This window comes from Sturnus vulgaris, chromosome Z (genome assembly GCF_052056855.1).
Source record: "Sturnus vulgaris isolate bStuVul1 chromosome Z, bStuVul1.hap1, whole genome shotgun sequence".
Classification (NCBI taxonomy): Eukaryota; Metazoa; Chordata; class Aves; order Passeriformes; family Sturnidae; genus Sturnus; species Sturnus vulgaris.
In genome coordinates, this window is record NC_142283.1 from 39,914,681 (window position 1) to 39,986,769 (window position 72,089).

At 43.1% G+C, this 72,089-nt stretch overlaps 1 protein-coding gene and 1 long non-coding RNA gene across 2 annotated transcripts; both read right to left on the minus strand.

Annotated features, from left to right (window-relative positions):
* Window positions 1-38,556: 38,556 nt before the first annotated feature.
* On the minus strand, window positions 38,557-41,241 carry LOC148219818 (uncharacterized). Its single transcript, XR_015799480.1, has 3 exons — window positions 41,155-41,241; window positions 39,774-40,417; window positions 38,557-39,565 (listed from the first exon to the last, which is right to left on the minus strand). It is a non-coding gene; the product is annotated as an uncharacterized LOC148219818 (long non-coding RNA).
* A 14,569-nt stretch (window positions 41,242-55,810) lies between these two features.
* GADD45G (growth arrest and DNA damage inducible gamma) lies at window positions 55,811-57,522 on the minus strand. Its single transcript, XM_014869179.2, has 4 exons — window positions 57,369-57,522; window positions 57,150-57,251; window positions 56,831-57,044; window positions 55,811-56,478 (listed from the first exon to the last, which is right to left on the minus strand). The coding sequence occupies exons 1-4, from the start codon at window positions 57,419-57,421 to the stop codon at window positions 56,368-56,370; spliced, it is 480 nt and encodes a 159-aa protein (XP_014724665.1). The 5' UTR covers window positions 57,422-57,522; the 3' UTR covers window positions 55,811-56,367.
* Window positions 57,523-72,089: the final 14,567 nt, after the last annotated feature.

Here is a 72,089-nt window from a genome sequence, read left to right on the forward strand (position 1 = left end):
GGAAAGGACAGAGTGAAGACACGTAGAGAAATAACATGAATACGCCAAGGTCACTAAAGAAGTCAGGTCCCAGATATGAGGAGAAGATGCCTTAGTCTTATTCTCTTGTAAGCCATGGTGATGGACTATGATACGCTGAATATCCCTATAAATCATGGACAAAGCACAGGGAAATGGAGCATTCACACTGTAGATATGAGCAAAGGCAACATTCAACAAGCAGATGTTGAAGTAGGTGTGATCCCAAGAGAAATTCTAACAGAGAGACAGAAGAGTGATTACGACCCTGTGCCCCCAGGGAAAGAAGAAGAAAGGACCTCTGTTCCCAGAGATTAAGATTATCTCAGAGACAGATAAAGAGAACCTTTGCTTTTGAACAGCTCATCCTTAAAATAGTACCCCATAAGTTGACATGAACTCAGCTGTGGGAAGGTTGCAAGAGATGGGAGAGACTTCAGGATTGCAGATTCCTGGGTGGCTGCTATTTGTGGAAATTAGAAGCCACGAGAGAATTGTTTTCTTGTTGAGAAGTCTCCTTAGACTGACGAGAGAGACCCCACTCCCTAAGTGAACTGAAGAAAGACTATTCTAGAGATAAACTGACAGGTTTGTTTCTGTACACTGTCAGTGGGAAAGAAAAGAGAGTGGGGGGGTGGTAAGGAGAAGTGTTCTGAAGGTTCATTCTGATTCTTATTATTCTTTTAATTCTGTTATTGAAGTTTTTCTTTATACCCTTTAAAGTCTGAGCCTGCTGTGTCTTCTTCCTAATCTTATCTCACAGAAGAAAAAATGAGTAAGTATATTCTAGTGGGTGCACTGGCCAGTGCTAGACCCACCACATAAATTGGTGCATTGGCTTGGAAATCTCAAATTGGTGAACCAAAACCACTACATGAAATTGGTGTTTCTGCCTGGTTTCAAACTGAAATAGATACAACTGCACATCAAAACTTTTGCCAGTGCCACTGTGTCAGCAAGGGGATTGACTTGTGATATAGCCCTGTAGCATGAAAACACCTAGTTTATTATAGTTAGATCCTACCAGAAAAGTACTTCCACCATGTAGGGGTTTTTTTCCCCATTTAAGCTATAGAAGGAATGCACCTTTAAAGATATGCACAAATAAGACAGGTCTTCAAATAAAGATATCCAAGCAAATCTTACCCATATAGACCACAACAAAATAAAAAAAGCCACACTTTCAGCTGCTCCTTGAATATTGATCCAGACATCTTCAGTAAATGCAAGTCAATACCAGTCCAGATTTTTGTGCAACTGCAGTTAATACCACTGAGAAACTGCATTTTCCAGATTGGAAGACAAAAGTTAAATTGTCAAAGAGGACACTCTGGGTTTCATTTGAAATGTCACATATAAGTAGACATTTATTCCCAGGAAACATTCACTCTAATCTCTTGAAACAGCTGCAGAATCATGTATCTTTAGAGTTTGGGGCACAAGATATTTTCTGACAAGTTCTGAAACTCACATCTTTGTACCACAAGAGGAATCTCATTCTTCTTCCCACTTTTGACTTAAAAGACATGTCAAGAAGAACATGTCACCACAGAGGTGGTCACATTAAGAAGGAAATTCATCCCCTAGCAAAATGGGCCTGAGGCAAAGTGTATCACTTGAGATGTACTCCGCCAAGATCCCAGCCCTGCTGCTGGGAAGGAGATGTTGTTCCTAAGGCACAGATGCCATCTCTGCTTGGCATCCTCCATGGGAGGAGATGCTTTGCAGAATCCAAATACACACAGATCTGAGTCTGGCATTGTAACCTTGGGCAAATCACTTCCTTCCCCATCACATTCTCTTCTGCTGCAATATCATGGCCTGCCAGGATGAGAGAATATGCTAATCATGATTTATAAAACTTTAGGACAGTTAAGGAAAGTCAATTAAAATTGAGACAACCCCCTCGAAATGCCCCTAGGAAAGAATCACAGAAAACAGTCTTCAAATAGTGTCATAGCAGTAGGTCATGCTTTCCAGTCTCAGGGACTTTGTACCATAGCTCTGCAGGGCAGGATGCCAGGCTCCTCACCAAGCAGGGCAGTCGGCTGGCACAGCACCAGCACAGGAGGGAGCAGTGCATGCTCCCAGAGACAGTGCTGGCTGTGCCACCTGGACCCAATCCTCCCACTCCTAAGGTAAAGAGTCCACAGTACCCACCCACACAGAAAGATAACACCCCAGCATGACACCCCACAGCTCCCCAAAACCTCTCCCCAAGAATTCTACACCATCTACAGTGTGATGTCTATCAAATGTCACTGTGATGGGGGAGAGAGAAAGTCACTTAAGATACAGCACCAAAAAAAGGCATTTGAAAATGTTCTCAGACCAATATAAAATCAGTATTTTAACTGATGAGAAAAGCGCTATCCAAATATATTTTTAAAAAATGCAAATATCAGCAATTCAGTTACACACTAAATATGCATCCACAGAATCTACTCTAAATATAAAGAGGTCTACCACCAATCATTATAACATTTCATCTGCAAGTGCAAGTGCATATTAATGAATGCCAAAAGTATGGTATATCCTGAAAGGAGACAGTCTTCACAGTAGGTAGGGGTAAACATAATTTATGTTTTGAAGATGTCATTAAAGTAACCACTACATCCTTGCAGAAGACTCAATCCAAGTATTACTTGAACTATATTTTACCAGGGATCATTAGTAATTTTGCAAAAACTACTTTTTCCCAGAATCAGAGTTACGTAAATTTTTGCCTCAAACTAGAAAATGTGCAGGAGAGAATCCGAGGGGGAAAAGAAGGTTGCTCTCTTTATCTAGACAGTACAGCAGGTTACATTGAAAGGAAACCTATTTGAGAAAAACAAATGTAGATGCCCATTAATTATGTAAAGACAAGCATGATAACTATGTGTGCAATGAAGAAAATTAAAAAGAACACAGAGTACTAAAATGATTTGTGTATTTGTTGCTATAATTTCTAAATTTTTCTCAGAAATTTGATCTTCTTTTGCTCATTTGTACCAGAAAAAAAAGGAAACACATCAGGTTTTTTTTCTGCCCTTCAGACAAGATCTCAGTGTCTATAACAAATTTTTACTTGAATGTGCAAGTGAAAATGTTGTTTCATTTGTTTAACTGATGAACACCACTTCCCAGCTATTCTACTATGATTTGAGTATAATTGTTTGGCATGTCCTGAGTGATTTTGTAACCTTCACTCCAGTGTTTGTGTCTGGAAAAACAAACAATAAAAGAAAAAAAAAAAAGGGAATGGACAAGATGTTCATTTAGCACTGTGTTTGTCTAAAATTGTTGGGCTTGTTCAATTTAGTTGAGCTAAAAGTCACATATGACATAAACAGATACTATCAATCTAAACTGAATCACTTAAGGTCTGTAGAAATTTTGTATAGGAGATCATGTCTGGTTTGGATTTTAAGTCTCTGCATCCCAAACAACACATTTAAAGTTTTTGCTTTAGATGGGACTGTGCCATGTCCCTGATTTTTATGGAGCAAGTCTGGGTGAATAGCAGTGTTACAAGGAAAAAACCAAACAAGCAACCAGACATAAAATCTATTCCCAATGAGTTGTATTCAAAGACTGTGCAATGCTCCATGCTAGAGTTTTTTAAACTGCCTGTTAGTAAAGTCCATACTGCAAGACAGTCAGCCTGAAACTACAGACCGATTTTATCCTGCTCTCTGGGGATGACAGGTCTGTGCAGGAAAGCCACTTCTGGAAGGCTTGCATCTTTACTTCCCTCTTCTTCCCCCTCCGTAGCATTCACTGTCAGTAAAGCACCACTTTGAATGCCTGTTTTCCTGCCTTGCTGGTTTATTCAAGCAAACCACTAAATCCATGCCAAAGATGGCTTTCCTAACAGCTGTGGACACACAGCCCAACAGAATTCATTTTTACAGATCAGAGAAATCTGAGAAAGTTTACACAGCCCTAATATAACCACAACTATTTTCAGCTTGGAAAAAAAAAAAATAAATTCCCCTGGCCAAATGAACTTCCCAAGTCACAATTTCTACCTGATCTGTATAAATTATTCCCAGCATGGAAACAGCTCCAGTGCACAGCACGGTTCATTGGAGTAGTACTACTGTGTTTGCACCAGATCCCAGACCCAGCAAGCAGCCCTGAGTGATTTTACACACTTCTTTCACATTCAGACAATGCTAATAAACACAGCACAGCCCTCCGCTTCACAGAGGAACTCTCCCAGGCCCACAGAAGGAGCAAATTGAAGCATGCAGGCAGTACAGAGATGAGAGCAGCACAAGTGCCCCAGTTCCACTCAGAGAAATGATAAAACCAGGTAACACTGAACACGCCTACCCCAAGCACTTGTGCTGTTATCACTCATCAAATTTCTAGTAACAGTGCTTCCGGCTCCTACGCAGCCATCACATCTGAGGTTTTTTCATTTCATGAATTTCCTTTTTTGTGGGAAATCAATGCTTACATAAGGGCAAAGTTCAGAAGTGGGGAAACTTAAATCCTTCTTTCCTGGAAGATACCCAAAGTGACTTGCAACTTCAGGTACCAGTGATGTGCCTCACTCACTCATTGTACAATTCAGTCCCAGCACTATTTTTACTCTCAGTCTCTTGTCAGTGGCGCTTGCCCGTTTCTTGTCATGAAAAATAAGCAGAGCGGGAGAGAAAAGCAACTTTTTTGGGAAGAAAATGCTAAGCAACCTCTTCAGCTAACATCAAACAACTAAAGTTCATCTGAATCAAGGGAATTGTGGTAAGGGTTGAGTCTCCTTTTTATGCCACAAGAAATCCAAAGTTGCTTTTGATGTTTTTTTCAGGGAGATCTCAAAGGCTGATTACAGAAGAAGTTGCAAGATTAGAAAAAGAAGTTGAAGTTTGGCAGTTGGCTGGCAAAATGTCTCAGCAGTAAAGCCTAATCAAAGAAGGCATAGAGGAAAAGTCACTTGCTGGGTTAAGCAAGCAGGAACTTTGGCAAAGACAGAAACAGAAGTCACTTGGGCCTGTGTCTCTGCTACAGGTTATGTACATCAGCTGTTGAAGCAAATCTCACCCAGTCGTCATACAGCAAGAGACTGCCAAAATCTGCAAAAGGCTCTCACTTGTAGCAATCACTGCTGTGTCCCTTCCAGTGGACAAGTCCTGTAGGACCCTTGTCCTGGTCCATCTTGAAGCCCTACTCTGCTGTGGCCTCTGCTTGGAAAATATGTAAGTGGAAAAGAGAATAAAAAGTTTTCACTCACCACTCTGCTTTGGGCCTGACCTAGATCGGGAATTTTTAAAAGTGTTTTAGTAATAATAACATACTTACCAAAGATCCATGCATTACAAGAGATTCTAAAAACAAATAAACAAGCAAAAACCAACAAACAAAAACACAAACACAAAATAAATGTGGTTAGGACCTCTGCCTTTCACTCTTCTGTTACAAATTGTAGAATATTGTTGCAGAAGACAGACTGATGATGCCTTTATTGGGCAAAACAAAGGCACACATGGGTTTTGCTTCCATCTATCGGCACATTCCTAAGGCCTGCAGTAAGCACATTCACTGGAAAAACACTGGTGATTATTTTCTGATAAGCAACATATTCCACTTGGAAACTAGGCTTAACTTAAATAAAGCTGCTTCTTCGGTCTCTACACTATATAGACAGCATTAAGGAAAGAAGAGGGAGCAAATCAATACTGCAATTAATGTTAGGTCTGTAAACAACCTTAAAAACAGCTTGAGAGATGTATACTCCTATGATTCACCTCAATAAGTTCTTACCTCAAACCATCAGAAATGTTAAAAGAAAGGAAATAGAGCACCTATTATTGGTATGTTTCAACTTTCTCCAAAATCCAGAATTTAATATATCATGCAGACACGCTTGGCCATTTTTGAGATCACTTGAAACAAATATATGTATTATTTATTACCAATTCAATCTCAGTACTACCACATAAAATCTTTCTCCTTTTTCTCTGAGTGATGACTGTAGTTTACACAGACTAACGGTGGTCCATGATTCTACATTGATAGGCTGCTGCTCTACCACTGCATGGGAAAAAATGCGTCCTTGTAAGGAAATATTAATCAACTTCTTCAAATTCTTACTCAGCTGGCATCCTAGGAATTTTTATTGGCTTTGCTCTGAGTTGTAGTTAAGTCCCTTAAGTTATTAAGGTATATTTTAAGGGGAGTCTGAATCTTGAACAAAGCAGCTCAAAATTATGTTTAGCACATCAGTAATATTTTGTATCACTGAACCGAGCACCCTTTAATACTGAAGACAATACCTCAGTGTTGTCTAGTGTGGCTAAAAGCTTAGTCTTCAGCTGGAACCCATAGTTCCCTCTTATTAAAGTAATTATATAAGAAACCATGTCTTAAAGTCAGTTCTTTGGTCGATATTTCTTAGCCCTGAACATTCAGTTCACTCTTAAATGTTTCATCAAAACATCTCTTGCATAACAGTAGAAGTGTATGTGTCATTCTAAGTCTATGGTGACTTTGTAAAACATTGGCTGCAGTCAGGCGTACCAAGCAGCACTTGTCTATTTTTACAGCTTTATTATATGGAAACAAGGAGCATGAAGACATACTAACTGAAAAAGGTAGGAATCTATTGATGGAAAATAGTATTTCACCCAAGTATTCTGAAGAAAATTACAGTGGTTTTTAGAATTTGATCACAAGGACTCTTACTTATAATTAAATTGCTAGTGTTTCCAACTATACCTAATAGTACTTCAGGGTAAACCCTGGTGATGAATGCCTGGTTGATGAAAATCTGACTCATACTGGCATTTTGATTTAAAAATGTCCTTCATGTACATTCTGGGGCTCAAAGCAGAGGAGGCTTCCTGCTTTATTAATGTCCTCCTCAGCCCATAGCAGTGCCGGTGAATTCGTAAGATGAGGATGTGACCAAACTGAGGCCACTCCTTGCCAAACACACTCTCTTTCTTGAGGCTAATTTATAATTAATATACCAACTCATGAGGGCTGTACCTGACACTTTAGTCACTCTTCTGCTTTGAAGCAAATGACACTTGGCAAAACAAGTTATATGCAAGAGATTTTAAAAGTTTGTCCTTATCTGCTTTTACAAATAAATATATCATTGCATTAACTCATGAACAACCATCAACTACAGAAAACTTCATAAAGTTTCTGTTGCTGGGGAAGCTGGTTTCAGCAACTCTGGACATAGTCTGTTACCTTATCCCACACACAGCCTTCTTCTTACTGTTTTATTTTCACAGGAAGTTGCAGAGCTGGAGGCTGGCATGGAGAACACCTCAAGATTATCAAACTGCCTCGCTGGTGTAAAGCAGTTCTCTCTCCAAAGGATGACCTGGAGACTACAACACATGACAACAAGTTGCCTGATAGAATTACAAAAGTGAAAAAACAAAACAAGAACAACAACAAACCAAAAAAAATCAAAGTAAACCCCAATAAATAACCCTGCCTAAGAAATAAAAGGGAAGGGAAGGGAAGGGAAGGGAAGGGAAGGGAAGGGAAGGGAAGGGAAGGGAAGGGAAGGGAAGGGAAGGGAAGGGAAGGGAAGGGAAGGGAAGGGAAGGGAAGGGAAGGGAAGGGAAGGGAAGGGAAGGGAAGGGAAGGGAAGGGAAGGGAAGGGAAGGGAAGGGAAGGGAAGGGAAGGGAAGGGAAGGGAAGGGAAGGGAAGGGAAGGGAAGGGAAGGGAAGGGAAGGGAAGGGAAGGGAAGGGAAGGGAAGGGAATGTCCAACAAACCTATATGCTGATATAGAGTACAAGGCAGAAGCTGGGAGGGCTTCGAACTTTCTTTTTGGGCCCCAGTCCCAGTGCCTTCCTCCCCAGTGCATTGCACCTACACTGCATATTCAACCTCCACATTCTGAAAGTAAGCATGAAATACTGTGGGGGCAGACAGATCATCAGGCTGCTCACAGCCTTTCTCCAGGAGGGAAAGTCAAAAGACCCTTCGGCACTGACTCCCCAGGCAGTGGGGTAGCCCCATCCAGGAGGGTAAATGCCACTTTCATGTCAAATGCTGTCTGTGTGGGACTACAAAAGTTCTGCTGTCATCTACCATTGCTGCAGTGATGTTCCACCGACCTGCCTCACTTTTCCTCCCCAAAGGAGTCCTCCCTGAGGGGTCTGGCCACTGCTCTAACTTAAGAGGTAAATGCAAGGACCTCTCCAATGCTCTGATGCTAAGCCTGTCACTGAGACCCCTCTTCTTCCTGTCTACGTCATGGGCCTCTTTAGCTACTCTTGATTTCCACATCTCCTATGCTCCACTCTGTGGAAGAAGACACACTGTGATCATTTTTCTTATCCACCACACAACATCATGGCACTCTTCTATTTTATTCAGCTCCTTTTAATTCTTCTATGACCTCCGCTTTTCTACTAATAAAGCTCAAATTTTGTGGTTTTTTTTTCCTGGAGGCTGAGGATATCTCTGTCTCTTCTCCATCTCCTGCTGTGAAGCCTCTCATGAGGACAGTACTGGTCACCACCCACACCCTGGTTTTGTGTTCACTGCAGAAAGGGAAATACTAAACACTACAGCAAAGTACTAAACAGGTCAGCAAAAGAAGGGACATTTCTATGATGTCAAGATTATTTTCTTGCCTTTTCTTTTACATACCTTTTATATAACTTTTATGTATCCTTGGTATTCTTAGCATGCATACTTGCAACTCCTGTAAACTAGAGATTTGGCCCATCCAGGGGGGAATTCCACAGGTGGGGGAATATGCCACCATTCATTCAGGTCTCCCATTGGAGCACCCTTATTAGGTATGCTGATTTGTAAGGTCTACAAATTGTATACTCTATTTATCCTGTGTGTGCATTGCAGCGCATTCCACCTTGGCAAAGTGGTGCACCAATAACGATGCTTATTAAAATACTGAGGTAAAAACCCCTTATGCCTTAACCACGTCTGGCTCTCAGATTTTTAAGACCAGGGAAAAGGCATAATCTACATTGTTGAAATTAGACATGGAAAGGTCTCTTTGTTTGTGTATGTCCACTGTTGTTCCACTAGCACTGCATGCATTTGCTTTCAAACCAATATCCCTGCCTTTGCAACTGTCCTGACATGGGTAAACCCACTATGTCTCACTAATACTTCCTCTTGCAGCTCCTATTCCCAAGCCTCTCTTCAGTTTTCTAGTCAGTCAGTTCTCTATGGAAAACACAAAGTGTTTGGGAGCTGTATCTTGACACAGAACACATTCTGTTTGACAATCAGACCAAGCTTTTCTGACTCACAGCTCTGAGCAGAAACAAATGTAGCCAAGACCAGACCATTGCCTTTTAGGTCCTGCTGCCCTCACTCACAGCACTTGCAAAAAAGGAGGGTCAAGCTGCCATGCTCCCCATGTGGGGCAGATATTTGCTCATCCCTGGACTCAGCCTTTGGCCAGAAAACAAGCTGTGGCATCCCAGTTTCACTACAATTGGTCCTTCCCTTCAGTGAACCAGAAATGTGGCTAAAAATTCTTTTCTCTACCTGGGGCAGGATTCAGCTCCACTTGTCAGTAAATCTGAGTGCACGCAAGATCCTGTGATACTCTGACAGCAAGGATTGCACTGCTTCAAGGATGACTCACACACATTGACACAACCAGAGAGGAGCTCTAGCCACAGGGCTTTGGTCCAAGCATGAACCTTTACCTAGTTTCAGTCCTGTCTTCTGAAAATGACTAAGGAAAACTGTGCACTAACAGGTCTTCCCCTACCCACCCCGGAATACAGCACTCCAATGGAAAGCACTAACACTAATCTGGAAACCTCAACACAGCCTGGTGAGGATTTGTGTTACTCCCATTGAAAGAGGGCTACACCTGAGCTAAAAAAGTAGCAGATCTTTCAGTTGTAGAAAACAAGTGGGAAGAAAAACATCAGTTTGCTGACTGCCAGCAATGAGCAGGCTTGAAGCCACAGCCTAGTGAGAGCAAAGGCATCAATTTTTGATGTGCACACATTAATGTGATTTTGTTTACGACCCCAGTAACACAGAAAGAAAGTGATGCAGTATGAGAAGCTGCTGTCCAAAGGCCCCAAGCTTTGCCTGTCCCCACTGGATTAGACAGGGTGCGGTGTGCTGCAAACACAGCTAATGCAACCCCTGCTGGAGAGCACCACCCAATAAACCTCTGCCACTCAGAGGCCTGGGGCTCTGCAGAGCTACCTTGCTGAACCTGACAGAGCAATCACTGAGCAGGACTTTCAAGTTCATGGAAAAGTACTTGGAGCAAACTGAAGGAAGGACATGCTGAGCTGCTGAAGGAAATGTACGTGCGACTCTGGAGAAAAAAGGGAATTCCCAGATATGTAGAATCATTCATTCCTAAAACAAGGATTGCTGGCATTGAGTTAAAATTGGCTAAATGGTCTGTAATGGTAATTAGTGATAAGTCATTGCTCATATTATTTTAGGGCATAATATATTTATGTGGTTGTATTCAGATAATGTTGCTATTTCTGTACTTGACATTCCCTGAGCTTTACTGAACATATGCATGCAAACTCCCTTCCCCGTCACCAGTTTTCCCACTTTTTTTTCCACTTCTCCAGGGTGTGTACAGCCATTATGGCAGCACCTCAGACTATGTGTTCCCCCTCTCCTCACAACAGTTTATGCTATCCTTCCTTCCTTCCTTCCTTCCTTCCTTCCTTCCTTCCTTCCTTCCTTCCTTCCTTCCTTCCTTCCTTCCTTCCTTCCTTCCTTCCTTCCTTCCTTCCTTCCTTCCTTCCTTCCTTCCTTCCTTCCTTCCTTCCTTCCTTCCGCCTGTGCTCCAGCTGTGACTGCCGGCACAGCCCCAGGGCTGCAGGCTGAAGCATTCCTGCAGAGCAGAAGTGCCAGCTACCACAACTGGAGGCCAAGGGCATTCACAAGAGCTCTGCTGGATCTGAGCCATGGAGGCAGTGCAGCAGCACTGCAGGATTCTTGACAGTCAGAGACCCCATAACCATTTTCATCCGCCTTTCCTCTGCTCAGCTGCAGGCATCACCTCATTGTCTGCACACACACACACACATTAGGAACACAAAAGCTAGCATTGATAGTCGCACTGCACCAGGGTGACACATGAGAAGAGGGAAGGGACAAAACTGTTGCGGGCCCACAAACTGAAATGCAGCCAACACACTTAGTCACCAGGCCTGCTGCAAACAGCAGGATGATCAGTAGCAAATCCAAATTGTCCAAACCAGAGTTTGTGTCTTTTCTTCTGCACAGTCCTCATCTTCACTTTTCGTCTCCTTCTCTGAACCCACAGTTCATGCGGTAGTGAACAGTTTCTCACAGCTGTGCTCAAGCTTATGCAGGAAAAAATATGAGAAAAAGCAAAAAACATTGCAGCACGTTTGGGACAATGGACACAAAAATTTTTTTTCTTCTGACAAAACCAGCAAGGAGAGAAATTTTAGTCTAAGCATTGCGTAAGTTGAGAGAATTCTGTACTTTTTTTTTTTCCCCCGGATTCTGGAGATATGAGAGCAAAATTTCAGAAAGAAAACACCTAATTTTTATGCTTACCAAGACATTGTCAATATTTCCTTTTAGAAAGTGTTGAAATTGACCTGAGGCAGGGATTGAAGGAAGAGATCAGGATATGCACATATGCATGTATTTATTAGGTCATGCATTCATGGAAAACTAAGTCAGAATATCCTGGGAGTACCCAGGCAGGGGGCTGTGTCTTCCCACACAAAGTCCTTTGAGTCCATGTGCTCAGGCTCACCCAGGGAGTCATATTTAACTCAGGACAAAGGATTTTCCAGCATCTGTATGTGGAGCCAGCTGAGTTGTCTGACACAGCACACACAGTTCACCTGAGACCTCGTCTTCTCCAGACCCAGAATAGTGAGGATTTCAATGCCCTTCAGAGGATGTCAGCCACACCATCTCCCCTCCCCAGCACAAGGGAGTGATGAAAAGCAGTTGTTTGGTGTTTCCCAGTATATTTGGTCCACATTTGAGAGCTGGAGATTACACACTTTTTTCCTTATCACAACTGTAAACTTCTTTTTTCTCATCTGCTCATTTCTTCCTTCCTTATTCAAAAATTTAGCAGTGGAGCCCACTGGTGTGTCTCACATAAAACATTTTAGATATATAAAAGTCAACACAAATTTTTAACAAAGATACAGATTTTCCTAAAGGTTCTGGTAAATACACCTGAGAGAAAACTTGTTATTCAAGTCACAATTAGAATTCTGTCACCAAAGACAAGTTTTTTAAATCAGATCATAGAGCCACCACATTACCTTGCTGTAATCCAGTAAGCAAGGACACAATACTGTACTGTAGATACAGGATGACAGGTCTTATTTTCACATTGCCATAAAACACATAAACTGGTGTTATATGATGCAGAACTAGAAAATTCAGTTCTTTAGACCTTAGTATTGAATATGTTTTTGGTTTTTTTATTTTCCCCAAGGTCATAGAGTAACGGTGGGGTTTCTTGCAGGGAAATTCACGGAAACCTCAATGCATGCCTCACCCTAGATGATTTATCACTTCCGCAGACAGTAGCTCTGCATATGTTATAACTGGCATCTGGTTTCTACGGGATGAGTACTGGGTTTTCTCTCTGAGGGATCTCTTTTCCTTATCCATGATTGAGTAGAGGTGGGTAGTTGTACCTGTAGCAAGTTCAAGCAGGTACTATTCACATAAAGATGCTTATCATAGTTACAACAGTTAGTTAGATAGTTTCCGCTGAAACTGAGTCATCAGAGCTCCTCCAGAGTCACTGAAAAAGTATTACAGACAGTGGGTATTCAAAAGACGGAACATGGTACTGCACAATCAGAAGCACTTAAGTAAGTGTGCAGTTTACACTGCAGCAGCGTGGCAGTGGGTGGGTGGGCACAGAACCGCGTCTGTCCTAGGCCAGCCCTGGGATACCAAGTCCCAGTGAGCAGCATCGTGCCCTCCAGGCTGGTTTGCTTTGGTCACAGACCAAATTCTGGCTTTTGGACATTTAAAGAAAGACGCTACCAGTGTGAAAATGCACAGTGACTTTTGATGTCAGATAACATGTATGTGCTCCACATCCAATAGACTCAGCATGAATATATTCACCTGGTCCCAGGGCCCCCACTACCTTCCCACAGAAGAATAGAACAACGGGAAGGATTCTGCACTCTTTCCTGTTGTCTGTGCTGGGAAATGTAGCATGAGGCTAGATTTGCTGTAAGGTTGGTATTTTCTGTTCAGCACAGTTTGTTTTGAACATTCACTGCTCTCTTGTCCTGAGGACAACCACTGCTGTACAATATGCTATCCCAAACATGCACAAATCCAGCTGGAAAACAGAATAATTTTTACTGCCAAAAACACACACGCTTCAACTTGCTTTTCTCCTTTCTGACATTTCACGTTCTCCTCAAGCTGCAAAGAACAAAGGTAGCAAGGAGCTTCACAGATGTGGCCATTGTAACTACCCACACAGCACCAGGCAAAGTCCACATAATTAGACGATGCACTCTGTCACATTATGTGACATATATTAAGAGCAAAAAAGCCAGGGAAGACCACACATTAGGCAATTCTCACTGCCTTGGCAGCCACCACTGAAGGCTATAGTGTCTATGGCCCTAGTCGTAACAAATGCTCAATCCAGGGCTGCAAACATTTGCAAGTATGAGTAATGTGAAACACTGAGACATCCCTGAAAGGTCTGTATATGGGTGTGCAACTGTTTTTCACAGCTCTCCGGAGCCTGTAGCTAAGATGGAGGTGAATTCCCTTTGGGCAATGCTTGCCCAAATCAGCAAGACAAACAAGTGCATTGCTCCTCAGCTCAGTGCGTTGTCCCTCCCAGAAGACCAGCCTGGAGATTCAGCAGATTGAGCCAGCTGATATTCACCCCAAACGAGACAGCAAGAGACAGAGAGAAAAACAAATGGGACCCCATCGATGCTGAACTGATGTTATCTGCAGGCAGCTGTGCCTTTTGTGCAAAGAGCACACAGTGCCACAATTTGCAAATGTCTCTGATGAATTGCTGCTGTCTCTGCAGCGCATTGTAAAGAGCTGTCTGCTCTTAATTACCAGGACTGCTTTTGAGGCAGTAATGCAGCAATGTCATCTACTAATGAGTTAACCTAGTCCACAGGAAAATTAACTTCACCTTAAACAAAGCCTTCTCTACATTTTTTAGGTAGTAGCATATGGAGGAAATACTGCGTGGTGATTGCATTTTTTACCTCAGGCTCCTTAAATCTGAAGCTGGTATGTGTGGTGTGTGAGTATCATTAAAAGAGGGAAAGCAAAAGTACGGACGTACAGTATGTTTGAACACATCAGAAGAGAGGTTCTGTTGCAGATCATCATAGATTAATGGTTAGCCCTGGGAACAAAACAAAGAAGTGATCTGGGGACTTTAGCCTCGTACTTCAAAGGCAGTTAAGTAGCTGAAAACACTTCTGGAGACAAGACACAAAACCTAGCTGTGCACAATGTGTACATCAGTTCCAGCTTGAATACTCTCATCTTGACACAGTTCTTCTAAAAAGAACACCTAATAGTAATTTTAAAGATTAATGAATTCGTTACTATTACTCACATCTCGCCTTCTTTTCCGGGTGAACATGGACTGCTGGTACTGAGGGTTTAACTTGATTTGTTGCATAGAGGTAGCAGTAAGTACAGTGAGACTCCCTCATTCCTTTTTCAAAAACTAGGTTTCAGCATTGGGTCTGCATTTTGTGCCCTTTCACCTTGTACAAGGTGAACAGTTTCAAATTGTGCATTATGAATGATACACTGTCATAAAATCCAGTAAACAAGCAATTAATAAATGCTGCCTTATGAACTGTCATTACCACTTACTTTTGCACTTACTTTTGTTTAGACAAAGTTGTATTACCACTTCCCCCTTTGCCCCCCTGCCAAATGGCAAAAGAAAGTCCTCATAAATGCTAGCAATGCTTTTTGTTCTCCATATTTTTCTCAGTGGATTCTTCATTTAGGTTGTTTTCGGGTTGGGTTTTTCAGAGGTTCTCTTTTTGGAGAAGTGTGGGGCGTGGGTGGTTATTGTTGTAACCAGATAAAAGCAATGTGACTGGCACACAAGGTGCCAGACCAGGAGTCCCTTGCTAGATCAGAACAAGGCATTAGAACAACTGCAATTTTTACATTTACTACTTAATCCGATCATTTTCACAAGGCACCGTATCCTAAATTCTCTGTTCTTTCTGCCACTTGTGTTATTTAAGCAAGTCTTTTTCTCTTCCTAATGTTTTGCAGAAGACTAACCCCTGCTTTAACTTTTGAGAAGTTACCTGTGTGTACTTTGAGCAGGACAGCACACAAACACTGTGTAAGCACCAAGGATGACAGAGTACAATCTCAGCCTTTGCTAGCTAGACAGGACAATAGGACAACAAGTATTTCCCCAGGTTAACACCATGAAGATTAACCTCTTAATTCTTGAACAATTTTCTTTGCTTGTTTGAAACTATAGATTATCTCCCCTATGACAAAAATCTGACATAGCTGCGCTTCTGGCAAGCTGACAAGGATTAGCTTGACACCTGTGTTGCATGCCCAAGAGTGATTCAAGTTTTACTACACAGTGGCTGTGGCCCAGACTATCATCTTACACCTGTTTTACATTGAGTTGTTTCCACTGCCATCACTGCTGTCTCGCCAGCTGTAATTTTTTGGCTAAAGAGAAGTCTCTGCTATATAATTATCAAAGGACATTCTTGCATTTCTAGTTCAAACAAGATCAAAATGTATATCCTTACACTACAATGTTTCCCTGTGCATTATTTTTTCATCCTTAGCACATTTTTTCTGTACTTTATATTCCATTTTTTCACACATGGTCCTGTGTTGTTTTATCATCCAAACTTCTGTCCTTCTTTTCTGGGGAGAAGAGTATAATGATTAGATAGAATATGGTTTCTCTGATATTTTAGCACCAATTCCACTTTTTAAACTTTGAACAAGTAGAAAATTGCTCAGGGGGAAAAAAGGCATAATCCAAATTTAAAAAATATACATGTTTTTATTGGGTTAACCTACACTGAATCTTTTTTACAGAAAACTGGGAAACATCTAAAATGCAACTAGAGAGCTTGAATATATGCTGTAAATAAAAGAATTGGATCTATTTAATAACAAAAAGGTAATCCCATAAAACAAAATTTTTTCTCGAAATGTAGGATTTGACAACATGATCTACAGGATTCTAACACTTATGCCAGTACTTTCTACACATTCCAGGCAGGACTGTAATCCTGTACTGCACGGTGACTACAAAAATGTCTGCCCTGAAGGTGTCACACTATATCACACCAATGACAATCCAACATCTGCTGTTGAAAGGGGCCTTTTATATCGGTGTGCTCTAACCAGTTCAAGCCAGTCTATATCTTTCCCAGTCTCCTCCTCCCCCCTAAAAAAGCCAGAAAATTAGTTTTGGTAAGAGTGGGCTGTCCAGTGAGCCACACCTTTCTCTGTGCAAGGAACGAAACACCCAAGGAGTTGTCTCTGTCAGCAACCAGACCATGAGCAATGCACCAAAAACTGGCATCCCACTCTGTTTCAGCCATTCTTCTGTATTCAAAACGCCACAGATTTCAAGTAGATTACTTTAGCTACCTGGAGGTGTGTTAATGGCTAAAGGACCATCAGCCAGCTGTCTTTTTTTCTTTTGCTTTTGTCAATTGCAAAGTCATCTTCAAAGTATAAAGCGTTCACAGATTCCCTACCATTTTTGTTCTTTTGCTGTCTGGCCCATATTTTTCAAATTACCATCTCTAATGCACAGCATAATCTCCTTCAGTTACTTCCTTCTTTGACCATAACAGGATCCATCACAAAGTCAAACACATAGCAACTTGCCACTGAATTTGCAAAGGCTGCTGACTCTGTTGCAGAAAACTTTAGTGCCACTGCAGAGGCTGACCTTAAAACTCTGCACCACTGTCCCCATAAATTCAGTAAACACATGCTCACAGATTTCAAAGTGGTATTCAAGCACCACACTGCCAAAAAGCAACATGGTGAAGAAGGGTAATGGTAAACTTCACTGCATGAGTACCTGCTAACTTTACTGACTAGCTGGAACCGTCTGGAAAAGGACTACACTAATATTTATTTGTAATTTATTTAATAATATCTAGCACAGAGAGTCCATACCCTGACCTTAGGAAACAATAAGGATGATGCTCTAAGAGTCCTTTCTTGTGTGAACTCATTTCTATTCCCTGTGCAAGGGTTTGTTTTGTTTTCTTCCAACACAAAAGTATTAATAAAGTTATGAGTAGCCCCTCCCGGCAGGAATTTTCAGAGGTAGCATCTGGGGCAGGGAGGCAAGTCACCATCACGCTCAGTGTGGCTCTGCTGTCTTCTGATGTGAGTGGTCCTGTCATTTCTCAAGCAGGTGCAGGTGATAGTAATTTCAAACAAACTGCTTCAATGGTACCACCAAACTAGATTCCAGCTCAAGGCCAACAGCCTGGCAAAATGCCACAGTTGATACATACATAGTCGTATAGTTACGTGGATGCTTTCCTCCGTAAAGCTTGTTGTGGAGCATAGCTGTTGCATAAACTTTTAATAGCAGGGCAGGGATTTACTTCCCCCTCTGGTCTGCGGCACACTTTTCTGCTGTTCTGTGATGTACTTTGACTAATCATTTCTTAGTCGTCTAGATGCAGACCTTTAAAAACACTAGGAGCTCTCAGTCCCCCTTTTCAATTGCAAACGATTCATTTTTGGTGAAGTGTGGCCTCCCTATTCTTCTGCCAGCCGTTGTGTTTGTGAAAGGACCGTCTCAAATTTCTTGTGTGGGAGCAGCTGTTGCTGGACCAAGGCAGCCTTTTCAGAGCCCTGCCGCAGCCGCTTTTCACTTCTCCTCCTCCTCCTCCTCTCCTTCTTCCCTCCTTTTGTCTCCCGCAAAGCAAGAGCCCCTCTGACCCTTCGCCTCCCTCCAGCCTCCCTCCTTTGTCGGCCGTTGCAGACAAGTTCCACCCTAAATCAGGCATTGTCTCCATCTCCAGAAGCCAGCACGTGCCCACATCCCCCTAATCTTTTAATTTCCCCCCAGGAAAAGGCAGCTGTTAGCGATACACGCAATGCACAGCTGTCAGCTGGGGCCTGCCGCCTGCCTGCACTGAACAATGAGGAAGGCAGCTTCGTGGCCGAGGAGGAGGAGGAATATCCACATATATGTGCCTTTGGCAACAGTTGGCAGCACGTGCTCTGAAATGCGGCATTGTCAGAAAACCCACCCCTGCCTCCCCTCACCGCTGCTCCGCACACGGATGAGCTTGAACTTTGGCTGATTTCGGAACAAAACACCCGGCTTCAAAGGGCAGGACTCCCCGGATAGCTGCATTATACCTTCGCTGCTGAAACAATCCCCTGCAATATTACAGCGTTTGAAAAGGACAGGCCTCCAGTAGCCTGGCACGTGGTCCGCCCATTCTCCTCCTTTACACACCAGTCGTTTGAGAGTTTTGTCCTGGAGAGAGAGCAGTGTAAACAATCTGGAGGGGCAGAAAAGACCTATACATCATGATTTTACCTTTTTCCCTGGGTGGTGAGGAAGGCCTATATTTCTAAGTAAAGCAGGAACTTATGCGTATAAAGTGCATTAAAGTGCATGCAGCTGGACTGGTGATCACGCTACCTTAACGTGAAAGGGACAGTCACTTCAGATCAAGATGAAGAAAAAAGTGGTGCTTTAGTACCATGAAAAGGCAAGCCATAATTGCGTCTGCACAAACATAAGCACGGTTGCATGCCAAATTTCTGCCTGCAATGACAGCAAATATGCACACAAATGATAAATTGCACACTGCAGTCATTTGCCAGTGCAGTTGCCACAAGTGATCTCACAAACGTAGTAGTTACAAATCCCAATTGGTCCTGTAAATATGCTTGCCTCTTCCCATGTACCACGGTGCATGTAACTTTACAAAAATCATATCTCTGTGCTTCACATTAGCTCCTGACAAAGAGTTTCTTAAAGAAATTCATTTTGCAAACAAATGTGTTGTGAAGAGGATATATAAAAACCTCAAACCCTTAAAATGGTTTCATTTCCTTTCCCATGTAGATTGCTTTAAAGTGTGCATGCATTCCTGTCACCAGCCTCCTGGCTAATCATTAAATGGGAGTTTGATTGATTTCTACACACAGTGGCTCCCAAAGGCTAAGCGTTTAAAAAGGAACTGTCTCATCTGTTGCTTTTGCAGAGATCTCTTGCATAGTTTCCTCTCCAAGTAAAGGAACAAACAAGATCCACTCCCAAACCTTTCATCACCATAACCTTTTTGGAGTCAAGCGGACAATTCTGTGTTTACTTCACCACTCTCAGTAATTTCACATGATAAGGAATAACTTCTGTGTTACGGATGCATATTCCCCAGACTGCCCTGTACACGTGCTTTCACTTGCTTTATCTTACCTGACCTGTAATTTAAAGATCTTAAAAGGATACACTGTGCTAAGCAGGCCATATGGCATGTGGTACACCTGACCCACGCTTAGCACCTGCTGAGCACGCTGTGAGCGTCACAGGCTGTTTGATACAGCACTCCTGGCCAGAGGGCAAAAACATATCCATGCATTTGCATGCTGGATGGAGGCCACGGTGATCTGACACAGTATCCTGACAGTTCTTCCAGGATTAGCAAATCTGTAGAAAGCAATGGGCTTAACCAACAAAGGAGACGCCACGTTGCAGAGACCTACATGTATACAGACACCTCAGGGATCCTAATAGCCTTGCCCTGGTGAACAGGAATCTTCAACAAATGCAAACGTGCTTTGAGTGGGGAATGTCAGCATTAATCATTGGGATGCAGTCAGGGTTTTCCTAAAGTACTCAGAGAAAGCACAGAGAGATGTGTTTTGATATCACTTGGGCAAATATAAGTGCCATCCTTACTTACCCCCATGTAGAGCCAATAAGGGCAGGAACCAGCATGCAGTCAAAAATAGATGTCTCAAAATAAAAATAGTAGACATCAAGTAGAAAGAGAATGCATGACACTTTAGTGCTCATAAGGATTTAGCAAGCATGAGCCTGAATAGTGGCCTGCAAAATCCAACCTTTCTTTCATCGCTGATTCTGCTGGCCCATGACTCACTTTATCTATATGCAAACTGGTTCATTAAGCCTGTATTTTTAGTCCAAAGTTCTGTGAGAGTTACAGAGCAGGAACAGCATGCAGAAATATCAGGAGATGCTACTACTAGGTAATTTGCATAGCAAAATCTCATAGCAGCAACAGCAGCCTTTGTCAAAGCAGTCCAGGTATCCAGCAAAGGCAGAAGACATCTGGTCCACGGTGGGAGTTGGTCCATGTGGGAGTTGTAGCCTCTAACACTGGGCAGCTGGACAAACACAAGGAACAGAGCAGCCAGAAGGATTTGTCTCTCTTACACTGCTCAGGGAGAAAAATTTATCATGCGTGTGATCAGCAAGGGGATATTTGTTGCAGACGGGGTGGCAGAGCCCTGGTGGTGTCCTCAGCAGTGGTTGGCAGGCAGTAGGGGAGCTCAGTCTTGCACCAAGGGCAGAGCTAGACTTTGTGCAGAGTTAGTCCTAGCTGCAATGCCATGGACATCAGTGGGGACACTGAAGGGTTTCTCTTTTCCAGGAATTCTCTAAAACAGGCTTTGGAATTGCCCAGTTTAGAAGATTTCCACTTCACGCCGTGCTGCCTCTCAACAATATGCCTTGTTTAATCTATCTGAAATAAATTTGGCAGTAATCTTTCTGTCTTCACATTGGAATGTTATCAAACAAAAAATAGAGCTATTATCTTCTTTCATTTGTAGCTCTCTCTCCTGTTACTGGAATAAAAATTCTCTGGCTGCGAGGAGGTTGTCAGGCTGCAACTGCCTTTATGTTCAAGGCTAGAAGAATCCTATGATTGTGTAGGCCTGGGGATGCCGACTACCCTCTAACGGGGGTATGTTTTTCCTTACATATCTGCAAACCTACCCCTCAGAGCAGAGGAAAACCCCATCCTCACAGGACAGGCTCTTTCTTGATTCAGAGCGCCACTGACACTCACTGTCAGGGGTTTCCTACCAGGCCACAAGAGCAGATTCTGTCAGGATCTGTCCGTGCGTGGGGCTGGGATACAGGTGGGCTCCCCCGCCCGGTGCAGGGAGCCCAGCTGAGAGGTCCTTCTCCTGCTTGCCGCTCCGTATGGCAAATCTGTGGCCAACTGAGCCATGAGCGAGTGCTCCAGGCTCCAGTCTAGCCTCGAACTACCCCGGCCCCATCTGTCACCCTATCTGGGGCATCTTTGCTGCATGATTGGCACAGGGCTTGAAAAGGCAGCACAAGACAGGCCATGTGGCAACCCTGCCGATGGGGAGGGGGCGGCGGGGGAGCAGGATGAAATATTGTGACAGGACACTTCAAGGCCCGGCTAATCACAGCTGCTGAGGGCTGAAGAGTGCTATACATCCCCATGTATCAGGCAGCGCATTCCTGGCAACATTATTAATTCAGAGGAGTCCCTTTAATTTGAAGCAGAGATTAAGACTTTCCCCGGCTGGCCTCACTGCGGCTGTAAAGGCAACAGGCAGGGCTATTGTAAGGCCATTAGGGAAGAACAATAGGACGCTGAAAGGGGGATGCGGGTGAATAGGGGAGCGAGGGCTGGCTTGTGCCAGAGGCCGGCTCGGCTCATTAGGGAGCGGCAGATGGAGCGTGGCCGGGTTGCTGGGCAGAGTCGGGGCCGGCAGCTGGCGCGGCTCCCCCGCACCGCAGCGCATCCCCGCCGGGCCGGCTCGGCCGCGCCGCAACAGGTGCGCGGGGACTGCCGCCCCTTCCAGCCTGCAGCTCCGCTGAAAACAGCAACACGGGCTTCCCTTCTTCCGCTTCTGCCTCCTCCTGCTGCGTCCGCCCCGACGTTCCCGGGCTCTGACGGACAGACGTCGGGATGCTGGGGAAAGCACGCTCCCTTGTCCTGGTCGCGGTCACGCCAATCAATGCAGGCATTGCTTCCTTCTCAGCGGGGATAAATGACAGCAGAAACCTGGTGGCTGTGCAGGAGACGGTGTTATGCACCCAGGTCATGAGGCACCGTCAGGCACCTAACTGATTCATGTTTTAGAAGTGCCCATTGGCTTTACTGGCCTTAGAGGAAATACCCTAACTTATGCTAACCAAGGATTTTCTTTTCCTTGATGTGCTAGAGCTCATAGGCATGTCATGCCTGAGAGGAGTGGATAGGACACTGATGGAAGTCCAGCCTTGCACTCTACCAGGTGCTGTGGCATGTGCGAACCCCCAGCAAACCAGCCTCTGCAACTCCCTGACAACTGCTGCTACCAAGCCCACACAGCTTTCTCTCCAAGCTGGGGAGCAAGGACAAAAGTCCTGCTAGAAAGAAACCCTAGAAAGCATCACAAAGGCAGTGGGGTTTTTTCCTCTACTAAGTTGGTGGAAAAAAAAATCACATTTCTTTTCCAGTTTTGCCATACTTCAACCCCCGGAGCTTGTGAAGTAATGATTCTGGCAATCAGGGCTCCTGACTGGTGGCCTGACAACCACCAGGAAAGGCAACAATCTCTCTCCTCTCCCCAGATGTGGCCCGGGGCAAGTGTGTGGAGAAACCTGTTCAAATTTGACAATCCTCTGACACTCTGGGGAAGGTAATCCAAAAGATGTTGCTGAACATCACAACAAAAGTAATTTTACAAGCATCTGTTGTTGTATGGTTGGATCTCTCAAAGCTGTTTACAATGCTTTTGTGCAGTTCCAAGTTCATCCCTCTATGGAAGAGATACTCCCACAACCTGAGCTAAGCTTCTGACTGAGCAACCTGGCATGGTCCCAGGCAAGGGCAGGACACACAGACCAGGCATTCTGCCTTTAACAAACTGATGTCCCCTGGTCTTTCTGGTCTGCATTCCCTTCCAGTCCATGGCCATGCATGTAATTGCTGATTAAAGAGAAACTGCAATTTCTTCTGTGGAAAAATAATTTTAGGAAACTGTGAAGAGTATTTTTAGTTACAGAGGTAGAAACGAGAAGGAGCCAGCACTCTGTTCACAAGTCACTTTGTGCAGACCATCACCAGGCACTCTCTGCACCACTCACGCTGCTACTCTTTGACAGCACTGGGGTTATTAAAGGTGACACCTGCAATGAAGCATGCAGAAAGAGGCCACAATATTCGAAGAAATACTGTATAGGCCTTTTACAGTCGTCTTTTCCTTCTCTGCACCAGAGAACACTCACCTTAGTTTATTCTGTCTTACCTGAATTTTTTATTCATTTCACACTATATGGCCTTCTGTTTATCCAGGCTGCAACTCTGTTTCCAAGAAAAAGGAATGCATCAGAAGTGATTATGAAAATTCACTTGATTCCTTTTATTTTTATCACTGCTGAGCTATGGTCTTTATCTCGATTTCTTATGGATCCAGTGAAGACTAATCCAACCCTGCAGCACAGTGTTCACTCCCATGTAGCTGCAGCTGCTGGTAGGAAGCTGGTAAGTGTAGTACAAGGTGTTCAGTGGCAAAAACAGAGGGCAGGGGCTGGTGTCTGCTTACACTGGTTCTGCCACTGAAGAGACCACAGCTGCATGGGGCTCTCTGACAGGGTGAACACTGTGCTGAGCCTGAACTCAGGCCGAGCCATGAAGAACATTTCTGGGTCAGATTCATTTGTACAGATATAGAGATGGCCGGCTCTAACTTTTCAAGTGCAAACACAACTATTCTACACCCACAGAAACAGACAGTGGAAAGACCTAATGCTCAGATGTAACCTTCTGAGTAACCTGATCTGCATTAATTTGTTGACAGCCATGGTAACTTCTCGAAGGAAAGGCAAAAAATTTTTATAGTTATTTAGGCAGAATCAGATGTTATACAACCCATCCTCAGGTATCACAGTAATTTAAGAAACAGTAAACAATTGAACAAACAAGCAGACTTTGTTCCAGAAACAGATGCAAAGTGAAAAAGCAAAGCTTTCAATATGTGCCTCTGCAGAGGTTTTGTTCTGTGCTAGATCAGTGCTATTTGCCCATCTTAGTTTTGAAATGTGCTGCTTATCATTTGCAAAGCCTGAAAGAAAAATGAGACAAAAATAGGCGGAGCGATTGCTCTGTAACCAGCTGAAGCTCTAGACATGTGGACTACCATTTTCTGCATGAAGACAAAGTTTGTGCAAGGATCTAGCTGTCAAAGGGAGTTAAACCTGCTGCAGAAAGCTGGATAGTTTAACAAGTGGAGAATCAGAAATTGTTGCAGTCTCTTCACAGAAGACATTTTAAGTGCATATTTGCAGCAATCCACTTGCTTGGTATCAAGCATATTTGAGACAGGTCCCTGAAGGTCTTTCTGTTGTGAAATCAGGATGTTTATTGCTGTTCATAATAGCTGAGGCATTGAAACTACCACTGCCAGGAGCTGTAGGCTGCTTAAACTGGCCACTTAGTAACAGCCTTGCACCTACATTCCCCCATCTTATAATTTCATGTCATCATTAATTCCCTGAATAGTGAGACTGGAGGATCTGAAGAGCAAACACTGTGATTGCCACTGGAAACTCATGGGATATGGAGAGCAGTGAAGAATAACCATCTGGCTCTGACATTGTGTTCCCAGCACAGGCCTCTCTGTCCATCACTGTGGGTGAGCTCATGCCTCCAAAGACAGCAGCTTTGCTCTCTGACCCAGCAGCAGATTCCCAAATGCCAGCAAACACAAGAGGCAAGGCAAAGTCAACACACACACTAGCAGTGTCAATAGAGAGCTTCTTTCTGAGGAGGAGGCACAGGCCATAGGGTTTTGCTGCTCTTTTGCTGATGTATTTCAGCCTGTGAGCTCTGACAGAAGTGCTAGCTGCCAGAGGGGCAGTGCTGTGACTGTGCATACACATTGTACAGAACCTCTCTGGAGAGCAAAGGGCAAAAATGCCGAAGACAGAGGAGATGAGCCACATCTCACAACTCTGCAGTCTCTTTAAAAACATGGAGGAAGGTCAAGAACTACATGTGGATGTGTTTGTTCAAAGATGCACACAGCCCACCTTAAAAATCCTGAGAAGTGTTAAGGTCATTCTGTTGTTCTCACAATCTGAAAAACTTAAATCAAGCATTTATGATTTGAGTCACAGAACAAAGATATGCAGAGAACTTCTAACCAAAGTAGCCACAGTCCTATGTGTCACTTAAGTGCTTCTACAGACAAATCCCTGTCTGCAGTCTTCATTTGTGTGTGAAAATGGTTTACACTTCTAGCTCTGGAAGCAGTGACTGCAAACGAAGGCATGCCTTTCACATGTGCTCTTGTTTATGGGACATAGTGTTCACTTTTTTAAAATACAGTTCTAGGTCAGTGGACTGAAGGAGACTGGTCACTGCCAAGGGCTTTAAAATGTGTTTTGTCAATAAAGGTTACCTTGACCCAATGTGTCCTCTAACAAGGCAATAAGATCAACAGAACTGTCCATCCTGTAATGCTTTTTCATGAGGCTGCTCAGGGTCAAATAAGATGCAATTAATTTCTACCTGTGGTAAATAGACTGTAAAATCAGAAAAACAATCTTATTATGTAAAACCCCACTTGAGAGAGTGTTTGCCATGTTCTCATGTTTCAGCCTAATTACATGAGACTAAAGGAGATACATTTATTCTGGCCCTAGTTTCCAAATGTCAAACTGTGCTCTTATCTTTTTTTTGAGCAAAAGTCATGTCCTTCAATCCATTTCCAGTATGAGTAGACTACTCATGTTCAGAAAACGAATTCCTTAAGAATCACAGTTTGCATAAATAAAGTAATTTTCTAGAGCATATCTATTTAGTTACCTGGACAAAAATGAGAAGTGGCTCCACAAGAACCTCACAAAGTTCGACTAGTCCAAGTATAAGGTGCTGCACCTGGGTGAGGACAATCTTAGACATGAACACAGACTGGGAGAACAACCCACGCAGTCCTGCAGAGCAGGACTTGGGTTTTATCAAGGATGAAAAGCTGGACATGAGCCAACACTGTGAGGTCACAGGTCAGAAAGCCAAACGTGTCCTGGGCTGCATCCAAAGCAGCGTGGAGGGAGGGGATTCTGCCCCTCTGCTCTGCTCTGGTGAGACCCCGGCTGGAATCCTGCATCCATCTCAACACAAGGAGGTCTTGGACCTGTTAGGGTGGACCCAAAGGATGCCACAAAGATGATCAGAGGGATGGAGCAGCTCTCCTACTAAGAAAAGGTGAGGGAAATCGAGCTGTTCAGTCTGAAGAAAGAGAAGGCTTCAAGGAGACCTAACTATGGCCTTCCAGTACCTAAAGGGGGATTATAAAAAGGAAAAAGAGGGACTTTTTATAAGGCCAGATAGTGACAAAGCAAGGGCCAATGGTTTTAGACTAAAGAAGAGCAGGTTTAAATGAGCTGTTAGTTTTTTACTCAGAGGATAGTGAAGAATAAGAACAGGTTGCCCAGAGAAACTATGGATGCCCCATCCCTGGAAGTGTTTCAGTCCAGGTTGAGTGGGGCTTTGAGGAGTGGTCTTGTGATGAGTGTCCTGCCCATGGCAGGGGTATTGGAACTAGATGATTTTTAAGGTGATTTCCAACCCAAACCATTCAGTGTTGGTTCTGTAATTCTAGACAATATTTCTGTAATTGTACTTGCCCTTGGTCTGCTGGACAATCTGTGGATCTCAACAAGAAGAACCATGCATTCATTCTTCCATTCCACTCAAAGAACAGTCACCCATAATCCTAGAACAATTTGCTTGTAACAGTACATTTGCAAAAAAGGTTTCCACGCATGATTTTAAAGAAATCACTGCATGCATACTTATGCCTTTTTACAAAATGTGCACATACCTGTGGGTGATCTTTCTACATCTAATCTACATCTGTGAATATGTGCATCTGTGTGTCCATAAAACCAGCTTGTGCACCAGCACTCTATTGAAGGAGGCAGCAGAGCTAATGAAAATTCCTTGCAAAACCCATCTCGTGAAGGTGAAAAATTCGTACTGGTAAGGCCCTGAGAAGTTGATTGATCACCTATTGTGATTTTTACACAACACTGGCTGAACTGAGTGCCAGGTTACAATTTGCATCTCTGTTTTTTCTGAGTATATTTGGTTATGCAATGACGTCTGCATGAGTACACTCAAGTGGACAAGATTTTTGCCTGACCAAAGCACCTTGCAAACAATTTTACTATCCTCCGTGGCTGCTGTCCCCAAGCAGGGGTGAGCTATGGATGCCTCCTCTCTCCACTTGATAAGCCTTGAGTGGGCATGAGGACAGTGTCCAGACTCGTGCAGTTCTACAGGAAGTTAGGCAAACCCTCACAGCAAGCAGAGTGGCAGCTTTCACAGTTAATGCTGCAGAACTTCAAAGGGTGTTAGTGTAGCTACTGAGGGATTGACCTCCAAATTCACATTTACAAACAGCTTCCAAACACATTGCAATCACGCAGGTTACACAGTAGGTTCAGCCCCAATGCAGGGTGCTGCACTGAGAAGGTTTTAATGAAGAAAAACAAGGACAGATTCCTTTGTATTTTGGATTCCAGCTCCTGCAGTATTTTGTTCCTGAAAAGTCAGTATTGGAAACAATTATTGAGATGTGACTGATGATGGTCCTGAGCTGCACACTGTCTGTGGCCAGTACCTTCTGTAATTGCAGAGGGTTATTTTGCAGCGTGTTACTAATCAAGTGCCAGCTTCCTTGTGTGCTTGCAGAAAAGGAAATCAAGATTTGTTTTCTTCCTCTCATGATCATCAGCAGGCGTTGTTTTCACAAGCATCTCGAGGAAAAGGACAAACAACAATGTAAATTGTGCAACTTTCACAGTATTACTTCTGTCGTTTCCCTCAGCTGCCCAAAACCTCTTTTGCTCTAAAGAGAAAGCAGCAACGCAGGACAGTTTGTACATAAACAGGATTGTGCAGTGTTAGATGAGCAAAAGCCAAGCTGAATATCGTAACTAGATGCTGTCCTAGTCATCAGTTAGTGTGGGAGGCAGGAAGCTGTTTTCTCTCTGCAAGCATTGCTGCTATTGGGAGTTTATTTATCAGCACTTTGTATCCAGGAAATAGAAACTGCTCTTTGAAAGCACTGTTACTGTTTTCTTCCTTTCAGGATACTACCCTAACTTATTCCCACCCTCCATACCCCTTCCCGCTCCTTTTCCCCCACCATGCCCCTCTCACCAGCACACCACCCTCATCTCTTGGACACAGCATTTTGCCTGGATAAAGTTTTGTCATTGACCCAGGGAGAGACTAAGACTTCACCAGAGTACAAGAGTAGAAGAGAAGGGTATCATTCTCTCATGCCAAGTAAAGTCAGCTTCAAGTATTTTCCAAATTAGTGGAAACTAATAAATATAAATATGATTTCTCAGGGCCCGTCACAAATTGTGAACGTTCTCAATATGATTAAATCATAAACAACAATGCTGGCAGTTTGCATTTGGTCTGCTGTAGCAATAACATGGTGTCCTGCCAGCAACAGCACAGAATGCAATGCTGGGAGAGCAGGAAACTAGTGGGAAAGAAAAAAAAATATGCAAGCCTTGCCCTTTATGCTTTGCTGATGGGGAAAAATAAATAAAGAGCACAACCTTTCACAAAGGGCTGACTCTGGGATCATTCTGAAGGGCTGGACCGTGCATGAATCAGTAGAGCAAGAGGTGAAGGCTCAACTGCTGCACAGAAAATAGCCCCTCAGCAAAATGGGCACTGATGCTTTATCTCTTCATTACTAATCCTGCCACATGGATCTGATATCATAATCCCATTCCTTCTTTTATGTCTTAATCTCTTCCCCAGCTTCCAATCTATAGGTAAAAGTACATTGGCCAAAAGGATGAGAAACTGGATTTGGCCTAAAGAGACCAGTAGCTAAATGAGCAGGCTCTGATTTCCTAGAAGGTGTAGCATCCTTCTCCTCTGTTAAAGTGTTTCTGCTTTAAGTCAGTAAAAGCAAGAGTGGAAGCATGACAGTCAGCGCTGAGTATGGGCTTTCTATTTTTAAACAATTGCTCTCAAGAGACTGACCACTTTGTGGCTAACTCTTTGCTCCCAGAGTGAAAAGTATCACTACACCTCTTGCATGTGTCTATGGGCTGTAGGACAAGGAGGGTAGAGAAGGAGGAAAGGTGGGTAGTGCATGGTAGGAGAGGACCAGCACCACTGGGCTGGCAGTGTGCACAGCACTTCTCAGTCGTACTCCTGTCCCCGTGACACCCCGGGCAGTGTCACAGGGAACGTGAGGATCTCAGGGACAACATCTGCCAGCATTAGTTTCACACTTCCGTGCAGGCCAGCAGTGCCATGGTTGAATCAGTACTTTTTAATGCTGCGGCAGGAAGAAGAGTTCTCTCTGGGGTCACACCAAAGCAGTGGTGCTTTTTCTCAGTACTGCTCTCAAGACATTGGGAAATTCATCCTATGAACTTGCACAGTCATGCACTCACTGCATTTGAATAAACATTTTTCTTTTCTTGCTTGGATTAGCTCTGCTCACTGAAACCACATCCACTTTTTATGCTGGCTGCCTGTCCTGTAAACTAACGTGGAGAAATCTAAAAAAAAAAAACCTCAGGGGCCCTTTAGTGCACAGCCTGCTAGTTACTTTCTTCTTCTCCTTTCCTGTAAGAATAGGCAATAATATCCTGTGAGGAACTACTACAGAACTCTCATTTTCATTTTTGCCTTTCTTCTTTCACCCTCTTCAGTTCACAGCATCTCTCTGCTTACACTTCTTACCATGTTACTGTAGCATTCAGCTATCTCCCCCTCTCAAAATAGCCATAACAGCTTTTCCTCCCCTTTCTACTAATAACTGCATTCATGTTTCACTCTAACATCACTGGTGTGGCGTGCACCTCTCAGTGTGTGGTGAGCCATCTGAACGTACATGTACTATCACCACTTCTCCTCCTTGTGGAGTGATTGTCGAGGCTTGCTGTGGCAACAGCATGCACAGGAGCACTAATGCTTCCTTGCAGGCTGACAGACAGGGTCTCTCTGTCTCCGTACTCCATGGGCTGCCCTTCACACTCGTTGGAAGTGAGTTAGACATCACAGCCACACTCACCTCCTGATAAAGTCCCGGATTTGCACTCTGTAAGCAGCGTACAAGGAAGAAATCCAGCACTCAGAGATGGTAGACAGGTGGGGACAGTCAGTGAGACTTTGTTTCTAGAAATGCCATCAGATTTGTGGTCTTCTTTGCAAAGAAATATCAATATAACTTTGCTACCCATCAGGGTTTTCATGACCTATAAGAAGACTTTTGTGTTAGTGGCAAATATTCTTGCACCTCTTCAGATAAACATGGCTAAGTGAGTCTTTCTTGGCCCAGAGAGCAGGTGAACTGGCTTATACTGGCTTATTCTGCCCCTCAAAAACACACTTTAAGTGTACAAGATGTAAGTCATAATAATGATCTATTCAGCATCAACAATCAAAAAGGCCTTAAAAGAAAAATATTGTCAGCAGAAGTCGGCATATTGCTATTTACCAGGCTTACCAAAGAACAAGCTGTACTCGTAAGAAATGCAATACTGCCTCCAAAAATAGTCAGGTTACAGCCATGGAGACCACAGGAAAGGTTGCACGAGGGAGAAATGAGCCTTTGACCCGAGCCTTGAGGAGAAGAACTTAATAATGGATTTTTTTGCATGTGGAATTCATATGCAGACAAGACGGGTAAAGCATCTGTGTAGCTGAATATGTGGCAAAGACTTTGTTAACAATCTCTGCCCTAGGTTGTTTGTGAAGGCAGATATTTGAGGCAGTAGTTAGAAACCAAGAGTAGGTGACAGAGTGTATTTTTCTCTTAGACTAATTAACAGGCTTATATATACAGGTTAAAAGAAGAGTTGCTCTTGGAAACAACTCAGTATGAGGCTAGCTTGAATGAGACAGCAGTGTGTCTTGCTGCCTACCCTGGAAATATTGCCACTCGGTCTACACCAGAAAAATCGCACGCCAGGCTCCAGTGCCTTGACATTCTCCTTGCTCCAGCAGCTTTTTGTTTCCTGTGCAGTAATGGGATTTAAGAAAAATCACTACCTCCCATGGCAGTTGTAAGATCCCTTTTCAAAGGCCCATCTCTTTCTCTCCCAAGTGCTTTCACAGGCTTTCACATTGCTCAAAGCTTCCATAACATTGTCAAGGTGTCACAGGTGCACGGGGAGATTCAGACAAAGTAAATTAGAGAAGCTGTGCAGCTGAGCCATAAGGACTTCCTTGCATTCTAAACTCCTGCTCAGAGAGGAGCCTGGGCACAGTTAGACCAGGTCTTACCCCTAGACTTTGTCACAGTTTAAAGAACTTTGTTCAGCAGGATTTAAAGATGGCAAATTAGATATATTTATATAATACAAATTATTTATTATTAGAAAAATATATTCATCAGAATTATTTAGTACACAGTATAAAAGCTAAAACTGCTAGAAACATAGGATAGGATGGTGCACTATATTAATGCAGTTGTATTAAAGTACTTATATTAAAGCTGGCAAAAAGAACAATTACTAAATAGAGATTGATGTAACTAGCCTATATCAACACCTGCCTTGTGGGCGGGTCTCTTTCTTCTAGCCTTGAGGAGTATCTTAGGTAGGCATCCCTTATCCAAGGGAGTAAACTTCATAAACACACTTCAAGAAGGAATACATTAGAAGAACCTAACTGTACGAAAGTGGACTGGACTTTTATAGGGCAAAATGATATGACTCCCATATCATATGTCTTTAACTCATTTTAGCAGATTAACTTTGTCTCACTATCAGGATGTTAATTCAGAGTCAGTTAGCCAGACTGCTTTTAGCATAATTCACCAAAATAACATGGCAAAGGCACCACATCAACGGAGCTCAATGCTCCACCACAATACTGTGTAAGATAACCAGAAATCCTGAAAATGCAGTCTGGGAAACAGACATTGTTTCCACATAAAACATGGCTTCCCTTACATATATACATGAATTTTTCACCCTGTACATCTTCTACAAGATTTTTGGTTTGCCATGATGTTTAGGGAACATCAACAATTGCCCCAAAGCACAGTCAAACAAACTTAAGGTCAGCATGGTCATTGCAGTACCATGGCTTCCTCAGGACTGACAGACTCCTGCTGAAATATGCTGCGAATTTCCAGTGATATTAGCTACTAAGATAGTTGTGAGATGCTTTCTTTAGAACTCGTAACTATTTTAGTTAGCCTTTACCACCCTTTGCTTCAGAATATAAAATTACAAAAGTAACAGTTACAGTGCTAAGAGGAAGGAAGGAAAATAAATATAATAAATTTTACCCAGTCTGAATAATCAGGCAATTGTCAGACATACAAATAAAACCACTACATGTTAAATGTTAGACTTGTACAAGTGTTGTCACTAAAGAACAAAATTAGAGCTACCACATTACTGTATTTGCATTGGTTCACAAAAGTGTGCTTACAGTGGAACACTAGAATACCCATGTATTTTAGTATTCTTCTCAATGAAATATATTTGGGGAAATATATTAGTATACTTGTTTATTAAGGAACTTTATCAAGTGACATGTGTGCTGCCCAGTGAGGGTCTCAGAATAACCAGCCTAACTTCCATATATGTGTGATAAAGGCTGTACACTCACTGAAAGCATTGCCTGGTCCTGGTGGCTGAGATGTGAAAGGAAAGAAGGATCTGATAGTTTTAATTAACGCCATTATGAGGAAATGAATGAATGTTAATGTGTATAATCTAGCTGACCTGCAGGGATCTTTTTGTGCTGGAACTACGTAAAACTTAAAATATGTTAGTTAACTACTAAAATCAAGGGATGGTCCAGTCTTAGGCAACAGATGATTGCAACATGTTAATCTATCTCTAAAGTGAACAGAAAATGTTAGGCAGCTTGTGACAGGTATTGAACTAAGACCTGAGATGCACTGAGGAAATGTGTTTCTCTTCAGCCGGCAGCTAAAGCAGGAGCCCAGAGTGCCTGAGATAAAACACCCTCCCTGCAAATATCAGGTGAGCTGGAGGGTGTCAAGCTGTGGCAGCATACAGTGTACCAAACAAACCTTGCAGCAAGACCAGAGCGCTAAATATTTAATGATTCAGCTCTTGTTTTGGCACTAAAGAGACCAGAAAACATGAACTGGGATGCTGCAGTTTGTGGCAGAAGCTGGGCAGCAACTCCCAACAGTGCCCACACAACCCACTCAAGCAAGGGCATGAATTCCCTCTTCTTTGCACTTTGTTTCTCAAGACCATGCCAGCAAACTACTTGGCTGAGAGGGATGTTTTGGACTTTTTCAGAATCTGTGCATTTTTGAAGTGCATACTAGCAAAACACACATTGTAAAGATAACCATTCAGACTGAAAACCAAATTGTAAGTTACAGCAGCTCTCTTGATATAAAGAGATGACAGCATTATCCCAATTAAAACCAGACAACTCTGCTAGTGTTCCAAAAGAGATCAGCACTTTATGAAATACAGAATACAACACACTTCTCACCTCAAACAGTGTACAAAGAAAGGCTTTGACCTATTAAATAAGTGAGCAGACATTTAACGTTTCTCACTTTGAGAGCCACTGGGGTTTGTGATGCTGCCTGATATAGACATGTACTGTATTAAGAGTGTTGTTTAAAGTCCTAATCCGGCATGTGAAAACATGGTGAAACACCAGTGACACTCCTCATGCTCCCTGAGCTGAAGAGCTAAATAAAAAATATGCTTTTGCTGCATTCCAGGGAAAGATAGAGCTCTCTGGGTTGATCACGTGTAGCTGCTGACAGGCTTTTTGCTGTGCTGGTTGAGCTCACTTACTGAAAATTTGGGTACCTGCACCTCATGTTTCTCAACTTTGCAGACTGACCTTTGCAAGTGGCTGCAAAAACATCAGTCTTTCATTATCCTGTCTTCCTAAAACCTGTCAATAATCACTGGATGAAATGGATAACCAAAACACACGGTGTGTGGAGACTGCTGATTTCACTGAGGACATGAAAAATATAAGTCCATATTCTTCTGTGAATAATTTCTAGACATTCATTTGTGTGGTCTCATTAGAAATTCCCCAGCTGGGGATGATACATATATCTTGTTTCAGAAATTGCTTTTTGCATGACCTAGAGGACACATTTTTTTGATTATAATTTTTGCAAGAAAAGTAAAATAAAATTTCATTTTGGATCAGTCTTGAATTTCTCTGACACTTTTATAACCAAATTGAAAAATCAAATGTTCAGATACAACCTTCTACTAGAAAACTACTGGTCTCCAGCAGACTGAAGATAATATAACTGCTTTAAGAAAGTTTACTGGATGTCTACTTAGATGCCTTTATGTTCCCATGAAATATGTGATTCATCTCCTTTTTTATGTTCCCACAGAATACGCAAAATTGGGATGCTTGCTGTTCCCATCAGCACAAAGTCTCAAGTCCAGGGTACAAACAGTTAAGTTTTTGTAAAATGAAATCTGAATAGCCATGTAGGCATTATATTGGCTTATGAACTCTCTCACTCATTGTGCTTCTTCTTCATACTGTAATGAAAATAAGAGCCATTGTATCCATCCTTTTCTTTCCCCCTGCTCCCTTGCCTTTCTTGTATTTAATTCTACCAGAACCTGACTTCCAAACATCACCTTTCCCTCATCAGGGCTGAGCTGACTTTCTGTGAATGGACCATCTGTAGGGACTGATTTGCACACTACTGAAGTCGTACCCAATCCCTGCTCTGCCCATTGACAAAATGCAGGAAAGGAAGCCTGGACTATGCACACACTCCTAGCTCAGGGGTTTGTCCCTGGTACTTGGTTTTACAGGCCATTCAAACAGATTATGAAGGTTCCCTTCATCAGGCTTTCAGCATGTCAGGATTTCTGGAAAAGTAGATAACTTATGGATATGACTCAATGCCTGCTACGAGTCATCAGGAGCTTTTCCAAGTTGGCTTCTATGGGGATTATGCTTAAAGACAATTGTCCAGACAGTATATCCTCAGTAAGCCACCACAAATGAATCTAGATGGGTCCACACGCTCCAAAACTAGCTGGTGGGCAAGTTTCCATTGACTCAGAAGGTGAAAATCCACAGACAGGCAGCACAAACCGCCAGGCTCCTCCTCACACCTCACCAGACAAATCCTCCAGGCAGGGGTATTCCTGGAGGATTTGTCTGTGTCCCCTGGGCCTGCTGGTGTGCCAGCAGTGCAGAGATGATGGTTCTGCACTCTCCACAAGAGCAGCCAGGCAAGCAGGGCTGGCTGGTGGGAAGGACAGCCTTCCCCCCTCCTCCAGCAGTGTGCCCCAGCCACTATGCCAGGGTTATGAAGAGCTGGAAAGAGGTCAGGTATGTCATGTCCTGTGGTTGCAGATAAAGGTACTAATTAACGTTTGGGATACGTATAAGATCTTGAATTTAGCAGAAGGCACACTTATAGTAGGACAGGAGAGTCTGTGTTCTGGCAGACAGATTCTAAAGAAAAGCAATAGTGTGCCTGTTGGTGAAGTCCTTGGTGGGCATCTCGTTGGCCTCATCCTTGAGATACTTTTGTAGCACCGTAACACCCTTTGCAGAGTGGAGAAGCCCTGCCCTTGCAAAGGGAAAGGACAGTATTGGGCATTCATGGAGGATGCTGAAAAGCTTTCTAAGTTACCTGAAGATAACGACAGCATGAGGGGCTGACAGTGGAAAAGGGAAATACATGAAAGGTTCTGAAGCTTGCCTGGCACAGCCTCCCACACAGCTGTGGTGTCCTGACCACCTCGTGTTGCTGCAGCCATGGCTCAGGGATGGAGCAGAGGACACTCGGGGTGCCCTGACACCAGCAGCTGCACAGGGACCTGAGACCTTCCACAAACATGGCAGTACTCCCATCACACTGAGCTTTGCTTGCCTTGTTTTGTGCCCTCACTTGATATAAACCTTTCACAGCCCCTTTCCAGAATCTGCTGAATAGACTTTCTTAGAAGCAAGCAAACTTGTGGCTCTTTAAGGAGTGTGCAGTGCCAAGCCTGAGAGCCTTGAGGAGGCTGGCAGCAGCCAGGGACCCCGGGCAAGCCTTGGTGGGAGGGACAGTGGTGTGGGGCAGCCAGCTCTCTTTACTGGGACTAGCTTTGGCACCACATTGGTGACCACAGTTCTGCTCCGTGTCACCCACAGCCTTTGGTCCAGCTGGTACACAAGCGTGCCTGGGTCCCTGGGCCAGCTCGTCCCTAGAATTGCCATCTGCCTGCACGATGCTTCCAAAATCTGTTTGCCTCACTGTCCCATTGAGCAATGTTTCACAGCCACAAGCCTGACTGCAGTGCACACACAGTGACGCAGTACTCTGGATAAATTTCAAAGGGGAGAGGAAAGGATTTGGGAAATTAGGGAAAAAAAAAACAACACTTTCTTTTTGCAAAATAAGATGATCTCAGTGAAATCTAGGCAAAGTGTATCTCTTCTGGAAATACCAAGTTACACTCTGGTTTCTGGTGGATGCTTTTTGAAATGTAAATTTTTGAAATTCAAGCTATGGGAGGTGTTGCTTACAAACAAGGCCAAGGAAATCATAAAGCAAGATAAAACAGATAGGACATATAGTTACCTTCATGAAAGCAAATTTATCAATGAGAAGAGAAAAATATGTATCCTGACAATTTTAACACAAGCCCAAAATGGTTATGAAACAATTACTACACTTCGCTGACTCAAATACTACACATGTACATGTGTTTTACTGCTGATACATTGAGCCATCACATCTCAGACACTCATTTGAAGGGAAAGTTCCTCAGGAAAAGTAGCTGGGACTGAAGCAACAACATCGAGGAAGAGAAACTGGCAGCTCTCCATAAAGCCTGCTTCAGCTTACCACTTGTTTTAAGACTCTGTCCTGATGACTGATGATAGGAATGCTGAGGACGCATGATCCAAATGGAGCCGCCAAGACTGTTTGGCCAAAGTATGAAAAAAATAACTGAGCTACCAGTCCGGCTTTGCTCTAATATGTATTTATGCTCAGCTTTGGGGAAGGGAGTCAGCTAAGTAATTGCAGACCTTGTTTATGCATTGTTCTGTTCATGTGACTGCCTGGATCCAGCCTTTTTACTCCCAAACCACTGTGCTCTCACTGTGGTGGCTGCTGCTGAGATGCATGCCTGCCTGTGCAAGAGGCTGCTGCTGCTGCTGCTGCTGCTGCATGGAGAGAGAGCCTTGGCTGGGATGCCTTTGGGGCAGCGCCCCTCGGGCACTGGAGCAGTTCTGCACTCCCCAGCAGCCTGCATGCTCAGAGAAGTCAGCCTGAATGTGGAAACATGCACCTACTTGTCCCACAGAAAATTCCTGCAGGAAAATGGAGGGAGCCTACTCCAGAGTATCACTTTCCACATCCCACATTTTTTCACCTCTGACCCAAAGATGAGCCAGCAATGACACAACAGCGAGACGGAAAAGCCAGTTCAACGTTACACCAGAAGTCTTTCCTTTGCCCCTCCCCTTCTTCATATTTACAACTTTCAAAGGATCAACTTTATGTCTGTGCACCACTCTAAAGGCAATTAGAAATTTTTTTAAGTGTTTGAGCAGAATGCATATCACAAATAGGTTTCTACTGGCAACCTGAACAGAGTAAATCTCACTTTTAAGATGCAACTCTTTATTAAGAGTTAAAAGCCTCCCAGCCTCAGCAGCACAATATTGCTGATATTCCTTCATAGGTTCAAGTTGTATAAGTAGGATGCAGAGAGCACAGGCCAGAACTGCAAAGAGATCTGTTTTCTTGATCCTCCTGCCAGCAGGGAATTTCTCACATTCCTGGTAGCATCTAAGCACTGTCACATCATACTTCTCTGTCTGTAATTCTCACTCATAAGTCTATGAGCAGAGACTGATAAAAAGACCCTAAACAGCACTGTAGAACTGAAGATCAAAGATGCAGAGTTTCCAGCATGACATGCTACTCTAGAAACCTGAAAGATTTTTTGATAACAAGGAAATGGGGTGATATTTGGAAAAGTAGGAAAGGTGGATTACAGGAGGGTATAACTTCTATCACTTATTGTAAAGGAAAAGACAAATGAATCCACAGATACACAGTAGCAGTGAGCAAAATTCAGTGACATGCCGCATAGGAAAAACATTAAATCCATGATTTTTCTGTGGTTTTTTTCTCCCCTACAGGTATCTTCCTCACCGAGCTTGCATTTTACCCTCAGTAAAACAATTTGCAAGTTTAGCAGTGTGCCCTGTTTATGAATTGAACTTATCTTCTGGCTACACCTTAGTAACTCACAAGTATATGGTAAAGGGTTCACATGTCAAAGCCCTAGCTTTTAATTGACTCACAGATTATGTACATCAGCAATTCACTATAGCAAACTCTCCTTATACGTGCAGGCTTTGTTCCGTGATTACATGATTGCCAATTTTTAAAGAAGAGGAACACAGCTATAGAGAGTGATCCAGCACCTGACCAAGGAATCACTGGCTCAGGCAGAACACTGCAAGAAATTTCTTCATCTGGCTGACATTTGAGAACTACAGAGATTTTTTTTTTTTGAGCTATGTTAAAATACTGAGTTTGTGAGTTTATTCACACAAAAAAATTACAAATCACTTTTTGTGGTTTGGGCATGCTTTGGTGCTGAACAAGTCAACAACCTGAGCTAATTTGCTACTTACAAATAAGTGCAGATCAGTGCAATTGTGTCTAGTGTTGCAATGAGCCAAATAAAAACTGGTGTAATGGACCAGTATGGCTCAAGAAAGGCAACTTGTGTTTTTCTACAGAAGACAATAAACAGAGCAGCTTTTTGAGCACATTTTGGGAACACTAGACTATAGCAGGTAACATCATTACACAGTCTGGGACTGACAGCATCCATGGAAATATGAAATGTTTCAAGAGTAAGGCATGCAAGAGGAGAAAGAAGGGCTTTGCAAAAGCTCCATGTCTGCATTTGCAGGGGCTCTGCCAAGTGAAGTAGTTCCTGGAGCCAGACAAGCATTGGCAGGAGCCAGCATCAGGGGACAATGTCAAGGAAGGGAGGAGCAAGCACCGATCAAAACAGAGTAGAGTGCATATGGGTTTCATGTGAGGCCAAGACGTCTTTAACCAGGCGGGAATGCTTAGGGCATAAAGGACTTTTAATGTTTTTTTTGCACATGCAGACCCACACACTGGCTGCAGCAGGAGACAAGCGCAGTGTGGAATGCTCTCTGAACATCTGCAGACCAGTTACTGCTCTTCACCAGAAACACCCAGTGGGTGCGAGCAGCATAAACCAAGAGAAGTTTATTCTTCATGGGCACACACCTGAAATAAATTTTCAAATGTTTGGCCAGCTCCTTCTGTGAGCAGGCTCTGTTACCTGATCCTCAATGACACTGAGCTGATTTGTGTTTCTCTGGCTTTAAATCTGTCTTTACAAGCCATTTGAGAGCAAAGATGAAAGGGTGAATTAACTCATGGCAGCTCCAGGAGATTGGTAAAGGAGGATGTGATCTAACAAGGCTTTCCTCCTCTTTCCATTCTGAGTAGCAATCAAGCAGCTGAAATTCCCTTGAGTATCAAGGTCCAGAAATAAGTACGTCCGAGAGCACCTGCAGAATAGGAAGGATAATGGGTAATTTATGGGTAAAAAGGTGGGGTAAAATTTAGATTTGAAACGTCTACTGGAAGGCATCCAGTCCACCATCCTTCTCAAATCAGGACTAATAAACTCTGAAGTGAGACCAGGACCATTTTTTGTCAAACTCCGAATATCTCCTGGGATGGGAACACCCAGTCTGCCCAGTGTTCAACACCTACCAGGAAAAAAAAAGCTTTTCTTTACAGCTTGCTCCAATTTCTCCAATTTCCCTTTGCTGAAATTTGTGGCAGTTTGCCTCTCATCCTCCTGCCATGCAGGGCTCAGCAGAGTTTGGCTCCCATCTTCTTGACAGCAGCAATTGATCAAGCACTCCAGTCCCCTCGTTGCCTGGACTTGCTCCAAGTTATCGGTATCTTTCATGTGCAGGACGCAGGACTCCAGCTGCAGCCTCACCAGTGCCGAGAAGAGAGGAGAAAACCACATCCTCTGAAGCAGGCCAGGGTACAATTTGCTTGCTGGATGGCCCCCTCAATGTGCCAGCCAGCAGGACCCTCAGCATCCTTTCTGCTCAGAAACTACTCTGGACTATCAGCCCCCAGCTCACAATGTTGCATACCATCCTCAGTGACAGGTTTTATTTATCGATTTACATTTATTTATTGCCCTCGGGGGTTGCCATGAGCTCCAGCTTTTTGAGGTGACCGTGCATGGCAGTACTGACCTCGACGCTGTATCCTCAGACTCAGGGTGGTCTCATCCCAGCATGCTGCACGCTGCCAAGACTGGGACAAACATCCCAAGATTTTCCTATTGGCTTCATATAGTCCCTTCAATATATAGTAACTGTGGACCAGTCCCTGCTCTGAAGGAAAAGGACAGGGGAGATTTTTACACAATATTGCTATTTTTCTTACAAGAAATTCTTGATGGAGTCTTTTCCTAAGTGGGATGGGGAGGGAGGAGGGAAATCCGGGAGCAGGGGTAAGTTTACAATTCTTTCAACTGTCATTTTAAGTACTTTTTTTAAATTATTTATGCATTTCTACAAGTAAAAAATATTTGTTGTCAGTTTTAGAAATTTACTACACACTCCTTGAGGATTTTTTGCTATACACAGAATTAAAATCACCCTTTGCAAAATCTCCTCCTTAGTAAAATGCATATTAGTTGTCCATTGCTCTTCTTTCCTTTGAGGCACATCATCCCTAGAGAAGAAGTTGTTTTCTGCTGGCTGATTTCCTTCAGTGTTGCACAGTTAGATTTATCATTTTCCCTTTTTTTTTTTTTTGTTTTAGCAATTAGTTTCACTTTAGCAGTGCCCTCATAGTTTCAATCTATTTTTACAATGAAATTTTAAAGAAAAATTACAGAAATTCTAGGCCTGTGATATTTGAGAAAAGTGTTCTGGATCTCAATTTGGCTTTCTTTCTAAGGTGAAATAATACATAGGCAAAACTAATTTCTAAACATAAACAGTAGAGATATTTCCCCCTCACAAAATAGTTTAAAAACTTAAGATGGCATGCGTCTCACTGTGTCAAAAGACAGTTATTTTTCTCATTTCTCCTTTCTTAAGATGAGATACTAAATCAGACTCACAGTGAAAATAGCTGTGGATCCACTACTCTCTTCTTTAGGTCAAGAGTTCAATTCCTTTTCACAGAGTGTATTTACAGAAGGGTATCAGAATCTGCAAGTATGGTTTTGCTCCGAAATGCTGTTTCCAGTTTAGCTGATGGAAGACTTCAAAAACAGAGATGAAAAAATTATCATGAGCTCCAGACCTCGACCTGCAGGCATTGTGTACTGAGCAGTTGATTTTTTATGAAAGGTCATTTTGTCTTTGCCCTCAGTTTACCCTAAAGACAATACGGGTTATGTTTTTTGGCTCACAGAACCCTTTTTCTGCAGAAATATTGTAGTGATCCTGGGTACTGTTTAGGATTCTCAAAAAGTCAAAGTCAACCTGGACTGAGTTCTCTTCCCAGCACCCATGTTCTTAGGGAAAGGTTATACATATACATATACATATACATATACATATACATATACATATACATATACATATACATATACATATACATATACATATACATATACATATACATATACATATACATATACATATACATATACATGTGTTATCCAATACAGTTCTCTTCCAAGGCACTGGAGAAAGATATATCCAAATCTCACAGGGAAAAAAAAGTACAGCAATATCTTTAGGAAAGCATAATGGTGGAATTAAATTTTTTTATGTTTTACCGAGACTGGCCAGGACATTGTCCTCTTGCTAGGTCCTCCAAAACCTTTGGGGGAAAAAAGTCCTTCCATTGTGGGTAAAATATCCCTCTCTACACAGATAGTAAGTAACGCAAGGGTCACATTATGAGCAGGGATATAATAACAATAAAAATAATAGCAACAACCACAATGACAACAATCAGCTCTGCTGAACTTTTGACCATGCTCCAGTTTAAAGAGTTCTAAACTGCCAAGTGGCTTACCCTGGCTGCTGGTCTCCACTGATCACCCTTAGCAGCCATTGCAATTCTAGACTAGACTAGTTCAAGATGACTGTTCCTGTATATGTAAAATGATAAAACTGCCAAAATAGCATTGCCTCTTTTGTATGATTTGGGTGGGAGGAAAAAATCCCTTCATGTTTATTCAGCTTTATTTGACATAATTTTGTCAGCTCTTGGCTCCTCAAGGTGGCATTCCTGAATATTCGGGGTGCCCTGCTCACTTACCAACTCTCAGCCTCTGCTTATCTTCAGCCCTCAGATGTCTCATTGCATGCAGCACATGGAGCGGGTCTGCCCTACACTTTTCTTTTGTGAAGGGTAAACAGTCCCTAAATTTATAAATATAGTTTCCCAAACTTCATGGTTGTTTTTCTTGAAGGGAGTCACATCTGACTGTGCAAGACCTTGCAAACTCTTCGAAGAAAATTGTGAATTGCAATCACATGCACAATGGCTACATTTCAGTTTTATGTTTCTTCTGTGTGTCATTTTTAATTTTGGCTGCATTACTGCCATGCCAGGAAAACATGCCTTTGTCTTTTTCAGTCTGCATGACTGTGAGTGTGGGTGAGTGTGCATAGTTGGAGTGACAACCCACATGCTTACAAGATAGATAGACTTGTTAGCTAATCATCCTGGCTGGAAGGGGAGAGAGAGAAAGAGAGAGAGAGAGAGCAAGAGAACAGCAGCTGAGGTAACTGTGCAGGAATGCAGAGTACCCAGCACTGATGCCATGCTGAGTTTCAGTTCCCTACATAGACTCAGAAAACTAAAACTGCATATTACAATCATCATTAAGGTAGAAAAGATAGACCATAAGTCTTGGAAGGGCAGAATTCCCTTTCCTACATAAAGATGTGTTCAAGTTCAACTGTAGAATCCAAAACCCACTTCCCTACTTTCCTCTTTCACGCACTGTAGAGAAATCAGTAGATGCTTTTGAAGGTAGGTTTTCTTGTGTTGTTGTATTTTTTGAAGGGAGCTGCACACAATGCCTCCATAAACGAATCTAATATTTCAACATGAAGACTTAGGTGTTGCCTCTAATTAAAAGTTCATACCAAAAGTAGACACAGGAACATTTACCAGGAGGAGCAGAAGCTAAGCAAAGCTGAAGACAGTTAAGCCATAAGGGAGATGTTTTCATCCTACCCAACAAAGAGGCATGGGTGGATCTTGGGTACACCATGCTGACACCTTCTGAAAGGATATTTAGCATAGGTACTGTGTGTTTCAGATCATACAGCAACATGAGCTACACTGACATGAGGCTTATAAAGTCTCGAGGTCACAGTTCTCATTAACATGCAAATACCAGGGAAATTCAAGGGTGGGATAAACCCCAAAGGACTCCAAAGCATTCATGCAGCCTCCCAAGGGAGACAGTCACAAAGTGACAAATTTAGTTCTCAGCTCACCACATTGAATTGGACAGAGTTACCACCATAGCAGTTTGGTCCAATGTTTATACTTTTCTATTAAAGTTAAGAACAACATCCCTCCTTTTACAGCAGCAGCACAATCTCCGTGAATTATGTAAGGGTGGCAGTTTGCAAAACTGCTTTCAGTGGCTTCTCTTTCTCTCTGACTTTCTACTCTGTAAAAATATCCTACTATATAAATACGTTCACAGAGGCCTCATGGTTCCTTAAGCTTCTAAAAAATTTAATATTTCTCCAATGTTATTGCAATGTTATTGCAATGTTCCTGATGCAATAAAACCATATGCAGAGGAGAGGTTCTCCTAATCCATGCTGGGTTTTCTGGCTCTCTTAGGGCGGTGCAAAATTCAGCAGTTTCAAATGTCCAGACCTGTTCTGCATATGCCTGAAAAATGATGCTCAAGCAATTAAATGTTCCTAGAGAAAGGACAAGAGTTTTTCTCTTTGGGGGAATTTTTGACAACAACAGACTGATACTCCTCATGAAAGAGCCAACTTAGAGTTAAGTCTTGTGCAGTTTCATTCACAACTCTCTTCAAGCCACACAGCAATGACTAATATGACTAATAATGACTAGTGCTCCTGTACATGTAAAGTGATATATGAAACCAACATTGCTTCTGTTGTATGATTTAAGTGGGAGGAAAAAACCCTTCAGGTTTACTCAGCTTTATTTGACAGAATTTTGTCAGATGTTCCTAAGCTTGGGATTCTTGAATGCTCAGGGTTCCCCACTTACATACAACACCAAAGGTCTATGAAATAATACTGTCTTAGCCAAACGCCTAAAGATGAAAGTGTTTCTTGAAAACTAATAGAAATGGCATTTTGCCACAGGTAAAACCTAATTTTGGCTTCAAACAACATCTGTCTTCCTGCATCTTTGCTCAGGCCCACAGGTTGAGTTCAGGATTCAGGAAAAAAGTTGCAGCCTTTGCCTTTAAAGTCTCCTCTGACCTCTGCTCCACCACTACCTAAATGTCTGTTTGGATACAGCCCTATATGTTGAGATGGGTCAGTAGGCAAAGGAGGCTGAGAGCTGCTTGATCACCTTGCCAAAGTGACTTTTAGGTAGTGCAAAGTCTGCATCCCTGGGGTCTCTTCATCTTGTATAAGGTGGTATAACTCTAGCTGATGAAATTGAATGACACGGAAAAATACCTGGACTGGAACCTGGATCTCAAGAATTGACATTTGTATTTTTGTTAAACTTCTAAGTTGTAAGATATTTATACCTCTTCTTTTAACAGACCCACATCCTCCTCTTGGATGCATCCAAGCTTTTCACAGAGAGCAGTCCCTGGCCAATCACACCAAAACCAACCCTTTTCCTGATACACATATAGAACTTCACTTCCCATGTCTCTAAAAGATTTCTGATAATAGTTTTTTCCTTCATTTCTCCAAATAAAGTTTAACTATCTCTCCTCCTGTAGTTTAAGTGTGCCTGCATTAATCAGATACTACTTAAAATTATTACTCAGCTTTGGCATTAATAAGGTGGTTATAGTTGCTCTTTTTATTTCGTGAGTGCCAGTAGCAGGTATTAAATAATTATCAAAAGCATAGATTGAGCAGCAATATTTTTTCCTTAGTAGGTAGTATAGCCCTGCTTGAGTTCTAAAGTATAACTTAATCAGAATAAAAGGTTCTCCTTCCAGACTAAATTAATAGTGAAGGCTGAAATCCTCTTTTGGAAAAGTCATAATCATTGATATGATTATTGGACTCTTCCAATGATGCCTCTGCCTTTAGGAGCAAAGAGAATATGCATCTTCCTCTTTCACTCTACTGAGGAAGAAAGGATCTACAGAAGCAGATTGCAGGGAGTTGAGCAATCTCCTTGTCAGATATCTTTATACACTCTACCTGGGAACTCGATTCTTCCGTATTTCTGGAACATTTTTACTATGATTTTGACCACACATTTGCTATGTATCTATCTTCAGAACCTGAATTTTAAGCACTCAGTCTCTTAATAAGTTATATTGAAAACATACTGTTACTATTGTGCTAGAGACAGAAGTTCCCAAAGCTGCAAGTTTCTTAGGAGCTTCACATTTGGGAAGGATCCCTATGGGCTTGCCCTTTTCTGATACCCTTTTCTAGACATCTGCTCTTTGTCAGCAACAGAAAAAAAAATATTAGGCAGGATGGGCCTTAGTTTTTAACCTGTATGGTTACGTATTTTTGCTGAACTTTGTCCAAATAGCAAGCTATATTGCTCACTGTTCAAAATGAATGTAAATGGTGGAAAAGGTATTTATGAATGATCAGATATTGCTGCAACATTATCTGTAAGAAAGACAGATGGTAACATCTACATGAAATCAGAAAAGTCAGTAGCGATGAAGATACATTAACTAATCCATCCTGCCCATGTTCAGTGTAGGCTCTGATTTTTGTAGGGATTTTTCTGGTTTACTTTTAAAACTTGTTGTAATGCAGCATAGAAGGGTCCATCATTGATACATCTCATCTAATTGGTATCTTACAAAAATAACAAACACAAAGAAGTATTAAAATAAAAATACACCCCAAACAACTGTAAGCAACTGTAAGGACAATTTAACTTTCAGGAATAAGCAAAATTAGCATTATAATTTTTCTCTTTGGTTTAAACTATTTTTAATAACAGTTTAAGCACTAATAACTGCATCAAAGAGGGGCATAAGATTAGGTAAGAAAAAACATATATTAGACAAGAAAAAACGTATATTCTTAAATATTACCTGTGCTTTCTAACTGTGCATAGTCAATCTCTGCTACTTGGAAGCAGAAAGTCAGCAAGAAGTGCAAAAAAGGAGAAGGGCTGGTACTAAGACACTTGTAGCAGGGATGATTATTACAGGCAATTAAGCTACATAATTGCCCCAGGAGAGGAAATCATCTGCTGCTATGAAACAAAGAAACCTTAGTTTCTAGTAACAGCCCCTACCAGCTGATACCCTGCTGCTGTGAGAGGCTTTATGTAAGTATGTTTGGTAACCTCAATTGTGGGTTATATCCAGTTTTCATTTCAGTAAACCATATGCCTGTGGCAGATTAGAATGTTGTTGCAGAAGCTGAATCAGGTGGCTGCCTTCTTCTGCACTTATCAGTAATGGAAATTTTATCTCCAGCTTGTGGAAGGAACTGCTGCTTCTGAAGTTTCCCACTAGACTCCTGATACTCTTCATAGCTTAAGGGAGAAATGGGGAACTTGTCCACACTACACTTTGGGCAGACGAGCAATTGGCTCGGTGTAGATAAATCATCTGGGCAATGGAGAGCTCCGTGAGGCTGGTGCAGGAGCCCCTTCCCTTCCCGTGGGGCAGGAGGGTGAGTGGACCGGGTGGTTTGGCCACGCCAGGATCCCTGGGGCCGAAACACCCCCGAGGCCACTACACCTTCGGCTTCTCAGAGGGTGACAGCAGGGACATTACCTACCCCGTCCTGCTTTAACTTCATCCCCTGCCAAAGAACGCAACCAAATCTTACAGGCGGACCCCTGGAAAGCCTGGGGCAGCCTGCTCCTGGCCAGGGAAGCTGCACAGATGTGTCTGGAGCTGTGGGCTCTGCAGAGGCAGCAATACAGGATGTGGGCCTAAGGGGGAGAAATGCAGGTTTGAGAGGTGGGGAACCAGTTCTTGCAAAATGTCCTCAGCCAGCCAAGGCTTGCGCAGAAACGTCAGCACTTCTGGGAGCGGAGCATGCTCCAGCACCTTCTCTGCAGGGTCCTCCTGGATCTGGCCTGCATGGGTTTATTATCATAATTACGCTGCAATTTGCTTCAATGACACACCGCAGCAAGTTATTAGTAATTCAGGTGAAGGTACAGAAAGGCCAGTCAAATATTTACCTCATAAACAAAGCATCATGTTATTCTTCAGATCCATGTGGATGCCCACATTTAACTTGCGTGATACAGCAGGGCTCTAGCAACATCCACAAGCTCTGTGCCTGCTTTCTCCTGGATGCCTACCTTAAAAGCTGATTATGCACGCTGCCAGATTCTGTTTCTGAAGCTGAATCATTCAGAAATCCTTTATCCAAAGATGATTTTCTGGAGTATGTAATAACTTATGAGCACATGCAGCAGGCTTGGCACCGGACAGAACCTTGAGCTTCTCTCATCTATCTCGAAAACAGGTTTTGTAGATCTTGTAGGACCTGGTTATTTTCAAGAGTTCCAGTCCAGCTGGTTCAAATATTCGTTGTGGAGCCTCATATAAAGTATTCAGTCCTGCAATTATAGGTATAGGATGTGTCATTTTGCTACCAAACTCCAGTGACCATTTCCATACCTGATGCCTCCCAGTCAGCCATCTATCTACAGTTGCTCTCCTCTAAAGGAGAGTTTTACTGCTTCTGCATTCAGGCTGCGTAGAATACCACTAATCTCCTCTGGCAAACCAGATACAGAGCAACATGCATTTTGTAGTGGTTAGATATGGAATAATTAGGACACCAAAACTTTATTATATCATTGCTTTGAAAAGCTCCATGCCGTGTTACTTTTACCTGCTTGGTAAGCTGCTCTTGCACAACTCCTTCCTTTCTTGCTCGAATAAATTCAGTGCTACCTCATTGGCTCCTGCATGTCAGCTGCCAAATCATGAGCCTTGACACCAAGTGAACTGACAACTATTGAAAACACAACACAAGACAAATAGTTATTTGAAAATGCAGTCTAGAAGTACATGTAGAGGAGTTACAAGAGTTGAGAAACCCTTTGCATAGTTTTCTGAGGGTTGCTATTATTTTTCCACTAAGTGACCTGCTCCATGGGAACTGTGCAACACAGGCAGACCTTTATAGTACAGTGTCGAGTTTGTTGGTTTGTTTCTTCTATTGAAACAGGCAGGCTTGCTGAGAGAGGCAAACCAGGGAATTCCATTTTGCAGCAGTGCTCTAGTAGTAAGTTTTCTTCTGACAAAAAATGGAGCAGAGCACACAGAGACAAAATACAAACCTATTTATATAGTGTCAGATCTGAATCATTCTGCATCTTCTTCCTATGTGTATATGAACCAATGCTATGGGTGACAAACTATTTGCATACACCTACAAGGATATGTGTGCTATGTTTAGTTAAATGCAATGTTTCTCTTTTGGAAATGTGTCTGAATTATTTTACAAGTACAACTACCATGATTCAGTGCTATTTATCTATTTTTTTATTTAGCCACCCAGCTCCTCCAATGCTTCTCAGGGCTTATCTTTAAATTAGGAATTATTTTACATATTATACATATCTTGAAGAGAAGAAAAATATTATAAAATGCAAGATGTACCTTAGCACGGAGATAAAAACATACATATTTCCCAATTAAACAATACTTTCACGTGTGTTACAGGCCATGGAGAATGGCTATACACCTGAAAGCTGATTTAGATGTTATAAAAGCAAACAAGAAGCACTTTTACAATGTTATTTAAATCAAGAAACCAGAGTCAGCGATGGAAAACATCTCTTTCCAGAGAACCATGCAATCTACCTTTGCTATAAATTAGACTTGATAGCCAGATGGTTAGAGAGACCTGGAACAATGTCCGTCATCACATTTAATAGGCAGAAAGCATGCTTTTATTATCCATGGCCCCATAATACAATGAAAAGCACCTGTTTTTACACTTGTACAATACAGTCTGACTTCGTGAGGCCTGTGCAAGTGACTTATGCAAGGCTGAGCCTAGTATCAGTGGGAGCGAGTGATTCCAATCCCAGACAAGATAGGCTTTGTACAGCCCTTCTATCATTCCTCTGCAGGAGGTGTAGCTTCCAGATAAGATGGTCATTTAGTACAAACCATGCAGTACTTGTTGCTTTCGTCATCCTCAAACTGTTTGAAGAACTACAGAACATTTGTTTTTATAGCACTACAGAAGCAGAGCAGAATGTGAGACAGAGAGCATCTCTGCATTAGCAAAAAATGCAGCTATACTTCAGAAAAAGGGGAGCGCTTTATCATCCTTCCATTTTTAACCACATAGAGCTTAATTCCTCACATACCATAAACATTCCTTAAAAAGCACAGGAGCACCTACTGACATTATGCATTTTTTTTGTTGCATTAACTTCCGCATCTGGAAAAATAGCTTAGAGTAAGCAGGTTACTTTGAATACAGGTAGACACAAAGAACAGAAATGTTATACAAGACCAATTGTGGCACTGGTGTAAGATCCCACAGTCTCTCACTTGGTAGCTACAGTCTCCTATTAAGATGCATCACCTTGCACTTAATATATTTTTAAAACTGTTTGTGACATTGCTAGAACTTAATTCAGGGATTTAGATCTTTATGTAAGGTTTTCTCTTGGGGTATGGTCCTATTCATCCTTATGTTGTCTGGAAATCATCTGCAAGTATTTTGTACCATTGCACCTGTGTGGAAAGTCCAGCTGCACAATGCGTGGCAATTGCAGTGGGCAGGTTCCCCAGAGGGACAGCCCCTGCTTTGGCCAGCACAGGATTCATGCAGTGGCTGTCTGTCCTGCGGGGTGGCAGAGCAGCAGGGCGGGAGCACCAGGCATGGCTCACGAAGCCACCTGCTCCTCAGGCACAAAGGCATCAGGCCAGGCAAAGCTGTCCTGACGCTGCCAGTTGGGCAGTGCTGGCCTATTACAAAAACTACCTTTGGCAACCACTTCTAGAAATAGTCCCATTAATCATTCTTGCCTCAGAAACAATTAAATTCAGCAAGCTGCTGCCAAAGCAGATTTTTAACCCTGTTAATTCAAGAGCATGCAATTGTTTAAAACAAATTGGTATGTGTTTTACACTAAAATCACTTCTTTTGTGAAAAGTAGGCCAACGTACTTCTCTTCTTTGACTGCCAAGACTTGCCTATTTACTCTTAATCAGCAAATAATTGTACTGTACGTATCTCAAGTGTGGTCCCGTGAATGGAATGCACAATGGCAGCTGGAAAGCATTAGGTGGTCCCTTAGAGTATATCTTCTGGCTTGGTTTCTTCCAAGAGAAATCCTGTTTTCATGGTCCAATTCTGTTCTGCTGTGTGAACCAAAGCAGGCTAGCAGGAGAAGATCCACAGATTCATTCCAGCCACTTGTCTGATCCAGGCTAACACATTTAATGCAGCTGTGCCCTTACAGTACACATTCTTAAGCAGAGGAGCAAAGCCTCAATCTGGTTAGTAAGTTTATGGCTATAGAGCTAAATAAACTGATTGACTGGAGAGGTTTGGCTCTGGGCTCACAGTTGAGCATATTGGTATCTAAATGCACTTAGTACATGTCTTGTTTCTGAAATAGAAAATTTGAAACTTTGGGCCTTAGCTATTTATGCCTTTGAACAGAAGTTACTGAGCCCCATTGCTTCGTGCTGGCTTCAATGAGATGTGAAAGCTAGGTTGCTACAGCTTAGATACCCCCAAAAAGGGAATAGGATGCAAAACTCAAACTCCCCCCCTCTGAAAATATTTTAATTCAAGGTCTGGTGGGACAGAACCTCCTTGTGATATTAAAATTCATATTACATGTTCTTTGTTAAATTCTTTTACTATTTTGCAATGGATTATAATACATGCGACTTCCTACAAGGGTTGTAACAGCTTTTGTCAAAACAATAAATTTTAAAATGTGGATTTTTTCTTGACAGTTATAGCAGAAACAATATAAAAACAGAAACTAAACTTCATATTATTTTCTATAGCTATCTCTCCAATCCAGGGGATAAAAAGCAAGCAAACAAGCAAACAAAGAAACCAAACCAAAAAAAAAAAAAAAAAAAAAAACCAAAACAAACAAAAAAAATAGTTGAACTAACTAATTTTGAATTAGCAGTGTGTGTTGATACTAACATTGCAAAGTCATGATTTCAAAGTAAAGCCAGCTCTGCAGAGAGGATTATACACAGAGAAGGAAATAACTTTGTAATATTTTCAGGCTTAAAAAGAAAATAAGCATGGCAAAATAATCATATGCCAGTGCAATGAGAGACTGGAGGAAATATTACACCCACTATAACTGTGATGTATGTGTTGCTTCGTGGAGGCCTTCAAATGTCCATCGGTGGGACCTCCAAATGTAGCCATGGAAAGGGGTTTTAACCCTTTAAGTGCGGCGGAAATAAGATGCACAGCTACATAGTCGTCTTTCGTGACAGGAAGAAAGAGACAAGTTTATTCAGAAACACACTTGGTTTTATAGCATGACTCGCAACTCCAAGAGTAGAGAAAATGTGATTGGTTCAGAGAGAAGACACCCCATTCCCAGGGCCTGGTCACACACCACAACAGGTGTTCTATCTTGTTATTAATTCCTTTTTATTTTGACCAAATTATCACCCTGGGAGAAATTCTCCCTAGCCTTGAGCTGGACCAGCTTATCGGCTGGGAACAGAGCTGAAAAGCTCCAGCCTGGAATATTTTTCAGGCTGTAATTTTCTTACTTTCTCAATATGTGTCCCACATGTATGGGATCTGATCACACATTAAAGATAATGATACATTCAAACCAATATTTCACATACATTCCAATAGTCAGATTGTTGTGTATAACAATATCTTATTGCAGAACAATGGAGAATAATACAAATATTCACTTATTCAGTATTAAATAGTTATAAAAGAAGTATTAATGTAGGTTTTTCAACATCCTATTGTTGCATGTTCAGACTTTACTAAGTGAGTAAGTCAAAGCTGCCATGATGAAATGCATTACGAATAAGCAGGAATGAAAAGCAGTTTTCGTTAAAACCTGCAGCAAGAATGGGCCTGGTGAAGTGCAAGTACTGTCTGTACAGCTCCATCCCCCCACCAGCCTGGGATTCTGCTGCTTTGCAGTGAATGAAGTCTTGTGGATGCATAGTCATGAGCCCAGCTGTCCACAATGTGTTCCTCTACAAGGAATACAATGATCACATATCCTTCTCCACACATCTCTCTTGCACACACATGTGATGGCATTTTCTTCCACTTGTAAGATACTGTCTGCATACCTGCCATGTTCTAACATGGGCGCACACTGCTCTTTCTTCCTGATGTCAGGGGATCAGAGAGCTGGCGTAAATAGATTGGTTGAGATGAGCCAGGTCTGACTTATGTGTCAGACAGCACTGCTCTGGCATGTTTCTGGCACTAGCAATTTTGCAAAGATCTCCTTACAGAACATGCATTAATTCAAACAGCCTCCACCCCTAACTAAAACTCCACCAGTCTGCAGAAATCTAAGCTCCTTCCCTGAGCATCCAGAGCTATAAACATTGTTTATATCATCTAGCATATGCACAGATTTTATGCAAGCTTTATTTTGTGCAGTAGTTTGCCTTCCTCTTTATAATACTCCCTTTATTATCTTCCTTTTTGTGTTTTCTACTCCACAGAAAAAGAGGAAACATTGTTTACAACAACTGTGTGCTAGTCTTCATACATATATCCTGATAAGATGATAATGCAGTTAATACAGCACAAAATAAAACTGTCAAGCATCTGAAGAGATCACTATCTATAACCACAAAGAAAGAAAGGTAAAGTGATGCACAGAAGTGTAACAGGAAGAAAACACCATTAAGAGAAGGAAACCACATATGAAGGGAAATTCCTGTCAGTCGTTACCATTAGGTGGTGAAATAGGAACAGAGAAAGAATGCAAATTTATTGCTCAAAAAAAAGAAATTAAACTTCATGCATCACTTTGTTAAAAAATGTACCTAGAAATATAGTCAACACACAACACCAAAGCTGATGATGACAATATTGAAATACATGTTTTTTATTACCTAATAGCACACAAGTGAAGAGTTTGATGCAAAGCAAAGTAAAGACAGAAGCACCACCACTCTGTAACTCCACTCCATGTCCTGCACCTTGTGCCATGTCCCTCAGCTGGTCATGTCCTGAAGAACCACCTTTATTATTAACATCTATTCACTTCAGTCTCCTCCCCAGAGCCCCTTGATATGGCCACCATGGAACAGCACAAGCCAGCCTGCACAGACTAGGCAAAACAGTTGGGAGGGGGACACCTTGGCAGAGCTCCCAGCAGTTCTGGAAACCCATAGTACCTCTCTCCTGGGAAGGCAAAATACCCAGTGCATATTGCCCACAGACACAAGAGACTAGTGTCCCAACCTTCAGATCTCCCAGGTACTGGACACCTGATGAGCCAACCATCTCTGGACCAGCTGTCCCCACTACAGTCAATAATACCCAAGCCTACTCTCTATCTTTAACAAATGTATAGTTGCTCTTTGTGCAGTTATATATCGGAGCATGTGAAAATGCAGATACCAGCTGCTGAATTTTTGCTACATTAAGTAGCGTTGATCATTACAGATACTTGCAACAGCACATAACTTGCACGTCAGAACTGCCTTTGGTTGCAGTGCTGTATTAATAACATTTGCAGGCGAACTCAGTTTTGTTCAATTTGCATTACAGCGTTTCTGCAGTGATCAAGAAGGGATTTCAGGAGAATTGTATAGGTCACTAAAATTAGAAATCGTGTACCTCTCATGGGGCACAGCTTATAGTTTATGAGGCTGAAGGAGAAGGTTGTCCTCCCATCTTTCATGAGACTAGAGGAAACATGCTCACAAGGATATTTTGGTGTTGCCCCACTAATTTCATTGTTTGCTGCATAGTATACTCCTTCCATAAAAGCTGAAAAGTTGAATTCCCACCAGATACCACTATCTGTGCCTACCGTCTCAGTCAACAGACCAGTTAAACTTACTCTTTGCTGTACTTTAATGATTTATATAATTGCATACATGCGTGAGAACTTCCTTTAGTCTTCTCAGGCTTGTTTAAAAGGCTGTAAAGTACTGCTTACACTTCACATGAAAGTTGATTTCAGGACAGTCCACTTTAATCTGTTCTTGGCTCTGAGTACTGATTAGGCCTCAAGCAAAGAACAGAAATATGTTTCTTGGCTGCAAAATGAAGAAACCTGCATTTGCTAAGAGAAAAATATAAAAATGTCTAATAAAGGGACCCACACTTGATATGTTCTCTGTATCAAGGCAACTGCCTTAAAGGCAGTTTCTGTTATCACAGCTGCTAGAGCTGTTTATTCTCTTGCTTCTCCATGTGACTTTTCTTAAAGTCCTAGACAGACACCAGTTGCTGAGCGCAGGTTAAGTAGAAAAACAGGCTGTGCAGAAACTCCCGTGTCTTAAGTGCAAAAACGAAGATTCACAGAGGTCTGAGGCCCCCATAGTGTTTACTTCAGCCTAAGCTCTGGTTATGCCAGAGGCAGCCTAGAGTCTCTCATGACACAGTAACAAAAGCCAAACACTGCTAGCTACCTCCTGTACAAGGAAGCATATTCCAGGAATGCTGGGGCTGAATTTGAACTTCCCTTATCAGGAACAATGAAACTGAGAGCAAGCAGCTTCCTTGCTCAAGTGGAAATGACCACTTTTCAGCAAGTGCTACTGTCAATCACTGCAAGCCAGCCCAGAGGAAATGCAATTGTGATAACTGAGTGGTTTTAGTGCCTATAAAGGAAGTGAGTAGTTTAGCTTTCTTGCTCTGTGGAGAGAGGATTATTACTGTGCCATTTTAATGTCAAGTCCTGGAGCACATGCATAGTTTGTGCACAAAAAATGGGGTTATGTTTTCCCTTTTAACACAGGGCCAAATCAACCCACCCATATTAACTTTTCATGACAGGATCTCTATAAAAGGCCACACCATCCTTAAATTGTTTTGGACTTAATTTGATGTTGTCATGCAATTAGGTTTCACAAAATTGGCTTCTGGACTGACAGCTTCTATTGTTACAGCATATGGCAATCAGAGAGCAGCCTGTGGCAGATGTGATGTTTATTCACCATTTGCTAGTTTTAGATTTAATGATGTCATTCTAATCAAAGCAAATGTTAGATGTGTTTGACATCTAAGGAGTTTTACAGCCCCCCCATAATGCCTAAGCTGCTTCTGTCAAGTGGAAACACGTCAGCTCTGAATGCATCTAAGTCATATTAAAGAATCGATGCAATTTACTGGAGGTCTGTATTCCAGAAATCCATGTTTCTAGCATGCATTGTGTTCCTCCAGCAGACTACAAAGACCTCCTATTACAATAAGTGAGCTCATTAGGCATGCGACTCCGTAGTCTTGCAAGCTGTTGCGATAAGCAGCTGTTGCAAGAGGGTAAAAGGTTGAATTATCAACTTGGACAGCACAGCACTTCATTCAGCCAGCCCAGGAAAGTGTTTGAGCAATAACTCCATTACTGTGGAGTATATCTTTGACTACAGCACACAAGCAAAACATCAGTGGCATTTCAGTGACATGCTTTCCCACACCCAGCAAGCAAGACACCCCCAGAAATTAATTGTCAAAAATTTATTATGAAAGCTTCAATAGCAGCAAATATTTCAATAAAAGTTATTGCAGTACTAAAACAGATATGCAGAGTGACCCAAGAGGCCTGTTGAAGTCTGTCTGCTTTGGAATATCTGCATTTGTCTTAGTAACCAATCCCCAATACTCCATAAATATTGATACTTCTCCTGTGTTTTGCAGACAGCACCAACAGTTCCTAGTTACAGTACTCTATCCAGTCCTTCTGGAAAGTTTTGGCCCACTCCCCTCAACTTTCCCTCTCCCTTCTGAAACAGCTCCACACAGCCAAACTTGCAATACTTTCAGTTCCATGGTATGTCAGCCTCTCCACGGTTGCAGCCTACTGAGGCTCACTGGTGAGATGAGCTGTTTTCCTCTTTCTCCTCTGTAAGAGCCCACTGCATGCCAGTCTGAGTGACTTTAATCCAGTCTCTTGACCAGGCTAATCCATGGAATCAGCAGCTTGTTGCACATTTTGGTGAATGCACAGCACGTTGAGAATGCAACAAAGGTTTCAGCCTCCCCAGTGCACCAGGTGACCATCACTCAGGCAGGGTGATAGTTGGCACCCAGTCATTGACATTTCGGCTCTCTTCGCAAAACAAGTTCAGCTTCTCCAGAGCTGGGTCCTTCCAGCCTTCTTCATTCGGGTTCTGCAAGAAAGAAAAAAGTTGCACACCATGAGTGCTGCCCGCCAGCTGAGGTCATCACAATATTTACAGAAGCATTAGCTTAGAACTGGAGGCACTTCCAGACAGTTTCTGTCCTAACACAGACAAGACAGGAAGCAGAGATGCTGCCCTTGCGGACAGCGGAGGAAATCCAGTTACGAGAAGTTCTGCCTCCTCCTACTACTACTCAGCTGACTCGCTGCGTGCCAAGTGCTCTATCTGTGCCCAGCAGAGGACTCGACCACCCGCAGCGGGAGAAGGGGCGGCCCTCGGCCGTGCGGGGCAGAGCCGGCATTGCCGGCGGGACAGCGCTGGCCGCCCGCAGGACACCCACCGTGATGAGGATGCAGTGCAGATCCCGCGGCTCCCCGGAGTCCTCGCTGGGCCCCACGATGGCCGCCAGCTTGGCCACGTCGTTCACTCGCACGATGTCGATATCGTTCTCGCAGCAGAAGGCTTGGATCAGAGTGAAGTGGATCTGCAGGGCGATGTCTCCCTCGTCCTCCTGGTCCGCGGCCAGCACGCAGAACGCGACATTGTCGGGGTCGCTGTAAGAGGGGAGCAGCCTGATGAGTCCCGCGGTCGGCGCCGGCCGCCCCGCAGCCCCGCCGGGCTGACTTACACGCTCTCCCTAACCCCGCCGTTCTACTTACACATTCATCAGCTTGGCCGACTCGTAGACGCCGGCGGTGAGGCAGCCTCGGCGCTGCGCCGACACCAGCAGCTCGTGGAGGGCCGTGCCGGCGCCCTGCATCCTGCGGGCCGGGAGAGGACACAGGGTCAGTACGGTGCCAACACCACCGCGACCGCCGCCGCCCCAAAACCGCCCACCATCCGCTTTCCTCGGCTCCCCGGTGCCCACCCGCACGTACCAGTCGTGGCCCGCAGGCATGGGCTGCTGTCCGTGGATCTCCTCCAGAGTCATAGCAGTTAGTCCCCACAGCGCGGCGGCGGCTCCCTCAGCCCTCCCTTTGCGCACCCCGTGAGAGCTCTGAAGCAACACCCGATCGGCGTGCGCTACTTATAGCCCTCGCGGGCGCCTCCCGGCCTCCCATTGGCCGGCGGGGGAGAAAGGGGCGGCTTTATTATGCTAATCGGCGCGCGCCGGAGAGGAAGCTCGGGCGGGGGGCGGCGGGCGGCAAAGAACGGCTCGTGCCGGGAGGCCACGTGGGGCGGGGACGGGGGGGGCGCGCAGGCACGCGCCGGCCCGGGACAGCCAGTGGTGCCAGCGGTGCCCCTGGACACCGCTCGCAGGGGAAAGAAAGGGGAAAAAAAAATAAATAAAAGAAACAAAAGATTTTATTAGTATGGTTTCTGCAAATGTGAATGCCGCGATGGGACAGCCCCACCAGGGCGGAGGACAGCTCTGTAGAGAAAGTCCTGGGGCTGCACTGGGCACTCACCTGGTGATGCTCTGCATGGCCCCGGCTGCAGAAAAGCCTCCCCCCCCCCCCCCCCCCCCGTGCCCTTGTCTGTAAGAACAGGAGCATGGCCAGCCGGCCGAGGGAGGTGATAATCCCCCTCTCTCAGCACTCACGGGACAACAGCAATGTGGTTTGTCCGGTTTGGGCTCCCCCAGCAGGGGAAACACATCGATAAACTGGAGCAAGTGCAGGTGAGGGCACCGAGGTGTCCAGAGCTGCGGCGCTGTTCTGCTCTGCAGGCTGAGGGACCAGGGCCAGCTCAGCCTGGGGAAGGCAAACTGCAAAACCCAAAGTTTGGACGCCAAACTGCAGTCCTCAAAACCTGTGGAGTGATCATGGAGAAGATAACACCAGGGTCTTCACAGCAATGCCTAGTGGGAAGGCAGGAGACAATGAAACTAAAGTGAATCAAGAGGCTCAGATCGGGTGTAAGAAAAACCCTTTCTCCCAGAGAAGAGTCCAGCAGCGGAGCAGGCTCCCTCTCCAGGGAGCCTGTGTAGATTTCATCCTTGCAGGATTGCAAGCTACGATGTAGATCTGTTCTGAGGTCACTGGTAATCTTTCTGCAGGCTGTACTGGCCTACGATCCTGGGGAGAGGGTGGGGGGGGGTGAGAGCGAACGGATTTTTCTTTATTTTTTTTTCAGTCGGGCTTTATTAAAAGTAGCTGCAATTTGGACAGTGTATCCCTTCATAACCAACTCAGAGTGAAACGACTGTGATTGCTGAACACAGATTTGTCAGCATTTTGTCAGGTTTTGAACTCAGATTTATAAGCAAACCAATTTTCCCGCTGTGAATGAGCACAGTCTAAATATTAAAAGGCAAATCACTTTTCACGTCCCTTCAGCGTCTGACACGCTTAGGCTTAAGCTCGCAGTTAGCGCTTGTCTCCACCGAGTCACCGCTTCAGCGCAGCCCCGAGCGGTTTCACAGAGGTTGTGGAGAGCCACCTTGGGGTAACCTGTGCTACTGCGACCTGTCCGCACCGACTCCAGCGGGCTGCACAGACAGACCCCTCTCACTTGTCATCCTTGCTGTTCTCTAGCCTGCAGCTGCACCGTCCTCGCTCGAATGGGTCGGAACCCGGGAATGTCATTTCCAGTACTTCTCTGGGAGTCCTGGATGAAGCAGGTCTTATCTGGGACTGTATATGCTATATTCTGCTCAGTAGTTTCAGTCTCTTTGAGCACCAGTTTCCAAAATGTTCTCAAACTGAGCCACTTTAATGAGCTCCTGTGTTTCTATTTCCAGTTGTTTCTAGTTAGTGCCCCGGTGACACTACAGGTGACAGCATTCGACCTGGCAGTAATCACTTAGTGAGTTTCCATTTTAAACTAGTGACAACATAGGCATGATGTCTGCCAAATACATCCAGACTCTCTAAGAACATTTCTCTGATATCTACAGAGCTGTCAGTACTGTGGAGAAAACTCTTCATTGTAAACACCAATTCTCAAGCATAAGAATCCTTCTTACCCTTCTAACATGCAAAGGCATTCTTGACTTGGAAACCAAACCAGTGACCTGTCAGTCTGAATTTGCTTGAGAAGGCCAGAAATTCTTAGTTTGCTTTCTTTAAAAAAGATGTGAGAAGCTTCCAGAAAATTATCTCCTGGCCTGTATTCAAGTGCAATTGTCTCCACTTGCTGGAATTAGCACTCTATAGATAGGATGTACCGTTCATTCCCAAAACATAAAAGCCCTTCATACATCTGCCTCCTTTTTTTCTTTATTTTTTTTCTCTTGAAATATATAAATGGGGATGAATGAAGAAGAGTAGCTTGAATGGTAAGACACATTAAATGGTATGTCTCTGAGAAGTATTCAAGGGCCTGTTTCTGATGAAATAAGTGGGAAATACAGAACTGACTCACAGCTTTGAAAGAGGCGGATATCAGCTATGACTTTGATTACTTTCTCATTACAGTAAAAGTTACTTAAAATGGATCCGAATTAGTAAGCCAAAGTAACTCAGAGTGGAGAACAGTGCATATGCAATAGTAAAATATACATAATAGTCTAGATAATAAAGTGATATATGGAATCATATTAGTACCTTAATCCTTTTTCAATCCGATGTGCAAGCTTCCAGTTTCAGCTTAATGATGCAGCACCCTGGAATTAGGGCTTCTTGACACTTTTCAGCTTGCCCCATTATTCCTGGGTCTCCTAGCACAGATGGTGCTGAAGGCTGTGAAGCATTCATTACTAGATACTTGATCCAGCTTATTTCAAACCATAGTCTCAACACCAGGCTTCTGACGCAGAAGAGGTGTAGAAAGGAGAAAGGAGAGCTGTGCAAGCCCAAGGTCTCATCCCTGGTTTGAAGGCATCAGCTCTGCAGATGTGATACCTTTGACACCTAATAAGCAAGTTGAACTTTAGCAAAGTCTTTTCCTCCCATGTTTTTAATACATTTAACAGGTGGGGACAGATGTTCGGCGGATCAACTCAAAATCGTCCTGTAGGTCAAGGTGGAGATGGGGGACAGCGAGGAACAGCACTCAGACGTGAGTGGGTGGATTCTGCCGTCGCTGCCGACAGCCCAGGTGTAAGCAGGCCTGTGCCGCTTGCCCGTGCTGCGCACAGCTCGGCTCGGCTCGGTGCAGACCCAGCCCGGGAGCGCTGCGCTGCCGCTGCCGCCCGGCGCCGAGCCCGCAGCGCAGCCTGCGCTGACCTCTCGTGGGCACCCGGCGGATCGCTGCTGCTCCGAGCAGACACCGACAGCCCCGCGGGGCCCTCTCCTGCCCCCGCGTACGGAACGCTCGCAGTGGAGACACGGGGAAGGAAAATATTAAAAGGAAAAAAAAGCACAAACAACAGTCAACCACCCAAACAAAAAATAGACTTTGATGATCCTGCACAAAGAAATCCCCTAAAGTGTGTTAGTTGATCCATAGAGGTGCTCGAGGGTAGGAAGGCTCTACCGAGACCTGGACAGGCTCCATCAGTGTGCCAAGCACAACTGCATGAGGCTCAATAAGGCAAAGTGCTGGGTTCTGCATTTTAGTCTCAGCAAACCCATGCAGAGCTGGGGGAGAGAGCTGCTTGGCAAAAAGGGACTTCGGTGTGCTCGTTGAGAGCCAGCTCAGTGTGACCCACTGTGTGTCCAGGTGGCCAAGAAAGCCAATGGCATCTTGGCCTGAACCAAGGGATGTGGTCATCCTCCAGTACTTGACATTGCTGAGGCTGCACCTCAAGTCCAGTTTTGGCCCCCTCACGCCTCCAGGACACTGAGGTGGTGGAGCTTGTCCACTGAAAGTCAACATGAGAGGACTAGAAAACATGTCTTGTGAGAAATGGCAGAGGGAGCTGGGTTTGTTTAGTCATGAGAAGAGGAGGCTCAGGGGGGACTCTCTGCATTTCCACGAAAGAAGGCTGTAGTGAGGTGGGGATCAGTCTCTTCTACTGTGCCTGCAGTGAGAGGATCAGAGGAAATGGCTGGGACAGGAGAATCAGATTAGATATTAGGGAAAAAAAATCACTGTTAGGGTGGTCAGGCATTGGAATAAGTTCCCCAGGGAACTTAACTCCCCAGGTGGAGTCACCATCCCTGAAGCTACTTGGGAGGCATCTGTATCTCATGCTGGGTAATGTGGTTTAGATTTACAGTGGTAGTGTTGAGTTGGTTATACTGGATGATCTTAGAGGCCCCTTCCAACCTTGATGGTTGTATGGTTCTAAACCAGCCCCCTAGTATAAAAAGTGAGTGATGGAGTAAGGGGCAAATAATAGTATATTCAATCCCAACAAATGTAACAGATAAAAGTGCAAGAACGTGTTGCAGAATTTAACAGATAAAAGTGTAAAAGGATTACACGCCTGTATAGCTGATAGCAAACACAACTTGTGTCATTTTGCAGAGAAAATAACAGCGTGTCTCCAGCTGAAGTGCAGCAGTCACAGACATTATGTCTTGGCCTAAGCAAGAGGAGACTCAAACCTTCCACACCAGAAAAGGCTTGCAAGCCATGGTAATGGACACCCCAGCTGTGGGGCCCCTACACTGTGCTCACCTGCCTAGTGCTCCCCTGGCTTGTGCTGCACATCCAGACTTTTCCATCATACTCTCTTTACCAAGATAGACCAGTCCTTTCAGTTCAGATGGAGTACTGCCTCCTCAAAGTCTTTCCAAACCCATCAGAATTCCTCCCTCTCTCACTCCAGTCCTCCATCCAGTTCTCTTCCTGTGCAGACCTACTGTAATCACCCAGCAAGCTTCTTTCTCCAGGTGCAATATCTCATAAAATAAAAACCAAATCTAAAACCTTTCTGCTGAACACAAGTTTTAGAAGGCTCTACAAATCCTCTGCTTAAATTCTAACTGATTTCATGTTTCCAGCAGATCAACATGTCACCCCTCATATACTTTCTTTCCATTGAACTTGACAAAGATACTGCTGAGCTCCATGCCTCATAAACCAGGTAGCATCCTCTGTACATAGACTTTGGTCTTGGCTAGTGTCACTTCTGTGGCAAAAGTGTCACAGAATAAACATCCACAATCTGTAGGCAACAGGGATGTTTAAGTTACTGAGAAAGCAGTGAAGTAAGGCTTTGCATAACTTCTTCTTAAAAAAAAACCAAAAAACCAAACAAAACAACAAAAACCCCTCCAAAACAAAACAAAACAGAACAAAACAAAACAAAACAAAACAAAACAAAACAAAATTAAAAAATCCCTGCATATCCTAGTTAATAAAGAAAGCTGTGGTAATAGAAGCAGCAGTCTTCTCAATTAAGTGTTCTACTGTTTAGTTAAAAAATTTTGAGTATTCTTACAAATATAACTGAAATGTTATAGAATGGAGAGGGCTTAATTTTTTGCATAGACCTGATTACTACAGAATGTTGTGCAGATGAGCACAGAGCCCTCATTCTGGCACAAATTTTGAGTGTTTGAGTTTTTGTACTTCAAAACACAGTGCTCTTTTCCCCAGCAGGTTTGCTTTCACTGAAATGCTTAAATGGAAATATTTAGCAAGTTCAAGCCTTATTCCTCTACATAAATGATCTATTTAGTGTGTAGATTCCTATATAGCATTTATCTAGCCATGTGATCCCTCAATAGTCACATATAGAACTATATAATCATTTAGGTTGGAAAAGACCTTTAAGATTGTCAAGTTGAACCATTTACCCAGCACTGTCACGTTCATCACTAAACCATGTCCCTAAGTGCCACATACACACATCTTTTAAATACTTCCAGGGATGGTGGCTCAAGCACTTCCTTGGGCAGCTTATTCCAGTGCCTGACAACCCTTCTGGTGAACAAATTTCTCCTAATACCCAATCTAAACCTCCTTTGGCACAACTTGAGGCAGTTTCTTCTTGTCCTAGCACTTGTTACCTGGGAGAAGAGACAGACCCCCACTTGGCTACAGCCTCCTTTTAGGCAGTTGTACTGTGTTAAGGTCTGCCCTGAGCACCCCCAGTTTCCTCAGCTGCTCCTCAGAGGACTTGTCCTCCTCTTTTCCAGCTCTATTTCCTTTCTCTGGACACACTCCCAACACCTCAACGTCATTCTTGCAGTAGCGCTGCATATTTGAGTTTCATATTTTGAACAAGACCATCTCCACCAGGAGTGACTAATGGAGTTGCAGACAGGAGATATTTTTATTTTCATGCTTATCTCCACTGTTACACTACTGAGACACCCACTCTAATATGCATTAAAAAGAAAGTAAAAAGGCAAACACTCAGACTACGGTGAGCTGCCAGTGTCTGGACAGCTTCCCCCGCAGCCCTGTGCTAAAATCTGCATAATTCACATCCTACTGGAGCTGAGAAGGTCAGTCCAAAGCAGTAAAGCAGTTTGTGGAGGATAGCTGATATGATGTCAGGGAACCTTCTGCAACACCCCAGCTCAGGAGTCTCTCAGAAACACTGGCAGGCATGACAATTTTTTTTTTCTTTTCTTTTTGTTTTTCATTAAGAACTGCTGAAAGTCAGGTTTTCTTGGCAATGCTTTCTTTCTGTCAGATCAGAATTTTATCAGGGAAAGTTTTTCAGGATTCTCTCCCGGGACTTCTGTGTGTCTCCATGTCCAGCAACCGAAACCTTATTGTGCATTCACAGCAGCTCTGACTAGCTGCTGTGTGGCTGGTAATCCTAGACACATTCACAGCCCATATGCACTACGGCTGCGTAACACCCAGCTCAGTAAATCCTATGTTTTCTGGCCAAATTGGACAGATTGTGCACTCATGTTCAACTGAAGCATGTGTGCCAGGAAGTCTGCAGTGTTAGATTTACTATTCTTGAGCACACACCTTCTCCAGGAATGCCTGGAAATCATAATTAATAGGATGGCTTCGGATGGAAGGTTAGAAAATTACGTGACACAAAAAATTATATTCAAGCCAGAAGAAAGGAGGGCAAATCAAAAATCCCAGATTCTGTCTCTCCATTCACTCAGCACTCTTCCAGATGCTGCCAATAATAATCTCAAGTAAGGCTCAGTTATAAATAAAAATAGGCATTTCTTATACTGTAGCTGTTTTTCATACCAACTTACCTTAATTCCTTAATTTTTTTCTGCCATATCTGCTAATGCCTGCATACAGGCCCCTCTCCCCCAGCAGAATAAAACTGCTGAAAAACAGTCTTGTTTTGCTATCTCTCCAGTCCAACCAGATGATATTAAAAAGAGATTTGAATGATGATGTTGGTTTTCCCAGTGAATGGCTCCATACAATGCCAAAGTGAATTTTTTAACAGCTGAACATAACTTAGCCAGCAATTTTTTTGTTGTGTACTGATATTCTGTAGAGATACCCAGAAAAGTTAAAAATCAAGTGCTTAAGAAGATCACTGAAGGGCTGTGTGTTTGTTGAAGGGAAAAAGAGCAAAATCATCCCTTAACCCAAGTGCTGTCATAATTATTCATTTCACCAGGTAATTCTGCAGCATGAAGAAATGTAATTCACAAAGAAGGCAGATCATAGAATGGTTTGGTTTGGTTTGGAAGGGACCTTTGACACAATCTAGTTCCATTCCCCCTGCCATGGGCAAGGACATCTTTCATTAGTCCAGTTTATTGAAAGCTCCATTCAGCCTGGCCTTGAATTAGGTAACCTGTTTCAGTGCTTCACCACCCTCATAGTAAATAGTTTCTTCCATATATCTAACCTAAATTTCCCCTCTTTCGGTCTGAACCCATTACTCTCTGTCCTATCAGTATGCCTCCTGACAAAGGATCCCTTCTCCTGTATTCCCCATCATATACAGGGAGGTTCCTATGGGGTGTCCATACAACCTTCTCTTCTCCAGGATGAGCAGCCCCAACTTCCTCATCCTGTCTTTGCAGGGGAGGTGCTCCTGTCCTCTGATCATCTTGGTGTCCCTCCTCTGGACTCACTCCAGCAGCCCCACATCCTTCCTGTGCAGGGACCCCAGAGCTGGGTGCAGGGTTCCAGCTGGGGTCTCACCAGAGCAGAGCAGAGGGGCAGAATCCCCTCCCTCCCCTGCTGCCCACACGGCTTTGGATGCAGCCCAGGACACGTTTGGCTTTCTGGGCTGGGAGTGCCCATGGCTGGGTCATGTCCAGCCTCTCACCCACCAGCACCCCCAAATCCTTCTCACAGGGCTGCTCTGCATCACTTTTCTGCCAGACCTTTGGGGTGACTTAGTCTGGTAAAAAGGAGGCTCATGAGAAACATTATTGCTCTCTACAACTGCCTGAAAGGAGGTGGTAGCAAGGTGGGGATCAGCTTCTTTGAAAGGCTTCTCTCATGAGAAGAAATGGCCTCAAGTAGCTGGGGAAAGTTTAGGTTGGACATCAGGAGACATTTCTTCACAGAATATCCTGAGCTGGAAGGGACCTTCAAGGATAATCCAGCTCTTAAATGAATGGCCCATACTGGGATTGAACCCACAATCTTGGTATTATAAGTGCCATGCTCCAATCAGATAAGCTAAACTCAGGGTAGAAAGAGTTGTTCAACATTGAAATTGGCTGCCCAGGGAGATGGTGGAATCACCATGGACGTGTTCAAGAAATTACTAGATGTAGCACTTAGTGCTGTGGTCTAGTTGACAGGGTGGTGATCAGTTAAAGGTTAGATTCAATGGTCTTGGACCTCTTTTCCAGCCTAATTGATTCTGTGTGATTCTGTAACTTGCAGATATGCTGCCCTATGTCAAGAGAATCCCATATCCCAGAGAGACGCACCTGTCTGAGCAAAAACTCTGACTCTTTGTTAATACTTTGATGTCTTCTGTTTTAGGTCAACGGGCAACTGGAGAATGAAAATTCACATGGTCAGTCTAGACCCTTCATGTGTAACTCTGAATTTTTCCATATGCTTTTTCTTGCCTTTAAAAAGAAAATCTATGAAACTGGCTTTTATCTAAACAGGGAAGAAATGACATCTGATGGGGGCAGGGCTACCTTCTCTTCACGCTTTTCCTTAAAACAAATAAAAGGTAAGAACATCAAAAATTTTACAGACCTCAGTTATTTGCTGAGATATCTTTTCACTGCCAATTTTCCTTGCTCATAAGCAACATCAAATCACAACATTTGTATCCAACAATCCTTGTGACAGTAAAAATATAAAAAGCTTCAAATTAGAAAAAGGACAAACTTTTTCTTTCCTTTTCACCCACAAAGATGAGCAGAGCTATTTTCTTTAGATATAAAGAAGCACATTAATTAAACTATTGTGTAATGGTGTCTAAAAGTTCAGACTTCCTCTTCAAGACCTTTTTAATCAAATGCTCCAAGTATCATAGTGAGAAGTGAGCCATGAATGACCCCATAAAGTGAAATTCAGTTGCACTCTTTGATGGATAAGGTTACAAAAAGTAAGCCGTGACTGTTGATGAATGTGCAGAAATACAACATTCAGATGCAGTTTAACACTGTAAGGGACAAAAGGCGAGTGAAGAGTTATTGAGTATGAAGTAACTGCAGGACTATTATTCCTCTATATCACATTTTACTAGTTAATTGTCCATCTTGAAATTCACTGAGATAGCTTTAACAAGTTTAATTAAATCTTGTGTGTGCCACCTGGCTAAGTTGTCACTGTTGCTATGTTACTTTTTACTTTTTCATGTTGCAATGTTTAATTCCTTGTCATTTTCTCATATAGACTGATATCACAGTTACAGAGTATGGGATTTTAGTTCAAATCTAAATTACAGGTTTCCACTTAGACCCACTTCTGGTGTGGGGAAAGTGTGGCACAGATGGTGTACATAAGAAGTGGGGTGGCAGGTACCCTACTCTTGAGGCATTGCTCAGATCAGTTACTGTCTGGGGCATGGGTATGACACTGTTTTCAGAAATATCCAAAACTTCTCTGATTCCAGTCAGTTTGCATATGACCCTGGACATCAAGTAGACACTCTTACTAACAATTAAAAATTCAGTATCCATACTGACAGCATAAGTTCTACCAGCTGTGAACCAGAACACAGCTTCCTCAGTTCCAGCTACCTCTCATAAGCAGTAGAAGCAGAGTGTCTGAGCAGGACTCTCTCAAGTGCAACACATACTGGGGTATGGTGAGGAGTGGAGCTCCCAACTTGTAATGCCTGAAGAGAGAGGATGTCAAGCATGGCCTGTGGCAGTGGCATGTAGTTTCCACCAAAGATATACCCAGAGAGAGCTTCTGACAGCCCTGGGAATGGAAACTGGGATGTAGGACAACACTGAGCAAAATTTTTTCTGCCCAGTTCAGAACACAGGGGCAGAAGCAAGAGCTCTGCCCCTGGTCCAGTGTTTGCCCAGGAAGAACAGCTGCAGTCCAGTTTTAAAGATGCAGACTGTGCACTCTGGACTCTCAGGGCTTAGTTGCAGGAGGCAGATTTGGCTGAGCTTTAGAAAAGTGGCACTGAAAGTCTGAGATTGCTCTAGACACTCACATTGCTAAGAATTCAGTTTGGGACACGTGTCTCATCTCTGGAAGCTGAGGCACACATATGGACATGCTGGAGGAATAAGATCTTTGCCCTTCAGCTTGCATCCACCAAGCCCTACCCTTCGGACTTTGCTGCGGTTGTGAGCCCAAAGCCAACCACAATATCTTTAACTGGAAAGGCTTCTTCAAAATTACAGACAAACTTATTGAATAGTTACTCTTCTCCTCACAGCTCTTCATTTGATAATTCATTTTAGGGCACAGTGATTCATTTCCCGGTATGGTGCTCTGTCTCTATAATTTGTCTAATATAGATAAGAGAGGCCATCAGCAAACTCTTTTGACTTGTACCTCCAAACATTCTGAGAAAAAGATAAGGGTGCCAAAGTGGGCTTGCACAGTGATTTAATCCTCCATATTTAGGAGTGAGAAATCAGTAAAATTTCCAGCAGATACACACTAATGCATTTTCTTGTTTAGTATTCTTCATTAATCTGCTGAATAGATGAATGTTTAATAGAAGAAAGATCTACCTGTTACTGCAAGAAACATCTTTTCGGATGGAGTTCTCATATCAGTCACTTCAATCAAAATCGTTTAAATATCTGTTTAAATATTTGTTATAGCATACAAGAGTTTAAAATTCTGTATTAATTTTGTGTATTAAATTCTGTAATTCTGTACTAATACAGAATACTCTGTATTCTGCAAAGCACTTGTGTGAAACGGGCCTCTAGTGGTTAAAATGGGTATGTCTTCAAACCCTCAGCATCTCACGAGGTGCCTTCCAGCTTTCTGGGTAAATCCTCCATTCGGGATCCTGAATGAGTATTTCAAAATCTAAGAATGACATCACTTTTTTAGAAATACAGCTTCCCTTAGCTCCAGTTTCTGTGGATACAATAGCAAGATGCGAACCTCACTTACCATTTATTCAACTTAACTCTGTTCCTATTCAGCGTTTGAGATACACATATTTGGAGAACTGGCCCACTCCCACCTGATTAAGAAAGTGTAGGGACACTGGCAATGACATTTATATAACAATAATAAGACTGAATTTGTTACAGAAATCTTTTCCTTTATACTGCACTGTGCGATGAGCAGTTGTCATTCAGAACACAGAAGCAACTGTAAAAGAATAGGACAATTACTGAAGAAAAGTCCAGAAATCATACATATACCTTGGTGTTTGCTAGCAAGGATTAAAGAGAGTGGTGGCCAAGCAGCCTCATATTGTGGTTTGAAATGGGGAATATGCTGTAAGAATTTAGTCATCTCTGTTTTTCAGAAGAGGAAGACTTGTTTGGTAATCTGGACATCAGCACATCTAACTATGTTTAAAATTATATGTAACCCAGGACAAAATCTCTCTGTGCCTGGCCTAGTTCCACGTGTGCAAAACAGGATTAGCAGGCTGGCTGAAACCCTGCGTGTTTTCTGTAGTTTTAAATCTCCCAGTTCCGGGATTCATGCTAGTGGAGAGAAGCTTTTCGTATTTAGAATTAAGGCTTTTTGACCCTTACTGCTTGAGAGAAAAGCTGGAAGTGAATGATTTTTATTTTAAAATAGTAAAAGTTAAAAAAAAAAAAAAAATTAAAAAATAAATAAATAAATAATCTGTAAACCAAACTTCTTTTGTGTGTGTGTGGGTAGGCCTTGGTATTTGGTTAAACAGAGCACATAACTGTCATTGTCATCCCGCAAGGTTTGCTGCAGTTCTGCGTGAGTGAGGAACTTCGCAGCAGAGACCTCACCAGCTTTGCTCACAAGGTGTCACCCACGGGTTACACTCGTGCAGATTTGCTGAATGCAGCTCCTTAAGTGACTTTAACAAAGCTGTGGAAAGACGTTCCATTAGAGCTGGATTTTTCCTTACAGCCGTGGATGGGCAGGTCATCCATGTCTCATGCTGAAATCAGACTGAACATGTGCTTACTGGTCACTGCTACACTAAGCACACCTAAAAAAATTACTCTGACATCACTTTCCTGAATTAATTACATAGCTTTCTCTTTCATTCTTATTAATTTATCCTCTGCATAAAAAGAGGTCAAAATAGGATAGATTTTGCATACCTGAGCCTGAAAAATGCTTCACAGAGCCAGTCGGAAATAAGGAAACAGGTTCCCCATTTCACCTATAAAGCCCCTGACTTCCAGAGAGCAAAGCCTGTGCTGAGGACTCCTCTGGCAGGCACCTACAGAATGTATTTCGATTACCACAGAAAGCTGAAAGTACCCAGGATTTTGGGAGCATAAAAGTGACCATGACTGGAAATGAAAGAACAAACAGCCAGTATGAAAGAAAATCCGCCATCCAACAATGGCATTCTGACTGACACAGTATCCTACTGTCACAATTTAGAATTAAAGATAGCTAGTATTCCAATACTTGAAGTCTTCCATATATTGTCATGAGGGGCATTAAGGTAATTGTTACTTTTCAGGATACTGGTCCTTCAACCACTTCTGTGCCGGGGTTAGATTATACACAAAAGTAAGTGGAAAGCACTGTTGCAACAGGACTGTTTGCAAATGCATCGGCCTAAGTATGGATTAAATTCTTGCTGAGTGAGGACCTAAGGGTTTGCTACATCACACAGATTTGGAGTGTCTTTAGCACTGCTCTGACAATTCTCTGACACATCCACAACAGGAAGAGGTTAATAGCATCCCATCTGCAGTCAGACAGTCTCAGATCTCTGCAATAAGATATTATCATTGCATTTGTGCTTGTAAAATGTCTGACTGATCCTATGATTTCACTAATTTGCAAACCCACAAGTCTGGTTAAAATTATACTAGAGTAAAAGCTGAATAAATATTTTCAATTTTGCACAACAGTTAGATGATTATGGTGATAATAGTAATAATTAATAAAGCTGAAGGTTTTAGACATTGCTCTTTTTCCCAGCGTCTAATCCCAGGAAAGGAACATCTGCAACACTTGAAGCGAAGGCAGCAAAAACAAGTTTCGTGCTTGTGCACCCTCCCCCTGCAAGACACGCTCCCTTGGGTCGCCTACTCTTCCTTCCGCCTTTGCTCGCACCAATTCTCCTGGCACGCACAGAGGCACCAGCCTCTTCCAGGGGTCATTACGCTCTCACTGGAGCCTCTCCACTCCCCAGAGAAACACTCTAATACCCTTCCCCCTAATTTCCGTGGTAAACTCATCAGCTGCATGTCCCCAGTCCTGCCTGCACAGCTGGCTGACACACTGTAAATGCACCATTTGCGAAGCACAGACTTTGCATCAGCATTCAGGAAATTGAGAATGAAGTTTGCGGCTTGACCAAAGGAAAAAAAAAAGGGGGAGAGGGGGGGGTGGGAATGGAAATCACACTTGACATGAATAACATAAAGACTTCTGCTTTCTCGTTCAGGGCTCTCAAGAAGCAAAACAGAAACAAAATATTTTAGGTTCTCTTTTTGCAAATTTGAGGTCACCCTTTGACAGCCTGTTTTTCATGACAGAACACGGTCTGGGTCCTGTCATACAGTTTAATGCACAGCATACCCCAGAGTCCACACACAGCCTGGCTGACTGCATGCTAATCCTATGGAAGATCTCTGGCATATGGTTTATTACCAAAAAATACCACCATTAATGCACTAATATGCTTCAACACCAGGGTTTCGCAAAGAAGCCTTCAAAAAGCTGTGAGAAATCTTCATTGATTCTTCAGATCAAGTTTGCTGTCACACCAAAAACTGTACTGCTTTTACACCTCATTTCTAGTGCAAAGGGAATAAACCCTCACTATTACTTGGGTGCATTTCAAGAATATCTGTGACCTCAAAATGCGCATTGTGTTGCCAAGCTTCAAGAAGGGGTTAATCTGTCTGAATTAATTCCTCTTGCCACAGTCCCAGTCAGTGCTGGCCACAAGAAAGACGTCGGGGGAGAAGACCAGGGTTGGCCGTGCTCTACTCTATGTCCCTGTGACACCTGGGCCCCACAGGCCCTGCTCTGCAAGCACTGCAGAGTCCACTGCTGGCAAACAAAGAGCGAGAGCCAGCTCCTTGGTCACCCATGCAGCATGAGGTCTGCTCTGGATGGCACAAAATGGACACTGCATGCACAGAGACTGACTTTGTCTAGGAGCAGAGGCAGGGAGAGCATTAGATGGGAATGCATGAGATGTTGAGTTTATTTTAGGCAACCTGAGCCTGGAAGTCAAGTCCCTTGTGTTACTTAACAAGGTGCACCGCTCACAGTCTCTCAGACGTAAGAGACTTCACAGAACATTAGAACTCATCTTCTTATTATGAATTCAGATGATTTTCTTAAAC

What these genes read in the sequence shown, in the direction of transcription:
- GADD45G (XM_014869179.2), bottom strand. Translation starts at nt 57,421, where the DNA reads ATGACTCTGGAGGAGATCCACGGACAGCAGCCCATGCCTGCGGGCCAC. An exon ending in ATGCCTGCGGGCCACGACTG is followed by an intron (nt 57,252 to 57,368) that starts GTACGTGCGGGT and finishes CCCGGCCCGCAG; the next exon opens with GATGCAGGGCGCCGGCACGG. An exon ending in TGCACTGCATCCTCATCACG is followed by an intron (nt 56,479 to 56,830) that starts GTGGGTGTCCTG and finishes TCTTTCTTGCAG; the next exon opens with AACCCGAATGAAGAAGGCTG.